We start from the raw sequence: 72,089 nt of genomic DNA on the forward strand, positions 1-72,089 counted from the left end.
AGAGAATCTTGAAATGAACACTGGACCCCATGGTTCATTGTACATGAATGTTATAAATGTTTCTGTGGTCAACAGACCTGCAATTGGGGATTTTAGGTTGTAGACTTCAATTTTGCCATAAACTGCCCTATGACTTATTTTATATCCATTTATACTTCTACCAATTGAGTAAAAAATATAATTTTTTAAAAAATTTCTTGCCAATATTTAAAATGTTTGTTACTTATTTTTATTTTATTTTTACCTATTAGCTGGAAAATAATAATTAATTGGATTATATTTTCACAAAATCAAGTGTGAGTAATGCTCACTCCACACACTTATCAGCCATTAGATCATCTTTGTGGATCTTCTATCCAAATTGACCCAACTTCTATTGAAACAAATGAAGAATTTCTTTTTAGGAATCAGGAAGTACCCTTGAGTAGTGACACTGAGAATCAGGAACCCTGTAGATATGTGAGTACATTCTGGCCAGGTGTCACAACCATTCTAGAATGGAATCTTTGAAGTATTCAGTTGCCATGACAGATGTCAACATTTCCAAGGAATCTCATGGTTGATAAATATCTAACGGACCTTCCTTTTGTGTAACGGGGTTTCTCTTCACTATTTTTGTGTCATCAGAGATCACAGAGAAATTGTAGACAAGTAAGTGGCTGTTTCATTATTTCCATATGCAGCCAAAGGCCTGCTTTTCCTCTTTTTCTTCTTCTTCTTCTTCTTCTTCTTCTTCTTCTTCTTCTTCTTCTTCTTCTTCTTCTCCTCCTCCTCCTCCTCCTCCTCCTCCTCCTCCTCCTCTTTTTCCTTCTCTTTCTTCTTCTTCTTAGTGTGTAGTTATTGTTGTTGCTTTATTAAAAGAAAAAAAAACTTTGGCTAAGTTAAGAAATTACTTCACCACAGAATCATAACAGAAAAGCCCCACAATCTGGATTGTGGAAGCTAGAAACCCAGGAAATCAATGGCACAGAGTGATATTTGATATTCCAAGAGCCAGAGAACTAGAATATTCCAGCCAATTCTAAAGGTGTGAAACCAAGAATGTTAAGGGTCAAAGAAAACCAGTGTCCTGCGCTAACCAGCCAGGCAGAAAACAAATGGAAAACTCTGTGGTTGCCTTGCTCTGCGCAGTCCTTAACAGATGGGGTGATGCCCACCCACACTCGGAACAGCTGTATGCTTTATACAGTTCACCAATGAAATGGTGGGCTCTCCTTCCCAGAGACATCCCCAATGGCACACCTAGCTGAGACACCAATACCTCGGTGAAGCTGGCACACGAAATCCGCCATCACAATATCTACGTTTTTTTCCCATCATAGATCACTTATCTTTTCCTTTGTGAACACTGGGGGCACTTGTGTTAACTTCTAACTAAACCACCTATCAGCAGATACCCCCCCCCCGAAAAATGTCTTCCCTAAACAGCTAAGTTCTAAAATTTTGTTTCTCTTCAGAAAACATTTTTCCCTCACTAAAGCTGGATTTCAATAAGTCAGGAAATAGAAAAGTTCATCAGGTAGTGACAAACTCAAGAGACTGGATAGTTTAATAAAAAAACTAGGCATGGCGGTATGTTAGGCATGGTGGTACATGCCTGTAATTGGGCAACTGAGGCAGAAGGATTACAAGTTCAGTGCCAGTGTAAGCTGACAGAGACCCACTTTCTAAAACATCAATGATAGTATAGGTCATCATTTATTAAAATAAGTCACACACATAACAAGATATCAAAAATTATATCATGGAGAAAATTCTAGACCTATCATAACTTCTTCATGTGGGAATTTTGAGGCACAAAATTTCACTAAAGTGAAGCTTGATCTATCACTAATTTCCTTTAGTGAAACATGGAAGATTTAGAAATTAAAAAGTGCGTGTATTCCTGTTATGGGACATACCAGTGGAGTTGAGAGTGAATATAACAGGTCTAAAGTGAGACTTCATCCATATCGAGGTCCATGGCTACTACCTGCAAATGATGACTTTCTCTAGGGTAATGGGAACAGTGAGGAAAAGATGAAGAGCTTAGATAAATGGAATGGAATGTACTCATGGTTCAATGCTGAACTAACAGGAAGCTAGTGACTGGTCTAAACAGGAAACCATGGACAAGTTATTGAAACAGAGAATGAGCAGGGGAAGTTCAATTCTACAGTCATTCTAGGGCTACCAATAAACTAGCAGGCAAACAGTAAAGCTCAAAGTTATGGAATAAGCCTAGTCAACCATTAGTAGACAGATAGTATTGTTCAGTCATAAAGATTTATGTCATTTACAGAACAGTCTGTAGGGCTAGAAGTCATCATATTGAGCAAAGTAGGACAGATTCAGAAGACAAATATCCCAGGTGCTCTCTCAGGAGCAGAATCTGAACTTTAAGACATGAAAGAAAGGGGAAAGTTTCAAAAAGAAAGATCAGCAGAAAGGCAGAGGAGAGTGGGTAGCCTGTGGTAAAGATAACAAAAACATGTTATATATGCATGGAACACCATTATGAAACCCCTTATTCTGTACAATTAAGATGTGCTAATCAAAGGTAAAATTAACTATCAAATTCACACATTTACTTCTGGCACAAGGTGATCCTCCATGATGCAAAGCATTTGATGCAAACGTGGAATAATCTTAAAGGAATCAATGCAGGATATAAACAGATTCCATTACAAATGGTGAAGTAACAAATGCTAAGTAAGTAACTGGGAAAATATTGTTAAAAGGTAAATAAGTGAGATCTTTACATTTAATGGCTGGATTTTGCCCATATAAAGTGAGCTTCAAAGTAGAGATTGAAGAATTTAGAGAACAAACATTGCAACTTGGAGAAGCAGAGAAGAAAATAGAGCAAGGTCCATGTTAGAAACAAAGGAAGCAATGCCAGAAAGATAGTAAGCATGCAGAAAAGACTGGGGAAAGCTAAAAGGACGTGAAGAATTGGTGTTACACACAGAGAGACACACACAATCCAACATTACACAAATCAACATAGTTAACTAAAATCTGCCTTGAATAATAGATAACAAAGCCCACCATGCCTCTAGAGAAGTTAAAACCATCAGTGGTGACCTATACCCTCTTAAAGTTATGTCTTTAAGAGAGAAAAAAAATATCCTTTGAAAATCCATGGCAAAGTTCCACACAGAAGGAAGGAAAAAGTGAACCAAGCTTTGCCTCTTTCACGGCAGAGCTAGAGGACAATGGAGCAACATCTAAGAAAAACCCATGGAAAATGCAGTAGCCCAAGAATGCCATTGACAGCCAATGCTCTATCCAGTCAAGTATAACAAACAGTTCTGAACATGAGAAGAATGCAAGGGATGCAATTGCCAGGAGCTCTTCAGTCAACTAATAGAAAATGAACTTTGACCCAGCAAGAAATGACCAAAGAAAGCCCAGCTATGTGCACAGGGTTTATTCAAATATAGAGCTAAAGCATAGAGGGAGGTGAGAGTGCCATGAGCAAACTTGTGTAAATGATTTGCAAATAAAGTAGTAAAGTAGAAGATATGGAGGTCATATAGATGCAAGGATCGCTTCATGTTAACGGAGATGATTATTAGTCAAGTACTATAAACACAAAGGCATAGAGAGTTTATTAAGTAATTTAGTCCAATATTTTATGAGGAGTGAGAACGAGGAGAAAATAGAAGGGAGAAAATTTTGTGTTCAACTCCTTTTTGGGAAGCAACAAATTCTGTCTAAAGTTCAGAAAAATCAAAAGTAAGTCAACCATTATTTAAAAAATATAAACACTTCATATTAAAAGAGCACATGAACACTGTCAGTCTGCCTCTGTCTCCTCTCTGTCTGTCTGTCTGTCTGTCTATTTTTCTCTCTCTCTTTCTCTCTCTCTCTCTCTCTCTCTCTCTCTCTCTCTCTCTCTCTCTCACACACACACACACACACACACATATATATATATACATTGTGAAAATATAGTAAAAGATTTAAAAGTAACAACTACAAAACATACCTTGAACTGTGGTGACATTCCACTGCATTAATAGATGTTTGTTGTAGCTAGAGAGTTTTCTCTCCGGTCCCACCAAACCCTGGCAGTCCGACAGTCCACTTATAAAATAAACACACAGATGCTTATATTATTTAAACTGTTTGGCCTAATGGCTCAGGCTTCTAGCTATCTAGTTCTTACATCTTAAATTAATCCATTTCTATAAATCTATACCTTGCCACGTGGCTCGTGGCTTACCGGCATCTTCACATGCTGCTTGTCATGGCAGCAGCTGGCAGTGTCTCCCTCCGCCTTCCTGTTCTCTCAGTTCTCCTCTCTGTTAGTCCCATCTATACTTCCTGCCTGGCTACTGGCCAATCAGTGTTTTATTTATTGACCATTCAGAGCAACACATTTGACATACAGACCATCCCACAGCAGGTTGGGGATTGGATATCTATAAAAAGACATAAATCTGGTTAAATTATAACTAAATCCCAGCAATACAGTTTATAGTGACAGCATTTACAAATGAAATCTTTCAAAATATTGAAAATAAAAAGACAGGGGAAAATCTTACTGGAAATGGAACAGTAAGAACAAATCAATTGATCTTCAAGGTGGTGTATATGAATTTGTTGTTATTGTTTTATAAAGAATCACACACCGAGAAAGTACAATTAATAAGGAATTCAATTATGAAAAGCCTGTTTGTAAGAAGAATCTAAGACAAACCTCAGTGTTCTTTGCCTCATAAAGGTAAAGATAAGAACTGAGTCTCTGAACACCCTAGCTTTCATTTTCATTAAGCACCATGGCAAAGGGGGTTCACAGCTATAATTAAGGGCAATAATAAGTTGTCTTGGAATTAATATAAAGAAAGGATATCTGAGTGGGCCCTACTTAACCTCATGAGCCCTGTAATTCTCACTGTAGTGTGTTGGAAACAAGACAGCATGGGAGGCCCATGGATAGGGTCTTTATGATGGGGAACTGGAGGTGGGTTCTAGGAGCTGAGCCACAGCCACCAGGGAGCAAGGCACAGGCCTGATGGACTCAAGAAGTGAGTTACACCAATAACCTAAGTAACCTTGGAAGAGGATGTCTGGCTTAGTGAGACAACAGTCCTGACTCACACCACTGTGGCTGGGAAAGAGGGACCCTGAGCAGAGGCCATGAAGAGCCTACGCTTAGTTTTGGACCTAGAGAAACTAAAACGAGTAAGGGTTGGTGTTTGTTAGGAAACTGAGTGTGCAGTACTTGGAGACATAAGTTGGGAAATTAATGAAAGTTCCACGTCTTATAACAATGTAGTGTCAAATGGGTAGAGTAAAACCAAACAAAAGGAAAGACCCTATTCTGTGTATTAATGCCGTGGACTCTCTTCCAGAATCATTGGGAGACTAATTCACTTGACAGCATGGCACAAGACACTTCAAACACAAGTAAGGCTTTGGGGACTGAACTATTCGGATAGAGGAACTATTGGAATAGAGGGCCTGAACTATCGGGGTATTTGTATGGGGGATGTGTGCATGTGTGTCTCTGTATGTGTGTGTATATGTGTGTGTGTGTGGTGTGTGTGTGCATGTCGTAGGTATGTGTATGAGTGTGTATGTCAGACACAGACAAGGAGATTCAGATATTGAACCCTATCCATGAACACAGGAGATCTGCTCTTGTTGCCCGGTAAGATATTCACAGCACCTGCATGTCACTATATATTATGATAAATATTTCATATAAATTCCATAAGAATAGAAGTAATGCAAATTTTCTCTGACCATACGCAAAAAATAGAAGTGGAAAACTTTTATATATATCAATTAAATATATATTAAATTTAATATATATTATATAATATATATTAAATATATATTAAATTTTCTGGTAATACTGGGTGATATCTACACAGAAAACCATTTTCTCTTCACAATATTAGGAAATTAACTACATATCCATTGCATTTGGAAGAGTCAATAAGAGTAGACTGAAGCCTTATCAGGAAATGTTGCCACAATGAAAACTATCATGAACATTTTCTTTTTATAAAAATTAATCCTAGAATTTAAATCATAGGTTGGATCATAGGCTCCTGTACCCCTCTGTTTAGAATAAATGCCACTTAGTATGGCACACTGCTCTTCCATGTGACAACCTAGTATTTGCTAACTTCTGTTAAGTGTTGCTCTGGAATATACATGATGAATTTATCTGTGGGGTGTGTGTGTGTGTGTGTGTGTGTGTGTGTGTGTGTGTGTGTGGTCTTACCATCCAAGTCAATACAACTTTAGTTTTAGAGATAAGGTCTAACTAAGGTGACAAGATAATTGTTTTCATTGTTCTTAACATACTCTCTTCCCTCTTTCTGCCTAGTGACTCGTCTCCAGACTTTGCAGACCACTGTGAAGTGGTACCATGTGGTATGTGACATTCTATAAGGATATTCATTAGCGCATCTGAAATCTCCTTTAAGAGGGAAAAATCACACTCGCTGTCTCTATTGCAAACATGTAAAAGTAATACTTAATTAACTTATACAGATAACTTGGTGGGGAGCTATCTTTACATTATTCTCCCCTATAGCATTATGTTCTCAATCACTCTCCTGAACATTTGGAAATGACATTCAGCACCAACTGAAAAGGGTCTACCCCAAGCCTACTGATTCTCCACCCACCACCACAGCCTGATGGATCCCCAAGTCTCCTCACTCTGACACCATTACTGTGGAAATCACCAAACTGCAGCCCCTCCCCCTCAGCTTCACATCACATGACACAATTTGTCTGTTCAGGAGTCATCTTGCTTTGCATCTCGCCTTTTCTACTTATCTTCTATGATTGTTTTCTAGGCCTTTGGACACTTTTCTTGTCCTTCATTACTAGAGGACAGAGAAGTAATTGTTCATTTTGTGCTGTTTGAAGTGTGTAAAATACCCACTGTCTTAGAGAGTATTTATCCATCAGTTTTTTAAAAATATAAACTGAAATACTGAACCTTTAACAAAATCTATCACCATATTAATATCAATATTTAAGTCAAGTTAGTACAAGGAATACCACAACAATAAAATGTGTAACCTTTCATAAATGGGCCAGTATAGTTATTAAAACTTTTATACATAGTTTCATTATAATCCTAGGTATAAAAAAACCACTGATAATTAAAATTAAAACATTGGTAACCGTAGATGAGTTGAATTTTGCTAGCCATGACATGAGATCATTTGCCAATATCCCCAACTGAAAGGAGAAAAAAAACTCATTCATACACTCATTCATTCATTTATTCAAAAGTCGCTTTAGAGCATCTGTGACATATCCAATATCATGCTGTAGTTTTGAGATGCAACACAAAATGAAATTCAGAAAGCAGTTTCAAATAGCCTATAGTCCAATGGAGAAGTGAGTGAAGTTAGTGATAAGAAATGTCAGTAACTTATAAGGAAGGCACAGCAAGTTAGACATGAAAGACACATGCTTGAAGGGATGTTCAAAATTTACCTGTGGTTAGAGAATATTAAACGGATGTTGTAGGATAAGTGAAATATCCAGCTGAAAGCGAAGTATATCCCAGGAAGAGAATGGAGCACAGGTATGCAAGAAAGCAAAGAGTATCACATGCCATGACTCTTCCCTAAGGGAATGAGTTCCTCATCAGCAGGGATTTATGGCCACCTGTGGGGGCAGAAGTGATGACCAGTGGGAGGGAGATACAATATTATGCCATGAATGAAAAAGGAAAGATGAAAGAAGGAAGCAGGGAAGGGAGGAAGGGCACCTGGAAAGAAGGAAGAAGGAAAATAAATTCCTCAGTTTCAGAGCTACAACCTCAGATTAGGAAGAAGGAGACTGAGATGAGACAGAGAGATAGAGACCTAGAGAGACACAGACAGAGACAGAGAGACAGAGCATCCTCCTCCCATTCAAGCAACAACTTCAGGTAATACTCAGTAGGCACTCATGGCGTACTAGTTTGCATCTCTGAGTGCTTAAAGCGCATAATCGTTCACTCCTCACAACAGCCCTCTAGGGGATGTGCTAATGTCATCCCTACTTTGAAAAGAAGCAAAAATTGGCAGGAGGTCACGTGCCTGTGGTGACATAATTATTAAGTGACAGGGCCAGTATGAAAACTCCAAGTCTGGTAGTAGAATTAGTAGCCTAGCACCAAGGCTGTTGGCACTAAAAAACAGAACACTTGCTTGCTCTGGGGACAGGGCATTGAATGAACGAATTATGACGTTAAAGATTTTAAATAAAAAGAATTCAGAATTAACAATGATGATGACACTGCTTTTTTATTTAAAATTCACATACAATGTATTTTGATTATGTTTTCCCTCCCCCAACTCTCATAGATTCTCCCCTCCTCCCTACTCATCCAACTTTATGTTCTCTCTCTCTCTCTCTCTCTCTCTCTCTCTCTCTCTCTCTCTCTCTCTCTCTCACTCTCTCTCTCCCCTCTCTCAAGAAAACCCACAAAAATTGAAATCAAAACAAACAACCAAAAATATGTCAAAATTAAACAAAAAGCACAGAAAAAAGATCACAGAGTTTGTTTTATGTTGGCCAACTACTCAGGGGAATTGGTCCTGCCCTAGAGTGTGGTTAATATACCAGGGGACACTCCACTGAAGAAAACCGATTTCCCCCCTCACTGCTGGGACCCCATCTAGCTTGAACCTGTCCAGGTCTTGTGCATGCTGCCACAGTCTCTGTGAGTTCATATGTACGTCAGTCCTGTTTTGTCTAGAAGACATTGTTTCCCTGGAGTTATCCATGACACCATTAATAACCAAAAGTGATAGGTAAAATTTTGAAACTGAAACAGACAGACATCTAGTAAGGAAGGATGTTGTAATGTTGTACTTCAGAATTGCCTGGAAGACTTTAAAAAAACATCAGTGCCTGGACTTGATGACAAATATCTAGAAATGAAGCTTAATAGTTAGAATCTATATTTTTAGCCTCTTTTTAAAAATATTTTATTTTATTTTATTTTACAATACAATTCAGTTCTACATATCAGCCACGGATTCCTTTGCTCTCCCCCCTCCCGCCCCCCTCCCCTTCCCCCCAGCCTACTCCCTATTCCCACCTCTGCACTATAGGACATTGTGAATACTACTAACTGATTTCCAAGGGCACAAGGCCAGTTGGATCCTAATTTATGAGAAAAGCCCTGGATGATCATAACCATTCAAAGACAGACTGTTAGGTTAGTCAATGCTAAGGGGACAGGAGCCAGTGAATTTTTGGCTCAGTGGAATAGTGAATAGCACAAAGATGTTTAATTTCAAGATAGACAAGTTACCACAGAGCTTCATGTTACAGTGAAGGTTGTCTGAAGTGTAGATGTTCTTTTCTCCCAGCAATATGTGGTATGCTAACAATACAGATTGCCAGAAATCGTTCCCCCAAGGTTAAATAAAATCATATTTGGTGTTGTAAGAGAAAGAAAAGGTAGAATATAGAGAAAGGAGAATTACTTCTCTGTGCCATCCAGTCTGAGTGAACTCGATAGAGGAGGGACTAGGGAAATGTTAATGGCTGTGTCTGAGATAGAATGCTGTGCCTCAAGGGGAATGCCATTTTCTTAGTTTAGATCCTAATCAGGAAGTTCCTCTAATTTAAGACCCAGGCAAGCAGTCTTGCAATATCGTCACACAGATCCCACAAGACTCAACCCTGGAGATTCAAGAATAGCATGAAGCAAATAGAGAAGAGATTTTCTCCCAAAGTAGCAATTAATCAGTCATATGCATTTGCCTGTACATTAGAGGGAGGGGATCCCATTAGAGATGTCATTGTAATATATCAGATATAGGGATCAAGCATTTCCTTGGCCCTAAAACCAGGAGTAATGTGGCAATAGAGGCCCGGCTGGACAGAAGAGGTATATATAGGAAAGAGGGGCTCCTCAGCCATCCTTTGCTAAAAGTCTACGCTGTAAGTGGCCATTTGTCTTTCTTAAGTTCTCCATGTGTTTTGGAAGTCAATGCTTTGTTAGGTGTATGCTTTTCCGTTCTTTCTGCCCACTCCACATGTATTTTGAGTGTTCCTTTTCTCTGAAGAAACTTTTCAGAGAAACTAAACTATGGCTTACTTTCACTTTTGTTGCTTACGCTTTATGCCACAACAAAAATTCAAAGTCAAGGCCAATTTCAGGGACCTTTTTCCTTGCTTTTTTTCCCTAAGAGTTCTATAGTTGTTATATTAGGTTTAAGTATTTAGTCGATTACCCCTTAATTTTTGTATATGGCATATGACCAACATCATATACCTCAATACATATTGAGACCATTCTTTTGCCATTTTATGTTCTTGGTACCCACACCTAACGTAGACTGACTATCTTTTGGTAAAATTATTCCTGAAATCTCAGTTTTACTTCACTTCATTAATTTTTTTTGTGTGTGGGGGGGGTTCAGGCCTATTCTCTCATTACTTTATAACGTGTTGGTACCTCCACTCTCTTTTCTCTTGGTTGCTTTGGCTAATTGGGGTCACTTTTCCAGTTTGGAAGGGAAGCATTACATATTCTTTAGTCTTGTTTGCTTTGGAAGGGAAGTATTACATATTCTTTAATTACCATGTTTAGTGGTTACATGGTTATGTTAGATAGTTGCTCATTAAATGGCACTTGATCCTTATTCTCTAGTGCAAATTTAAGCGATACTCACTAAGACTGAACTTCAATTACCCAGCTAACATTTCCATAGGTTGACTCTATACCAACTAGATTACGTTCAACTTTTCAGTGGTGTATACCACACACCTGGTAAAGAGCATCCCATACAAATTTAGTCTGAAATGTTATAAAAGAATAATGGTCGGCTGTAAAAAGCCACCAACACTGTGGCTGAGTCAAAAAAAACTTCTAGTTTTAATCCTATGAATCTTCCATTTACAATCTGATTTGCTTCCTTTATTCTCTGTAAAAGGGAGAGCTGAACATGGTGGTATGAATATCATTGTTTTGTAATTGTTGATCCTTTGGGTTTTGTTTTTTTCTGTGTTCCTAGGAGTTTAAAGCTGAAATCCTATTGGATACATACTCAACCATGCTAAGTGATCAATCCATTATCTTGGCCATGAACTCTAGGTATGTAAGCTATAATGATCCATGATTTCACTAACTAAATATCTTGCAAGTATGATAGATTTAAAACATAATCATAAGAACTTAATTATTCTCGATTCATTCACCCCATTTCAGCTAGCTTTGTTTAAAGGGGTCTCTCTTAAGGGTTTCTGGATTGCATTGATAAGCAGATACATTTTAAGGCTGATGGTGGGCAGATTTCTTTTGCAATCAATTTGAAGTTGCACACAATACCAGAAATATTGACTCTGGCTAGGAAAATGTGGTAATAATACTGCCTAGTTATCTGAAGTACACTGGATTTGTGGATTTGACTAGGTATGTAATCAGTCTATAACTTTATATCTAGAGAAATATATTCTGATTTCTGAATAACTGTATGCCATTGCTTTCAGAGAACATTATTCTTTTATATTTAAAGCATCATTGTTAAGAGAATATAGGAATCTGTGTGTCATATAGAGCCCAAACTGTACTTCACACTTAGTACTTTTGTGCTAAGAAAACTAATTAAGTTAGGTTGCATTTGAAATCTTACTCACTTAGTAATTATGTTCCCTTTTCTTGTCAGTTTCATTGATCCTTCATTGCAATTTGAGTCACAGTTGAGGATAATAGAGTTATCTTTCAAAAAGGCATTTTCCTTACCAACTCTTAACACAGTGAAATCAATGGGGAAGAACCCTGAGGAGATTAGGGACCTGCAGGTAGGCTCCTTCTTCCTTTACTACTGACAAGGTCTTGGCATACACCACAGCAAGCTACATAGTACACCTCTGTGGTTAGACTCTCCTGCCTATGTCTTCATTTGTCTATCGTATATTTGCTCTCATCAGCCCATATCCCTGAAATCCTCATGACTATAAGGATTTAACAGATTGTACAAAGTTTATAGGAACAAATGAGTGAAGATAGTTTGAGTTAATTGGTTTAGCAAGACAAAGGAGCTTGTTGGGAAGTTCTGAAAGGGAGGAGAGGGGCAGACACAGAAAAATGCAGAAACAAAGAATCCTAAGATCAGCAACATTTGTGGTTTCTGTGCTGTCCACATTGCTCCATGGTGCATGTAAGCCCTAAGCTGAAGCTGCAACTGATGGAAGATGCTGATGAGTAACAGAAGATGCCAGTGAACAATGGAAGATGCCAGTGAGCAATGGAAGATGCTAGTGAGCAAGAGAAGGTGCTAGTGAGCAAGAGAAGGTGCTGGTGAGCAATGCAAGATGCTGGTGAGCAATGCAAGATGCTAGTGAGCAAGAGAAGGTGCTAGTGAGTAATAGAAGATGCTAGTGAGCAATGGAAGATGCTAGTGAGCAAGAGAAGGTGCTAGTGAGCAAGAGAAGGTGCTGGTGAGCAATGCAAGATGCCAGTGGGCAATGGAAGATGCCAGTGAGCAATACAAGATGCTAGTGAGCAATGCAAGATGCTAGTGAGCAATGCAAGATGCTAGTGAGCAATGCAAGATGCCAGTAGGCAATAGAAGATGCTAGTGAGCAAAGTAAAATGCTAGTGAGCAATAGAAAATGCTGATGAGCAATTGAAGACACTAGTGAGCAATGCAAGATGTTAATGAACAGTAGAAAATGCTAGTGCGTGAGGTCTTAGAGGCAGAGCTGCCCCCTCCACCCCTTTCTTATCTTAAGTTTATGAGGAAAACTAGGATGTTTAAATGCAAAGCTATACACTTTTGGTAAAATTTAATTTAGGGCTGGCTGGCTGATTGCATGCTTCTGTTTTATATTTCAGAGTTTATATGAAAATATTTTCAATGTATATGAAGATACTCTTATTATTTTAGTGTCTAAAGACTTCTACAAGATACAGATCTTAAAGGTAAAAGCAAGGCAGATGGTTTTGTTATAATATAAACAGTTTAGCACATTCTGTTTATTTCTAATTGGCCATATTTGTCTCTCCATCTACTACTGGGAGGCTGGAATTTTTTTTCTAGACATTCAATGATGTGAAATTACTCACAAAGTTAACCATTTCCTTTATTTGAACTATTAAAAGATTAAATTTGGGGAAATGGTGTTAATGGCTACTGAGAAGTCAAGCCTTCTGTGGAAAGACGAGTTGGGGGGTAGTAAAAGACCAGTGCTGTTCTAAGCTCCCTTCGAGTCTACAGAACAATGGCGACTCTGTGAGGATGCCTGTTTGTGTTCTGTCCCACCACTGCTGGAGCTAAGAACTCTATCATTGTCGGATTTCTGTAGCTGTGATTAAACACCTTGACAAAAACAGCTTAAGAGAGGAGGGGGTTTATTTGACTTACAATTGAAAGATATAATCCATAATTGCAGAGAAGTCACCATTGTAGGAATTCAGACAGCACATCATACCCAACAATCAAGAGGAAAGAGAAATGATGTGCCCTTGGTGCCTGCTTGCTAGGCTGCTTATGCTCAGCTAGTTTTCTTTATTTCTATAGTCCAGGACCACCTGCTCAGGTAATAATGCCACCACAGTGGGTTGGATCTTCCTGCATCACTCAATAGTCAGGACAGTTTTTCAGACACACCTAGAGGCCAACCTGATTTAGGAAATTTTTCAACTGAGTCTCCCCTCCCAGGTGATTGGAAGTTATGTCAAGTTGACATTTAAAACGAACCAGCACACATGTCCACGTACAGCTTACCTTCATGTATACCACTTCCTATACTGACTACATTCACCAAGGCTCATATATTCACTTCTCAATTCCCTAGTGCAAAAGTGCCGCGCACTTTAAGAGTTGGGGGGATCATGAGAAGTCTTCCTTCAGCAGTTAATTATGGCCATTATCAGACTAGGTTCTTGATAAAAAGAGGGAGTTGTCTCCTCCTTTCTCTTTCTCCTTCGTGCTCTTCCCCTTCTGCTTTCCACCACGAGATATGCAGTAAGAAGGGCCCTTGACGGGCGGTGGTGGTGCACGCCTTTAATCCCAGCACTTGGGAGGCAGAGCCAGGTGGATCTCTGTGAGTTCGAGGCCAGCCTGGACTACCAAGTGAGTTCCAGGAAAGGCGCAAAGCTACACAGAAAAACCCTGTCTCAAAAAAACAAAAACAAAAACAAAAACAAAAACAAAAAAGAAGGACCCTTGATAGGTAAGTGCTCCTCAACTTTGAACTACTTCATAGCCTCAAAAATTATACGAATTTCTAAGAATACTTAAATTTCTTTACAAATCACCTAGCCTCAGATATTCTGTAATAACATGAAATGGACTTAGATAGAAAATCAGTACCAAGATATAGGACTGTTCTTATAACAATACATAAATATGTGAAATCAGTTTGAGAAGTGGATAATGAGGGTGGAAGAATTTAGAGACAGGAGCTAGAAAACCCCTCTGCTGCTATGAATGGAAATTTAGAATCATTGTTGTGGGAATTAGAAGATGAGCTACAGCAGAAGCCTAAATTTTCTTATGGACTACTTAAATGATCCCAGTCAGGACACTGGTAGAAAGATGCAAACAAAGACCATGAAGTCTCAGAGAGGAGGAATGAGGTGCTGGAGACTAGAATAAAAGATATCCTTGTCACACAGCTATGGAGACTTGGAGGAAGTATGCCTGTGTTCTAAAACTTGGAGGAAGGCAGAACTATAGAATCCTCTTCTGGAAGGAGAAGTTAAGTCACCAGCAGCTCCATTTCATCTGATCCTTTCCCTTTGGGAACTAGGTTATCCAGAAGAAGAAGTTTCTAAGTAGTAAAGTGTCCATTTCACTACATGGCTTCTTTTGGTCAGTTATAGTAAAAGAAGAGGAGGAAAACAAGATTTAAATATCAAAGTTTTAAATAAACGTGCTGTAGAATGCAAATATCTGAGTAACTCTTACCTGGACAAGTATAGCAGCTTGTGCTTGAGAGAGAATGCTAATGAACTGGTCAAGTGACTGCTCACTCAAGAGATTGATCTGTACAGGAGAAAGCCAGGTTCTGTCCGTCTATTCAATGGGAAAAGGATCCTGAAGGCTTTTCAGAGATCTTTGAGGCAAGCTAGGTCCTCAAGGGCACAGCTTCTGCACAGGTACTTACAGCATTAACTGATCTGCACCAGTTGGACACTCTGCCTCTCAAGTGCCAGCAAACCATACCTCCACTGTCCTGGCTAGGACTCAAGCAAGTCTAGGTGTGGCTCCATCCACCTCTCTGAAAGGTATGAGCCATGAATCTTAGCAGTGTCCTCATGGAGGTAGTTCTGCAGGCACACAGAACCCAAGACGCTGTCTCCAGAATATATAAAGCAAGAGGCAGAAGAATTCTGAGGTAAATTGACATTTCTGGATCAGATACTATTTCAGTACTCTTTTAAAGGTGAAATACAAATACTATGCTTTTCAAAGGGAAAGTGTGAACTTAAAGAGGTGGCATAACATCATAGTCTCATACAAAATCTTTAATGATACTGGAAAATTTTGGATTAGAGTGAATATTAGTAACTATTGAATAAATTTAATAAAACACAAATGTGTTTGTATAATAGTGGAAGTTGTACAATAACTGGAGGCTGGGTTTTTTATTGCAATTTTAGATAAAATGATGTCAAACATGAATCAATCAGTAGATGATGTTGCCTGCCTTGGTTAAGTTGGAAACTACAAAGACGAGCCTTTCTAAAATGGAAATACTGTGGTTCTAAAACAGCTGTTATGTTTCCAACAGGAAATGGTCACCTGGATGAGTCAGAATAAGCAGTACCTGCAAGAACGAGTAATGATGCTCATCACCAGAGTGCTCATCTTTGCATCCAGAAGAGTCAAGAAATACGTAAGTCACTGACTTCAGAAATTCTACCTACTCAAGACTGAGTTTCTAGAGGTCTGTTTGCCAGGTCTTCGGTCTTGAGATCACTGATGCTGGCTCAGTGCCAATGGGCTAGGAGACAGGGATGTCTAGAAAATGTCAACAGTCTACATGACTGTGACTCAATTTGAGCAGTGTTTTTTTTCCCAATTATTAACTAACTGCATTCTACTTTATACACATACAATGAGCGTGTTAAAACCCCAGATTTTTGCTATTTAGACTTTTCTCTGTTGAACCAGTGTTATTTGTAATGTCACATATTTCAGCCTCATCTTCTTTCCTGTTTTCTAAAGTATTTTTAAACCTTTTTTATTTTAAATACATACAACTAATTGTGGGGGGTCTTGGCAAATACCATGGCCCATAGAGTAACAATCCACATGAGGCAAGAAGGAAATCCAGTTCAACACTACTTAGTTAGTTGGTGTTGGTTCAAGCTTCTAGAGTGTGACTCCAATCAGTTATTGTAAGCATGTTTAAGTACAGCACGATTTGAAAGGAAGTTTCCTGGTGTAATACAATCCTCTATGCACAAGAAGGCATAATTATATCAAAATTCTTCTCAAACTACATGTCCTTTCTTCCAAGAAGATGGGTTGTAGACTAAAGCTACCTATATTATCTTAAGGACCTTGGGAAGGATCTGGTGTGGTCTTGATCATGCAGATAGTATAGATATCATTTAGGCTATTAACCACCTCTAGTACTCGTTATAAGAGCTAAAGGGAGCCCCTGGTTATACAGATAATGCAAAGGTCACCTAGACTATTAGCCACCTCCAATCCTGCTCATGGGAGCTTGGAATAATCTGCCTGTACAGATAGTGCAGATTGCCAGGCTATTACCCACCTCCCTTTCCAGCCTTCTGGATAGAAAAACAGGTTATACATATTTTTCTTGAAAAGACAATCCTGGGTGTTTAACATTCCTGGTTCTTGTAGTGCTATCTGTGAGTGTAATGACTTTTGTGTCCCCAACAACTAATCCTTGAGTTCTGTACTGTTCACCACACTAAAGTCTACACCTTCCCTTACTCCCCCCCCCCCCACTTACTGCACTCTATCCCTGTCAGTGTCATATGTGTCTGCTGGGGGATGTTTTTCTATATGCTGTGAATATATGTTGTCCTGTTGGTTAATAAATAAGCTGCTTTGACCTATGGCAAGGCAGCTTAGAAGCAGTTGGGAAATCCAAGGACAAAGACAGGAAAGAGAAAGGCCGAGTACAGAGAGACGTCAGCCTGCCGCCTAAGGAGCAACATGCCAGCAGACCAGTATAGCCATAGAACATGTGGCAAAACATAGATTAATAGAAATGGGTTAATTTAAGATATAAGAGCTAGCTAGAAAGAGGCCTGTCATAGGCCATACAGCTTGTAAATGATATAAACCTCTGAATGATTATTTTATAAGCAGCTGAGGGACCACAGGGCTGAGTGGGACCTCAGGACCAGGCGGGACTGGAGAGAACTCTGACTCCATGTGTCCTGTCAAGATGTGTTCATTACTGTGTTTTTTTTTTAACTACAGTTGCACTGTGCTTACCTATGGTTCTTCATTGGGCTTGTAAACATGTCCCATTGATATCTCAATACATGTAGCTTTATTTCACACTTCTAAATGCGCTGTGTGTGTCATGGTTTGGGTACATTGTGATGGATGTATCTTACTTTCCAGTTGATGATTATCAAGGTGCGTTTGAATGTTTCTACCTTACATAATGCAAAGCACTGTGTGCAGGTCTATCCGGACATGCTTAGTGGAGTAATATTAGGAGACAGGCATGAGTGGGTAAGGGTCATTAAAACATGGTTTGTATTCTTAGAGAGTCCATTTCTCACAGCTTCACAAATACTGGGATATAATTAGACTTGATTGCTGAATTTCATATGAAAATTGAAGAGATGTTCTCATTGTCAAGCTTTTCTGAAGCTTTCAGCTTTGAATACATCATTGCCACTTTCTCAGAAACCTCACACTGTGAACATTTCCCTCTTGTGGATGCTTATGTCAATATTTCCTTTTCTAATTTATCCTCTTAAGTAATTTTCAAATGCTCAGGGGTCTAGATACAATAACTAGATGCCTCTGGCTGGTGAGTCTCTCGCGGGGTTGCAGTTCAGCTCTCAATCTAAAGGCTGACTGAAGTTAAATGGAATCTAATGTCAACCTCACTGAATTGGTTCTTTGTTGATTTTTATGTATAAAACATTTATATATACTCTACTAATGTTCATTTAATGATTGATTAAGTTCTTAGGTTTAAGAATAGTTCATCCCTCATATGTTTTCTGAGCTCCTAACACATGTTATCCAGTCAGCAGTTATTTGATGCCAACTGTTTATCTGCTATCTGTCCATACACTTCTCTCTGAACTTTGATATACTCCAAGAAGCCACTCCCAGGGAGTAGGTCAGACATTTGGAAGTTGTCTTATGTGACCATTCCCTTCTCTTTTCCCCTTACTGTAGCATAGGACATGCTCCTTTTCTCACAGGACACTTCAGGTGTGAAAAATGTAATCACACACATTCAAGTGTGACTCCAAAGCCACACATGGTTAGTTACAACAGATTGGGCAAGTCCAAATAGGATAACCTAGTACTGCAGTGGTCACTTAAGGCCACCAGATGGCAACACATCAGCATTTTTCAGAGCATTGCTAGCTACCCAGCTGCTTGTTTTGGTCTTGAGAACATAAACTTCATTAAGTCAGCTTTCTTTTAAAAATAATGTCTTAGAAAAATAGTTAGGTCAATGAAATTTATATATAAAACATATATATTATATATACAAAACAATTATATATTTATAAGTATGCATATATATATAGTTACATACATATAACAACATAATCCAAACTACTGCTAATAAATTAAAAGCTGGGCTTCCCACAGGCCTAGTATGTCTCTCTCAGTATCTGGCACAAAGAATATTTGTCTGTTCTTTGATTACACGTGACTACACACTCTGTGCTACGGTATTGTCCAGATACTAGATGGAGATTTTTTTTTCTTTATAAACCACCCTTGCCTAGGCAGACTGTTGAAGAATCCTGACAGCCACTTGTGTCTTATTAAAAAATACCTTTAAAAATGATGATTCCCCTCACATGATGATGTAGCCGTCAGGGTAGAGAAGCGCCCCTGCAATCCATGAACACCTGTTCATCCCGTTAAAGAAGGCAGCTTCTTATAGGTGGAGGCATGTAAGCTAGCAATGTTACATAGGGCTACCAATAGAAAGAGTGTTTCCATCTTTGTTCCTTTGGTACCTTTAAAGATGAATGCACTGCTGCTGCCCTCCTACAAGGACAAAAACAAGAGAGGATAAGACACCAGTGTGTACAAAATGACCAAGGAGAAGAACAGGTCTCATCAAGTTCAAGTGAAGCAAAGTTTGCTCTTGGCGAGGATAAGCCAGGGAAAAGTCAAAGGAAGAATGTAGGCCAAGTCTTGTGTTTTCGTTATTTATTACTGTGTAACACATTACACTATTTGGGGTGATGTCTGTAAACTACATAATAAATTTACTATTAGTAGCTTTAGACCACAAACCTATTTATCCAACAGTTTCTGTGGTTCAGGGTCTAGGTATAATAACTAGATGCCTCTGGCTGGTGAGTCTCTCACAGGGTTGTAGTGCAGCTCTCACAGCCTAAAGGCTGACTGAAGTTAAGGAGAATCTAATATCCAGCTCACTGAACTGGTCCTCTGCTGGTCTTCGTCCCTCCTGATACAGGCTTCTCTATAGCACTGCCATCATGGACTCTTATCCATCTGCAGCCATAAGCCGAAATAAACTTCCTTTAAAAAGTGGGTTCAGAACTTTGAGCTACAGCTGGCCCAGTGTCCACATTTACCTCCTTCCTTTCCAGTGTCCTCACAAAATGACAGTGCTCTGATTCCTTAATGTGTGTATACGCAGCAATGAAAGGGATCAGCGGAGGGCTTTGACTGGTCAACTCCCAGAAGGCAGATTAAACAAAAAACGATAACCAGTACACCTAACAGAGGAGCCCATGGGGTAGCATCCATGAGCCTGGGATGGCACAGTTGTAAAAGGGACCAGAGGAGTCTAGAACCAAGAAACAGAAAGACAATGATTTGTATGTGCTAATTGAATGGATTAAGTGAAAACTTATGCTAAAGACTAGGCAGGCCCTTCCTTAATATAAATAAAACTCATTGGTGGGCACATGTGAGGACTTCCTTTTCCCTGAAAACCTTTGCTAAGCATTCTGAGGGGGGAGGGAAGCCTTAACTATTCCAAAGCAAAGTACCTAGGTGATGAGCCTTGCTTCCAATTAAAACCCCCATCATGAAGCATTATTACAATCATTTTTTTCAATTTTAGAATTTTTTGACAATTTCACACACATATACAATGTATTATATTTATATACCTATATATATGTATACATATATAGGTATACATATGTTTTATATATGTATATGCCCCTATGACTCTCTTACCGTCCTCCCCTCTTGCTGACCTCCTTACATAGTGGTCTCCCTCACACTTTGATGCCTTATTATTTAGTTCATGTCCTGTGCAGGAAGCCAAAGCTGCTGCTTTCATGATTGCAATGGCTATGGCATATTAAGAAAATAGTATTTCAAAGCACTCCTCCCTGTCCTCTGGGTCTTGTTATTGCTTCTCTTTATTTTCCAAGAATTCTTGGGGCTTTGAACAGGGCAGGGAGTGGATAGAGATGCGCCATTTAGAGCTGGGTTCTCAATGGTCACTATTCTTAGCACTCTGACCAGTTGAAGGTCTTCACGTTGACTGTTGCCTGCTGCAAAAAGAAACTTCTCTGAGCAAGACTGAGAGAAGAGCCACTATGTAGGCATAACAAAAATATTTAGAAGACAGTTTGACTACATGTTTTCTTAGCAACACATCAGTGCTGAAGATTCCCCTTAGGGTCTGTGACCTCCTTCATCACAGGCATTTGAAAGGTCTATAGTACTAGTCATGTATTTCCTCTTTTGGATGGAGCTTCAAATGCAATACAAGTGGTTGGTTACACCCTGCACCAGTCATGCCATTATTTCACCCATGGGCATATCTTGCCTGATAGATCAGTTTTATAGTATGCATAGTCCACAGCTAGGTAAAATATTGATAATTTTTCTCCTCCAGCATCTTGCATAATGCCTTCAGGCATTATGAATGCTAGCCAGCAGGAAGGAAGATTCCAATTCGGTCCTAACTTGATTTGTCTGTATCCTGCAACCAAAGCATGTGGTATGATCAGCAAGAGTCTTACATCCCAGTTACTATTACATTTTTATATATGAGTAGATAATCAAAAGTTACCTGATGTTTGAGAAAACTCAGTAACTTAAAGAGGCAATTTAAAGTAAATCAAGAAAACAATTTTCTATCAAAATGTCATTCAAAGTCCAGATGAGGATTTATTCCCCACAAAGGTGGTGAGGAGAGGGATTACAAAAGGAAGCATAAGTAAAATAAGCATGGCTCTGCAGTCAACTATTTTACTAAGTCACAGACCATATTTTAATTTTAAACTTTAATACCAAACACTAAAACCCTTAAACGGGTTGCTGCACATGATATAAATGCTATAAACTCAACAAAGAAAAACAGAGATGCAGTGTTCACATAAAAACTGGCCTGCAAGAGTTCATTGCAGGAAAATTCAAAAATAGCTAAGTAGAAGCAACCCAAAAGGTACCAATTAATGAATGAACAAACAAGATGTGACATAGTCATACAGTGGTATATCACTCAGCCAAAGCATCATACCAGCCGGAAACAATGTCATATGTTGTATGATCTCCTTTATGTAAATGGCACAATGGGGAAATCCGTATACAGAAAGCTGATGTGTGGGTACCAGAGTCCATAAGGAAGGGGCATGAGTAGCTGCTTTGTGGGCAAAGGATGACTATCTACTTGAAAACACTGTGGAACTACACATCGATGATGGTTGCATAGCATTGTTAGTGAATTTCATGCCACTAAATTATATACTTGGCAATGGTTAAAATGGCAAATATTACATATACATTTGGCCATGATAAAAGATTGGAAAAGTGTAGTTAATAGAAGGAGGATATTAGAAGTAGCAGAGGGAAATTGAGGAGAAATAACAGCCCTCCAAACTGTTGGTCATAAAATAAGTGATCGGCACAATATCTCTGTCACATGCAGCAGGAAATAAAAGCACGATCATTAGAGATGGCTCAGTGGGTGAAACACCCTTGCCTTCAAGCCTAATGACCTGAGTTCTATTGCAAGGGCCCATATGGTTAGAAAGAGTGAACCAACTTCTACAATTTACTTTCTGCCCCCCACACATGCTCGCTCTCTCTCTCTCTCTCTCTCTCTCTCTCTCTCTCTCTCTCTCTCTCTCTCTCTCACACACACACACACACACACACACACACACACACACACAAACATACACACACACACAATGTAAAATTTATTAAAAAGAAAGAAAGGAGCCGGGCGGTGGTGGCGCACGCCTTTAATCCCAGCACTCGGGAGGCAGAGCCAGGCGGATCTCTGTGAGTTCGAGGCCAGCCTGGGCTACCAAGTGAGTCCCAGAAAAGGCGCAAAGCTACACAGAGGAACCCTGTCTCGAAAAACCAAAAAAAAAAAAAAAAAAAGAAAGAAAAGAAAGAAAAGAAAGAAAGGAATGGCCCTACCAAGAGAGTTGTTGTAGCACAGAAAATTGTATTTTAGTTAAATTGGGATTTATTGTATCAAGAATAAATAGATAAGACCTATCCACCTGGTTTTGGAAATATAAGTGGAAGCTGATTGTTAGATACAGGTGTGGCTTCCAGATGAGGCAGCTAAAATGCTTAGAAGTGGTTGCCTTTGGCATCTAGCTCCTAGATCCATAATTGTTTCTAAGACAAGGAACTGAAGAAAGATAGGATCTGTAAATGTCTGCAATAAAAAGGGAGAAGGTAGAAATTCAATCAGGATTCCCTAACTTCAGTAGCAAAGCTACTTTTCTCTGGGCCTTTTCTTCCTTGGATAGATTTTCCACAAGAGTGGAACATATCCTGTCAAAGTTCTCAAAAAGCCTGATGGTCAAAAAGGCAAAACTGTGATTGACACCCATCTGAAAGGACTGTGTGCAGTTTAACAACCTGCCTTCTTTTTCTCTTGGCCAGTCCTAACTAATGCCCTGCTAACAATCTAGACAGTCACACCTACTATGCTAGATTCTGTACAGCAAATAGAGAGAAATTACCATCAGCTTTCATTGCAGGCATAAGCACTCAGAGTTATATAAGTTACATCCACATGTTCATGAGAAAGAATAATCAAAGAGCATGAACGGTAAGAACTGTAATGCATATACCCTTATGGCCTTCCTTGTAAAGAACTGGTCCCCAGCTTCAATGATCTAAGCTAGGAAGTATTCTTTGTCAGATCCAACATAGAAATTTCCACCATCGCCAATCCTTTGGATCATAACGCAGGAGTGTTCCTTAAGATCTTGACAGTCAACAGAACCAAGAACCTTGATAGGCTGAATCAAGGAGCAGAACACCCAAGGGATAAGAGCACATCTCCCTAGAACTAGGTGGGTTCTGTTACCTGCTTCTAGATTCTGGGCTGTAGGACTCCTAAAATGGAATGTTCCAGGATAGTGTCACACAGAAGTGTGGGTGAAAACAGTTCAAGGACACCCAAAGAAGAAACAGATTTATTTTGTCTCCCCTTCTCCCACTGAGGCCATTCCTCCTAGCACCCCAATTCGACTATGGCCTTGGGTAACTTCACAGAGACTCGGGGAGGACAGAGACAGAGAAATGGCACAGAAAGGGTAGAAAGAAAGAGAGCAGGCCTTGGGATCTTTCTAGAGGGTGCATTTGGAGTCTAACCTCTACCACCAACACCTGCCACAGCAAATACCAAAATCATCTGTCTAGGATAATAATCCCTCATCTTGGTAACAAGAAATACCTTACGACCAAGCCACTAGTGCACAAGGCTATAGACTGATAAAGCAGTTTATCTTTAAAAAAAACACAACTATATCCCACACACTGATTAATAGTTCCTATCTTCATACAAACACACACCATCCATCTCATCTCCATTTATGTCCCTGTAATTGCACTTAACTCAGCCAGAAAAATTACTCAAGATAAAAATTGAAATACTCAACTAGCTGATGTGTCAAAGAAGGTGTAGGGGGAGATGTATAAACTGTAACAATATCTTGGAAATGGGAAGCACAAAAGAAAACTTCACATTTCACTCATATAGTCATTTAAAGCATTTAACATAGGAAAATTGGAGCTTTCCAATAGTTTGAAATTCTTCAAAACTTCAGACCTGAGCTGAACACTAATAGGAGATGCCTACAGGCCTCTGCCCATCACTGTCCCACTCCTCCATAGAGGCATTTGCTACCTACCAATTCCTACCTGGATTAGGAAATACAAACTAAAGTTGAATTACTATTATCTCAAGCAGTCCCCTAGGAAGTCCCCCAGCACCTGTGACAAAGACAGTGGTTGTTTACTTTCATTTCACAAGGAAACTGAACCTCCAAGCAGAGCCCAGGATCTGTGTACAGAGTTTTAAGACTCTGGGTCAGTGGTTCTCAACCTTCCTAATATTGTGACCCTTTAATACAGTTTCTCATGTTGTGATGACCCCAACAATAAAATTATTTTCATTGCTACTCCATAACTGTAATTTTGCTGCTGTTATGAATTGTAAGTATCTGTGTTTTCTGACGGTCTTAGACAACTCCTGTGAAAGGGTCACTCATCCCCAAAGAGATCACGACACATAGGTTGAAAATCACTAAGTGGTACCTTCCTACTTAAGAAGATCCAATGCAAACTTAATGTTGACTGTACAAAGCTAATGCACTTTCTCCCTTGTTTTCCATTTAGCCAAGTATCGATGCTCCGTGTTTAGGTCTCCTGGCAGCAGAACTCTCACTCTTGTGTGCCCATGAAGATCCCTTAATCACACAACAAGCAATCACAGGGATGAATTACGTCCTCAAAATTGCAATGTATCAGAAGTGTAAGTACAGCTCATGATCTTCTGTTACTAAAAAAGTTGTTCTAATTATTTGACTTTTGAAGAAGCTTCTATGTCTACAATTTATTTGTAAACCCTACCCCAAGATATGTGGCCTTACTTTCTAAAATATGACTTTAAACCTTATTTAAGCATTGTTGAGGAAGTTTTCTAATTAGTAAAAGCTGGTACTTTAAGATCTTTGCAGCTTCTAGATCTATTTATGTTTCTTGGAGTAGTGTTGAACATTGATGGAGGGGACAAGGATGGCAGATAATGTCAAGAAGAAAGAGGAAGGATAAATTATAGAAGTGAAGCATTTAGAGGAGGCATGTTCCCCCCAATGGTTGTTACAGAGAAATATTCAAGGAGCTAGCAAAAGATAGACTGAGTGCCCAAACACCTAAAAGCCAGAATTTAGAACCTCATAACTCACAAGTCATGCAGAATGATTTTTGTCTTATTAGGAAGAAAACTATCCTTAATTACATTATTTGCCATTTTAGATTTTAAAATACAAGCTAATAAGGAGAATGAGTTCCAAATACTTTAGCTGTTCACCAGAACAAACCTGAAGCCTACTTCTAAGAATAAAAGCATTCCAGTATTCAACAAGGTAAATTTAAGAATGTCCAGCACCCAGTAAAACTTACAATGCAGCCAGGTACAGCAGTGTCCATCTGTCATCTCATCCTTTAGGAAGTTTATGGAAGAGGACTTTGAGGTCAAAACCAGACTGGCCTGTACAGTCAGATTCTGTCCCAAAGGAGAAACAAACAAGAAAAAAAATCAGTCATAAAAAGAAAGTAAGGGAGGCCCTAGATGACTGTGGCTTATAATAAATTTTGGTTTTACTCAATTACTAAGCAAGCCTCAATGAAACATTTCACTATTAAGATAAGAATTTATACTGTATCAAGCTGATAATAGAAACATAAATAAATAATTTAAAAAGATAAAAATAAATAAATAAAAAGAAAACAAAATTTGAACTATTTAAAAAAAACATATTTTGCTAAAGTAAAAAGGGGGAACTAGGGGCTCATCATTCCTCTCCACATTCTATTCTTTCCCTTGTTTTATATATTTTAAAATTTTTATCAGTGGATTCTGATGGATTAGCCGCTGCAGATAAGCACTGAGGGCTCCTGTTGCAAATCACCCTCTGGTGCGATGGAAGGATCTTTCTACTGGCACTTGGAGGGGACCTGATCTGGTGTTGTCGTGGGACCAGGGTTCTGTTTGTGTCTTTTTTCAGGACAATGAGGTTCCTCTTTGGGTTCCTGAGCACTGTGTGTGCCCTGTGGCTGCTGCTGAATCCCAACATGGCAGAGACCTATTGGGCCTTCATGAAAAGCTCTCCCCTTCTGATGCCAATGCAGATTGAGAGCACAATATGGCCAGCTTTGGCAAGCATTAATGTAAGCCTAGGACCTGTAACCATGCAGTTGGGTTCTCCAGAAGAGCTGCCAGCTTAAGTTGTGCTGGGATCAAGAAAAATGGGCCTTGGTGGTTAGTGTTCCTGGAGTTGTGTCCATGCTAGTGGGTGCTCACATGCTCCAGAAGAGAATTTGACATCACTGCTGCCATTGTTGCTGTTATAGCAGTGGCGGCCACTGCTGCTACTGTTTCCGGGATTACCATTTCATAATTGCTTACTACAGCTAGCATAGTGGAGACCCTGGCAGCAAAAGTAGCTACCACAGTTAGTTTATCTTTCATTCTATTGGGCGTGATAAATTTAATTCAATAATTATATACATTTTGATTGGCTTTGAAAGTTATAAATTTAAAAACTCAAGTTCCATTTGCTTTTGGGATACCATCTTACAAGGACTCCAATTTGCAGTAAGGCTCATTAAGGAAGGGAATGGCTCAGTTGCCTTTAGCCTACTGGCTATGGGTGGGTTAGGACTTCTGTTGGTCTTTTCTGTGTCAAACACACCGATTGCAAGCCCAGCACCACTTTGAGATCTTTGGCAGCAGTTAACTCTGCAGCTCACACACGATTGAGCCTGTATGATAATGAGTATTCAGAGATGGGTAATTCCTGGGGGGCACTCACCAACCTAAGACAGAGTGCCTGTGAGGCCTGGGCAGGTGTCTCCATGACGGGTAAAGTGACCTGCTGACATCCCACAAAACCTAAGTCAGAAGCTCATTTTTTTAGTAAAAGGGGGGACCTGTAGGGCCCTGGCTCCCGTTTTGGGTAGCTCTTACCTTGCTTGCTGGCCTTGACCTTGATGTCCTCCCTATACTAATTCCCTGCCGTTTTCCACCCTCCTGAATGCTTAAGAGAAGTTCCTTATTTGTGTATCCTGCATATTGGATGTTAACAGCTTAGATGCAAGATTGTAAAACATTGGTAGCAAACTTCTGCCCTCCGGGGTTCTCCCATTGTGCTGTAAGCCTGTATTTAAGGCCTCCTCCCTCCTTCAATAAATGGCATTTGGCATTCTGCTGAGGCGAATGACCAAATAAATAAATAAATAAACAAATAAATAAATAAGAAAGTAAAATACAACCCACTATGAGGATAAAAATCAGCCAAAACTTATCAAAAAGTGCAATGGATAATATAACTAGTAGAGAGGGTCATTAAAAACAATTATCACAACTATATTTTACTTATTTAAAAACTTTTAAAAAATGTCAACATGGTAAGTAAAGATACAGAAATTTTGAAAAGACCCATAACGTCCCACTACTCAGGAGATTGAGGCAGGAGGATCATGAGTTTGATGTCACATTGGGTTGCACAATCCAAGTGGGAAGAAAAGAAAGAGAGAAAGAGGAAGGGAGGGTAGGTAGGAAAAAGAGAGGAAGAGAGGAGAGAGAAATTCATGAACTTATACTGAATTTGTAGAGGACAATAGACTATGTGAAATGAAAAACACTTGGGCAGGAATTAACAGCAATTAAACACTGAAGAATAAATGGTCTGTGAGACTACAGCAGTAGTAATTATCAATGGTTAGACAGAAATAAGAAAGACTGAACAATGAATAATGACTAAATGATATAAATTTCATAAAAGTTACAATTTATAGACCTAAAAAGTTGAGTAAAGTACAAAAAATATAAAGGAAGCACAATAAAGACACATTTAAATTAAATTATTTATCACCAGAGATAAAGAGAAAATGTTAAATTTGAAACCAGAGGAAAGATTTATTTATGTATAATAGATTTCTCATCAGAAACAATGGAAGTCTGAGGCAATTAAACAGAGAAAGAAAAATTATCATCTTATTGTTCTCTTACCACCAAAAACACCTTTCAAAAAAAATTCATTGAAGATATTTTTCAGATACACAAACATTCTTTCCCAACAGATCTACATTTTAAGAAATGTTGTAGGAAACCCATCAAGAAAACACAGGCAAATAATGTGAAATTTTCAATTTTTCCCCTAAATGAAGGAATAAACTACTAGAAATTGAAACCATGTAAATAAATATTTAACATAACACATATTTTTCTCTTATTTAAATTTCTTTGAATGATAATTATTTAAGACAAGGATGAAAGTAATATAAAAGCAAAGTGAATAAGAATAAATAAATTAAAATTTGAAGGGAAGAAACATACCAATACTTTTTAAAGATTTTTCTACTGTGCACAAAATCATGGAAAAATCCTATGAAAGTAAACTGTATTATGATCAAATGTATCATATAAAACTTAACACAGCAATTATGATAATGTAGAGTTACATATAACTAACTAGAATGGAGATAAAGTCAACTCATAAGATATCTTTAATCCAAATGAAGTCCATAAGATGAAGAATAAAAAGAAACCAGGTGAGAAAGACAGAAAACTCCAATTAACTCCAATATAATAAATAAAAATGTTCAAAATACCCCAAAATTAAAGGCAGAGGTTGTTGGATCATACAAAATGCAAGATCCAACTATATACTGCCTATAAGAAACCTGTTTAACTAGGAAGACACAAATAATAGTTAGCGAATAAAAAAACACTAACAGTAATCAAAAGAAAATAGATTATGGGCTATATTAATATAAAAAGTTGAATTTCAGAGCAAGAAAATGTTTCTGAGGGGAAAGGGCTATTTTGTAATGATGAAGTGGTAGAACAGCTAACAGACATAATAATCCCCAACACTCTGGTGTCTAAAAAAAAGTATCATCATAAAAATTAGAAATAAACTTACCAAAAATAAGTGTAAGAACAAAGAGAAAGATCCACAATTAGTCAAAGAATTCAAAAGTCTTCTGTCAGCAGTGTGTAATCACACAGAAAATCATTAAAGATCTAGACTTTAACCAGCATGAACTAACCATCATTTACAGAATCCTGCACCAGCAACAGAAAAATGAGCCATGAAATAGATACTTTAAGCTAAAAAAAATAAATAATTTTCTGACAAAATGGTGCTAAATTACAAATCAAAATAATAAATATCTGGAAACCTCAAAGCATTTGGAAGCAAAATAACATGCTCCCAAATAGCCTGTCGATCAAATAAAAAAGATACAGGAAATATATTTTGAACCGAATGAAAGTGAAAAATCTAATGTGCAGATAAAGGAGTACTAAGAGGGAAAATTCATAGGTTGACTTACCTGTTTTAGAATGGAGAAAAGGTCTCAATCCTGAGCAGCCTTCATCTCACACAACTAGAGAAAGAACAAATAAAGCTAACGCAAGCAGGAAGGGGGAATCAACAGAGATAAAAAAGGAAATAAGGGCACCAGGAAACAGGACAAAAGCAAGGAAGGAGGAATGACAGACTGTTTGGGATGATCAAGGGGACGAGAAGATAGATAACTCAAATTGCCAGAGTTAAACATGGCTTCATTTAAGTACTTTATACATTTTGGACCCATGCCACATTAACCTTTTATGAGAATAGGCCATGAGCAGAGTGTTAAGTAACCAGAATATTGTAGGCATCCCAGGATTGAGTAGGAAACTGGAAATAACAAGGTCTTACGTTAAAATAGTAATCAAGCGAAAACCTTATATACTTTTCCTTAACACAGCTAACCTTGTAAAACGCAAGTCTAGCGTGGCAAGTGACAGAGAGACCAATAACCCCAAGGAGATAACTTCTGACTTTGAATTACTATCCAAGACCATGCAAGGAGACAGAAGCAAAATTGCCCAGGTATACTCTATGCAGTTTGTTTTAAATGCATCATTACCCTTAGTGGTAATTTATCTCCTCAAAGTTGGTGTTTTGAATAACTCAATTTTCCTTTTCTTTATTCAGAAAGACAAATGACTAAATGATTCAGAGAGCATATGGTTTCCTAAGTTTCATGCCACTTAGGAATATGTCTACTATCTTCAACTATAGCAATTAAAATATACTGCTTGTTATAAAATGTAAATTATATAGATGCTTCTTAGTGATAATAATATGTGAGTAACTTCCAAAATTTTTGTTGTTGTTGTTGTTTGAGACAGGGTTTCTTCATGTAGTTTTGGTGCCTGTCCTGGATTTCACTTTGTAGACCAGGCTGGCCTTGAACTCACAGAGATCTGCCTGGCTCTGCCTCCTGAATGCTCGGATTAAAGGTGTGCACCACTGCCACCCGGACAACTTCCAAATTTTTTGACAAAATTAATGGAGTCAACAATTAAGTCTTTTCTAAAATGTGATTAATTTCCCCCAACAAATATCAGAATGACATTTAACTTTGATTTTATTTTTTAAAAATTCTATGAAGTTTTACAAAAAGGGCTGGGCATAGTTATATGTGCCTATAATTCTAGCACTCAGGAAGTGGAAACATTGGAGTGGCAAATTCAAGGCCAGCCTGATATGTATAGAGATACCATCTTAAGGGGGGAAAAGCTATTTACATGATGCGCTGATAAGTCTTAGTATGAAGCAAATAATTTTTACCCTATCCTAATCCTAGAGAAACCATTAAGATTTATAACTCTATATTATTGTTTCATTCTTCACGGTTCATACTTTTTACCTAGAGCCTTGTAAGTCTCCCCAGCACTGGGCCCAAATTGGGCTGTCAAGTGGATTAACTTTCAGACATATATACTGATCCAACAGCTCAGCACAAGTTCTGGGAAGGATCTTCAGGTTAGCCTACCTCTTAGGATAAGAAGCTCTAGGGTGTTCTTTCTTCTAGACTTGAAATATAGAGCAGTGATTCTCTTCCAATGGCTGATATGGTTAAAATTGTGGAAGGCTAAGGACATGCCAAAGCAATGTACCTAAATGATTACTGTGATCAAAGGATACCATATGGATATTTGCAATACATATATACCTGATGGTGCCTCTTTACAAAGACAAGGGTTTTTTGTTTGTTTGTTTGTTTTTGTTTTTTTTTACACTCATAACCTCAAAACTCGCAAGGCTGGTTGAATATAAATATGTCCATTTCCATAAGGAAACTGGGAATCTCTGTAAGCTTGCAAGCAAACCCTTCTTCATCCACACACTCTCCTGTCCAGTCCAATACTAGGGCATAGATCTCTGAGCACCATGATTGAGCTACTGAATCTGGGACTAGCAGCCTTCTTGTAACCTTTCCGCAGTGGCTCTTGAGACTTACTATCAACATATCTCTCTGGGTTTGATCCTCTCTCATCTGAGTTCAGTGTTTAGAGAGCTCCTTGGACTGGAGTGCCCTAGACCCAAGTGTTTGATTCTGTTATTCAGTTTCTTGTTAAACCACAGAAAGTTCAGAGTTAACAGGGCATGGAAGGACAATGACTAGACAACAGAGATGTAGACCTCCAGAGGAGATCAAACAGGGTTGAGAGAATCCAAGGTTCCAATAAGAATACCAACCTGTGGGTGGGAAGAATCCAAAGCTGTACTAAGGCACTCAAGAGACCACAGCCAAGTTCAAAGGATGCAAACAGGGATGCAAGCAGTAAGGTTGTTCACTAGGGGAGCTGAGTACAAGACAGTGTAGCTGAAAACTTCTGGCTGCAAAACAGCACGAAAGTATGAAGACTGTATGTAACATGAAGATAGTTTGTAAGTCAGGTCACTCCTCTTTTCTATAGGAACAGTTTGTGAGGACAAGACTGCACAAATAATTCACAGAGGATGAGGAACATATCAGTCACTAAAACAAGCTCATACAACACAAACTAATAATCTCAGAATAATTCATCTGTTTGTGACATGAGGTTCTCCACAGACATATTTTTAAATAGTTTTATTCTTGGAAAATTCCATACAGTGTATTGTGATCACATTCATTCCTCCTCTCCCAACTCTTTCCAGATCCACCATCACCTCCCTACCCATCCAACCTTGTATCCTGTTTGGTTTTTATTTGAAAAATAAATTAAAAACATCAAGTGCAATCAAGTTCTATGCAAATTACTCTTGGGTGTTAGGCCTGCCCTGGAGTGTGGTTGGCCAACCAGAGGCCACATTCTTAATGAAAAGTGACCCTTACTTTCCTAGCAGCTATCAAATGTCAATAGTGCCTCAGCTAGGGGTGGGACTTCCTGTTGACCACCCTAACTCCATGGTGGGATTTTGCAGAGATTTTTTTTTCTTTTCATTTTACTTTATTACGAAATTTACTACTCACTCGACATACCACCCACAGATCCCCCCTCCTGCCTCCTCCCACCCTCCCACCCTCCCTCCCAAGCCACATCCCCCATCCCCCAAATCAAGGTTTCCCATGGGAAGTCAGCAGAGTTTGGCACACTGAGCCTAGGCAGGTCCAAGCCCCTCCCCACTGCACCAAGGCTGCATAAGGTGTCACACAACAGGTACTAGGCTCCCAAAAGCCTGCCCATGGAGAGAGGAGGGATTCTGCAGGAAGGGGACGTCGAGATCATGATGGATAGACATGCAGAGATTTTTTTAATTAGCATGTGTAACAATAAGAAATGCATGGCAAATTATGAAATAATTTATAGTGTATTTTGCAGCCATCAAATCAGGCAGCATCAGGAACATGCAATATTGCAATGTAACAATAATAAACAGATGAGGAGATCTCTAGATTCCAGATGATTTTCTGTGGTTAGTGTGCTCTTGGTAGAGCACCCCTCTTCCCCTGTGGATGTGTTTGTGTATTTATGTGTGAGTGTGCATGTATGTGTGCGTGTACATGTGTGAGGCGAGGTGCATTGATTCTTCTGTGATCACATGGAGTCCAAAAGTTAACATCAGGCATCAGCCTCAATTGGTTCTCTATATTTTTAGGACATGGTCTCTCACTGAATCTAGAGCTGATTAATTCAGCTAACCTAGCTGGTCAGTGGCTCTAAGGAGCTACCTGTCTGTTCCAATCCTAAGCATGGAGCTCACAGATATGCATCACCAATCCCCAGATTTTACATGAGTGCTGGCCATCCAAACTCAGGTCCACGTGCTTGCACACCAATCACTTTACAACGGAGCCATCTCCCCAGGCCCCACAAACTCTACTTTTTAATAGACCTACTATCATATCCACAGCTTTACAAGACAAAATCTTCTAATATGAGCTCTAGGTTTCACTGAGAACTGGTTTTTCAGTAATTTTAGGTATAACTTAGAGTAACCATTGTTGAGTAAACAAATACTTCAATGAAGAAATGATCACTTCCAGTGGTATTTTAAAATTCAATTTTTACAATTATATCTGGCTCTCTTCAAGTAGGACAAACTACAGCAATCCACTCTTACCTCTCCAAGCCACAGTAGTTCTTTGGTTTTCTCCCACAGCTTTCCAATATTATCCCTCAATGATCTGCCGAGTATGTGCAGGCTAGGGATGGAGGGCTGGGTGCAATCCACCCTGTCTCAGACCTCAGACATGCCTTAGTGAGCAAAAGGAAAAGTAATTCATCTCTTCATTAAAAAAAAAATGAATGTTTTGTCTGTCTGAATGTATATGCATCCTATGCCTGTCTGGTGTCTGTGAAGGTCAGAAGAGGGCATCCTATCCACTGGAACTGGAGTTACAGGTAGGGGTGAGCCACTGTGTGGGTGCTGAGGAGAGAAACCAGGTCCTTTGCAAGAGCATCAAGTGCTCATAACTCCTGAGTCATCTATCCAGCCTCAGTACTCCATCCCTTTAAAGGCAATAAGTAAAATCTTTTATTGGTAAGATTAGAGGCATTTTCCATTTGCATGGATGATGTGTTTTTCATACAAAGGCAAAAAAGAAATTGTGGCACCTTTCTTCTTTCTATTCCCAGCATCATTTATAGCCTGTGGATAGTCCTCAAACCTCAAAAGGAACTGTTTACATAGCAATTGTTGAACCTTAGTCATGGGCATACGAAACGTCTGTTTGTTCACATCCATTTATCCTTTCTTCCTGTCTTTGTCTCTCTGTCTCAGTCACTGAGAAGAAAATGTATACTTTCCCATCACCTTGACTCTCTCATTCTAGTTCCTCCAGCATCTTCTATGATCCACATTTATTTCTCACACTGTTGAAGATGCGGTAATATTTGGCACTGAAATTGTTTTAAGAGCAGAAGATAAGTTTCGTATATTAACACCTGGGTTTTGATTATCATTACACTAACACTACCACAGATACACTTTCTATCATTTTTTAGCAGAAAAGCAGTTTCCATAGTTCATGAATGTCTTGTGTTTCTACATAGTCCAGAACCCCCCACCCACCTACTTCCCTGCCTTGAAACAGCTAAGCTATGGTGTCTTGCTTACACTGGTGGTCACAAATGTCCTTTTGATTTCAGAGTGTGGGACAAACATTACTGCCCCACTTGCTGAGTGACTTCGTGTGGACCCTCCTGAGGAAGCTTTTCTCATCTAACAAGGAATCAGCACTTGAGGCTGCATTCTTACTGAATCTGACTTTGGAGTATCATGCTCAGAAGATCACCACGGTAATGTAGTTGACAACAAGCTAAGAACAGAGTGTGCTCTCAAAAGTCCACTTTTCGGCTTTATTTTCTATTTCTTTACATCCCTGTCTCTTGCTATTGTTCCTTGAGTCACTTTAATCAGATGAAGCTTTTGTGAAATGCTTCAAACAGGGAAACTTGTAGGGACTGTTACAATGAATTACACTTACCGATTGTAGACAAATTTCTAAACAGTCTTACTAAATAAGAAATACAGAGCCAAATACAGAGGTAATAGTCAAAGAGATCAGAGCAACAGCCACAACTAGCTTTAGCTTACTACCAGCAGTAGCTTCCACAGAGAGAGCTTCTTTCTGTCTACCCCATGTTTTTATTGCCTTCTTGTTCTGCCTTCTCATTGGCTGTAAGTCCAGCCACATGACTTCCTCATCACTGTCTGTCTATACAGACCTCCAGATCTCTATGGTTGGTACTGGGATTAAAGGCTCGTGTCACCATGCTTGGCTGTGTCCTTGACCACACAGAGACCCTGCCTGCCATGTAATCTGATTAAGGGCATGTGCTACCACCAACTGACTTCTGTTTTATGGCCATTTGACCTCTGATCTCCAGGCAACTTTATTTATTAACATACAAATAAAATATCACATTTCAGCACAAATAAAATATCACCACAATTAATCATGTTAGAACATTTTGCCATGTTTACTTTGCTAGTTTTTAAAAGAGAAATGTATTAGTAGCAAATACCTTTGTAGTTGGAATCTCCCATGTAGCATTTAAGGAACATTTTCAAGGACTCTCAGATTGGAGTGGCACTGGTTAAGAAATTTGTGCTGTCCAATACAACATGAAATATGGAACTATGTCTTATTCAAAGTTCAAAAAGATGAAGTTTTGTTAGTTATTCCCTTTACATTATGGCCTCCCTCTTGCAATTCTTGATGGCATTTTTATTTGCCATTAGATGTCTAAGTGAAATGAAAACTTACTTTTTCATTATTAGAATATTTTGTCCATATGTCCCTGTGTAGTGACAGAATAGCGAATATAAGAATAACTTAAATGCAGAATCAACAAAATAATGCAATTTGTATTGTGTAGTTCATACATGAATATGAATATGCATGTTAGTTTTAGTTTTACCAGGAGTTACACAAAACTAACTCAACTATTTTAATTTCACTTCTTGTCATTCACATACCTTATTAGTATTTTCTGCCTTCAATGTGCTGACAAATAAGGAAAGACTAAAGAGAATAAATAGGTTGCTGTTGTATTACTCCAACAGAATACTTTTAGAATGGGTAGTTTATAGTGAATAGAGGTTCATGTCTTACAGTGCTTGATTCTGTGAAGCCCATAGCTTTCATCTAGCAAGGCCCCCCTTGCTGTATCATCTCATGGGAGAAGTAGGAAAGGCAAGAGAACATTGCAAGATGAAGAAGAAGGGGCCAAACTCATTCTCTTATCAGAACCCCAACAACAAAAAACCCACTCCTAGGGATAACCATCCCAACTACTCATGAGCACTGACCCCCAGGACCTAGTCATCTTTTAAAGGCCTCATATCTGAAGCTGGTAAATGTGAGTCAAATGCTTGCTGAGCAGTCTTGGAGACCTGAGTTTGATACATAGAACCAATATAAAAACCAAGCCCAGTGGAGTATGTCTATAACTCTAGCCCTGGTGGTCTGAGACAGGTGGATCCCTGGGGCTCTTTTGCTTAGCCAAAATAGCAACCTTTAGGCTCAAACACACCTTATCTCAAAAACATAAGGTAAAGAAATGGTAGAGGAAAGTATTCCTGATATCAAACTCCGGCTTCCCCTTGCACCTTACCTTACAGGTAAACAAATAGAGAGGCAGAGGGGGCGGGGGAGGGAGACTGCTGCATTTGGGAGTTAGGTTTCTAACATGACATTTGGGGGACATCCTCAGACCATGACACCCTATCTTTCTCTTCCTTTCTATGTCATCGTTTTCCAGCTAAGTGGTTAGAGTTTCAGTTAGATGCTTCAGGTATCCAGCTTGTTTTCCCATTGAGCTTCCCCATATCATGGCAATTCTATGCACATGAAGCACTGTGAACATTACATGTAACTGGGGCTACAAGAACCATGCAAGCCTCACGTATTACAAGGATTTCCTGTACTCCATTGACCCATTGGAACTGAATTATAAAACCCAATATCAAAAATGGAAAACTTCAAGATGAAAAATCCAAGCTTGAGACAAGAGTAAAAGTATCTGCTAACAATGGGTCTTCCACATACAGATCATTAGGTCACAGACCCATAAATACAGTCCTGAAAGTGATGGACATAGGGGGTTCATAGTTTCCTCTCCTGACACAATCATGCACTGTGAAAGAAGGTAGATTAAGAGGAGTCATTCAAATTCAGAGAGCAGGCAAGGAAAAGGACCACCTCATAGAGAGTTCTCAGTGCTGCTGCAGGCAAGAGCATTCCACAGACCAAACACAACCTGAGGGAAATGAGAGGTCCATAGTCATCTTCTTAACTAAACAGAATTCTCCAACAGAATAGGAAAGAGCACTCAGAGAGCTTAGAAGAAGCCATAGCACGTCACTGGAGGCAGGCAGGAAGGAAGGCCAAAAAGGAAACTGGAGTTATGTATAAAACTAACTTCTACTACAGCAAATCACTAACCAAAGAGAAACTGAACAGAAAAACCGTTCAGCAATTTATCACCTCAACTCAGCTCCTTTTTTTAAGCCATTTTCCCCTATATCCATAACTATATGACTTTATTCTTGACCTTAAATATTTTGCATTGTAATAATATAAATATACTTTCTGCTATTGCTTATTTGTATGCTAATTGCTACATTGGTCATTCCAATAAAGATTGAATTCCTATAACCAAGAAATGGCTCGGCTTAAAGGTGAACAAGGAACATGATGCTTCTGTTGACCTATGAAATTCTTTTCCCAGGTGTCTAAAATTGTGGATGACATTTATGAACAACTCTCTGGGAATTTTTCCCACCCGATGAACGTTGTCTTGTTGCGGGTTATCAGCCTGCTGACAAGAGCCTTCCCTAAGAAGGTGATCTTTCAGCTCATGGAGTTCCCAGTCCCTGCAGACAAGTAAGGCCTCCTGCATCTTGCCCCTCTGTACACACTTGTCCACACACTCCACAGTCATATGGCCCAAGCTCAACTCTTCCTTTATTGTAGTCATACCTAATTTATTTTTCTAAAAAGAAATTCTTTTTTTTTTTTGAATCAGCTATGCTGGCTGTAAGATTTAAGTATGATCATGTATTATGTGTAACTTTGTGTAATGCTTAGCACACAGTAGGACCTCAAGATTTTATCAATATCACTGTGGGGGGGGTTAAATTATATTCTGTTACAAATCTTACCAAGGCAAACTTGCTTCAAAAAGATAATGATTTTTTTGCCCATTGTTAATTTACTCATTTTTTCCTTGACCAAAACTTCCCAGACGTAGAGGTTTTATTATTCATAAAGGACAGACTTAAGCTATTAATACCCACTGTAAGTAAATTGGTTGCAACTCTTTGGGTTTGGTCCCAGGTTTTGGCACCAACAATGCAAGTAAATTTGTTGCAACAACTCTGGAGAAAGATGTCCTGCTGTGGGATGTTCTGTATGTTAAATGTGTTGCTCTGATTGGTTAATAAATAAAACACTGATTGGCCAGTAGCCAGGCAGGAAGTACAGGTGGGGCAAGGAAAGAGGAAAATTCTGGGAAGTGGAAAGCTGAGGCAGAGAGACACTGCCAGCAACCACCATGAAAAGTGAGATGTAAGATACTGGTAAGCCACGAGCCTTGTGGCAACTTATAGATTAATAGAAATGGGTTAATTTAAGATATAAGAACAGTTAGCAAGAAGCCTGCCATGATCATACAGTTTGTAAGCAATATAAGTCTCTGTGTGTTTACTTGGTTGGGTCTGAGCAGCTGTGGGACTGGCAGGTGAGAGAGATTTATCCTGACCATGGGCCAGGCAGGAAAACTCTAGCTACAGTGTCCTGACTACCTGGGGAGTCAGGCAACACCTTGAGCTACTTAGGACAGCTCTGATGGCTGGAACTGCAAGGAGACAGTTCAGCCCTGGAAGGTGAGGTATCCTGGACACCTTTTGCTGCTCAGAACAACAGCTCTGCCCTGAAGGTGTCCTGGACACCTGGAGCTGTTTAGCACAGCTCTGGTGGCTGGAACTGCAAGGAGACAGTTCAGGCCTGGAAGGAAAATTTTTCTGACTTCTCAGGAAAGTCATGTCTGAAACTGCTTTAGCAGGAAAGGGTATCCTGACTGTTCTGGAAAGTCAGGGTATACCTGGTATAATGGAGGATGGTCTCCCCACAGGATATAGTAATCCTATTCCTCTCCTGGAGAGCCGCTAAAGCTGAGTTTTGCTCAACTCCCATTTACGGGAGCTTCCTAACAGAGCTCTGCTTCTCCAGCCTAAGATGTTGCTTCTTTGGCTTTACTCTGCAAAAGGGGAAAGCCTGCAGAAATGTAGCAATCTCCTCAGGCTCCAGAGAAAAGTGTTACTTTTTCAGCTTTCTCTGGCTCTGTCCACTGAGGGACATCTCAGCAAAGATCTTCTGTTCAGCTCCTCCTTGCTCTATTCTTTCAGCTCTCCCTTGTTTTGTCCACTGAGGGACTTCTCAGCAAGGATCTTCTCTATGCCAGTGAATGAAGATCTTTACACCCAAAACTCTTTTGAGAACGAGATTTACTTGGGAAGGAGTAGTCCAGGAGAGTAGCTGCCTCTAACAGGGTGGAGAAAATAGCCTTTTTTTTTTTCTAACTGACTAGGCAGGGCGGTTATACAGGATGTCTTGGGGGTGGAGGCAACCAGTGGTTGACTAGGTTGGGGCCTAGGGTTCTACTGTTCTGCTCTGTGATTGGTTGGTTTCATAAGTCAGTTGGCCAGGGGCGGAGATGGCTCTGATCTGACTGAGCCAAACTGTGTTTCTTTCACTGGTCTTATCTGAGCCATCTTTCCCTAGTTCTAGGCTCCAGGGTCAGAGTGGGTTTCTTTAGCCAGCCTCTTTTCCCTACATCCACCAATAAAATAAAGACAAATTTTAAATTACCAAACTAAAAGCCAAAGAAATGGCTCAGTGGTTAAGCCCTGCACTTACAGAAGCACAGAGTTATATCCTGAGCTCTCACACTGGGTGACTTACAGCTACCTGTAACTTTGGCTCCAGGGGATCCAGTGCCCTCTTCTGTCACCCATAAAGTACCCACATGCATACATATACATAACTAAGAACATAAAATAATATTTTTTTAAATTACTAAAACTAATTGAGAATTTTCTGCCCATTAACTGTTCATTTGAAACTCATGACCTAGGACCACAAGAAATCTTAAAGAACAAAACCCACTACTTTGAGTTTATGGGGCAGCGCAACTCTAACAGGTGCATTAGAAGAGTTGAGAAAAAATTATACGGCTCTATTTCTACAGTTCATTCCCTGGAGGGAAGAAGGTGTTGCTTCCCTTCTACTGGCTGTGACAAACTTAAAATAGCAAGTGGAACACATGGCTCTTAACACCTTTGTTTGCAGTGCGCTGCTGCTGATGTGGCAAGCAGCAAGTGCCGATTCAAGAGTGGCGCCTCAAGTGCTGAAGACAATCTTGACAATACTGAAAGGAAAGCCTGTGGAGATGGAGGAAACCCTGGTAGAAAGAAGACGCTTCTCCCTTGATGCTACCAACATGATGCCAGTGGCGGTAAAAGACACTATGAGTGTTTCTACTCCCTGTTGTCTTCTTGACCATGAAAACTCCTATCTGCACTGATTAAGCCACACCTCCTTGGCACAGTCCCCTCCCGTGCATCCATCCATCCAAAACACATTCAATGTGTGCCACATCTTGATCACAGAGCATGCATTCTGCCAAGATAAAGAGACAAGGACCGAATACTTACATTCAAGATAAACCAAAATAGATAGTAGTATTGTGAGGGAAAGGAGGTGACAGGGATGGTTTAAGGTAAGTAGGACATGGCACACCTCCATACTGAAATGACTTAAACTCAGAATCCTGGGATGCTTCAAGATAGTACTTATATGCATCTTGGAAAGACAGAGAGCAGAACAAATATCTTGTTGTCTTAGCTATGATTTCTATTGCTGTGAAGAGACACCATGATCATGGCAGCTCATATAAAGAAAAACATTTAATTGAGGTGGTGGCTTACAGTTCAGAGGTTCAGACCATTATCACCATAGTGGGGAGCATGGCAGCGTGCAGGCAGACACAATGCTAGCTATATCTTGATCAGAAGGCAACAGGAAGCAGACTGTGAGACTGGGAGTAGCTTTAGTAAAGGAGACCTCAAAGCCCACCCCCACAAGGCCACACTTCCTTATCCACTCCCTATGAGCTTATGGGGGCCAATTACATTCAAACTACCACACCTGTCAGGATGTGGCTGATATGGCAAGAAGGCCAAAGACTCTGAGGGAACTTCCCAAGGGCAAAACTCTACTTGACTGTAGAGAGATGGCCAGCAGCTAAGTCATATAAACTTTAGCAGTCGAGTCCATGTCTGATATCATCTGTGTCTATCACGTTTCTCCCATGGACCAGCATCACCACACTGGAGAGGAAACTGAGAGAAATGTAATGGAAAGGGGTGCCATTTTATTGATATGTTTATTGATATGAGGGGTTAGGATGTATGGATGGATGGTGGTGAGTATTGTAGGGGACACTATGCAGGAGTCAAGTGATTCAAGAAGCTTTTTAAAAAGACTGCTTACTAGTAAGACAATCCCTCATGGTTATATATAAGCCCTCCTTGAGGACCAGCTTCTTTTCCACAAACTTGGCAGCTAGAAGGGAACCACTAACAGTGCCTCAGAATCTCTTTATCAAGAATGCCTGGCCCAGTTCCTGCTTTACAACTAAACTAGTGAGTGTAGTTGAGTGAATGAACACGTAGGCTGACAGAGGCTGGGAAGATTTGCAGCTGTTCTTGCCCTCTCTATTTGGAGGGTGACAATTTCCTTTTTTAACTCCATTTTCCTTCCCTAATAGGCATCTCAGGCCCTGTGCACATTTCTACCTGTGAAATCTTATAAGAAAGTGGTGGCCAAGCTCTTCCCCGAGTTCCTGATGGCACTCATGCTTCAACTCTTCTACTGTAGTCAGCTTTTAAAAGACACGGCACAGAACAGATCTATGTATGGGAGTACTCTTTCAGGTTAAATGGGGAGGTGAGGGTCCAGCAACTCACTTGAGTTTATGTGGGACTTGCTATAAGCCTATGTGAGGTTCTGCTCACATTTATTCCAGTTTTCTCTCTAAGGGTAGAGTGTCTTCAGAAAAGCAATCCTCCTGAGTACATGACCATTCGCTAGGATCTCCCCTCCATATGTGCACCACATAAAAAGAGTCCCTAGCACAGAACACTCCCAGTTCATTCCCAGTGCACCTGATGTCAGGTCACTGAGACGAGGAAGAGGCATAAAGGGCCATTAGATCCAAAACTAGATACATTCAAGCTCTGCCATTCCATATTCTCTAATAGTAACCTCTCAGAGTTACTGAATGTGTAAACCAGAACACCGTGCAGATATTCAATGTAAACTGAAAGTATGTCATAGTTTGATGTGAATACACTGTGGGTGAGAGCAGTATGACATCAGTCCTCCATTTCAGGACAAAGATCACAATTACCTTTTGGACAAGAGAGGTAGTTTTCTTGCCATGAAAGGGAAGTCATAGTACAATTGTCAGCTATTTTCTATGTCTGGTATGAACATCTAATCCAAACAGAGCACAATTTATCTCACTAAAATACTTAATCCATTCATTGTCCTTTTAAAAAGATACACACCAAACCACCCCTAAAAAGATAGGAACCTATCCTGCTTATGTAGGACATTCTCCCAAAGAAAATAGATAGTTCTTCCAAGTCATTACATTTCTGGGTAAGAAAGCAAGCTGTTAATGTGATTCAAGCTAAATTTTATGTGCTACCACTTTATTTTAACTTTTGAAATCCATGCACTGTTCATCAGGGAAGATGAAAACATTTAACAATTACCATCCCCTAAAGTATCTTTCTCTCTAAAACTGTATCCTTTCCAAGATAGAATGGAAAGTCAAGTTGTATGTACTCAGTTATATATAGGTCACTGTCCTAGAATGTCTGTTCTTTTCTGGGCCTTAGCTATGTACGAGATGGCCTGAAGGTTCTGCTGAATAGCTCTGGACTAAAAGAAGTGGATGACGCTCTAGAGAAAAAGAATTTCTGGGACCAGTTTTCTCAAGTCATGGATCACCAGTACGGGATCCACCTCATCGCAAAGTAAGAACAGGGCACTCTGGGTAGACTCTTGCTCTCCATCACATCATCTCCATCTTCCTTCAGGTGTCTCATGTGGGAACACATTTTTGAAAGCTTTCCTAATAGCCTACATTGCCACTTGATTTCTGATTTGTCTTTTGATTATTTGAAAGATTTATTCTGAGATAGCTTTCCTCTTCTTTTCCTCTTACTTAATGATACAGAGATACCCAGCATTACTCCCCTTACCAATACATCCATAACCATCTGCCCATACATTAGTCCCTCTTTCACGTACAAATAGCTTAAAGTAAATACAATGTTTTCTTTTCTGATATTAGCTGATTCCTGCTCTGTGGACATTCAAAAGTGCCAGATCTGTACTCAATAAGCCAAACATATTCTTGAAAATATACTGGAACTTTTTTTCCTGCATGAGAAATGTTTTTGGAGGGATTGTTTAATTTGTTTTTATTTAACAGTTCTGGTTATAGGGGTCAGATTTTCTGGAAAAAAATCAAGAATACAGGGTCTTGGTGACATGAGAGTTTGCAATTGTGTCTGACTCAGAGAATATTTTTTATGTAGTCCATGGGCTTTAGATGCTTCTAAAACTGGTACTGTGTGGGCATATGTACTTTGGGAACATATATTTTAAATGAAAACTATGTTTAGATTTTTTGAAATTGTCAAAGACAAAAGAAGTCATGCCATATGACTTTGATCACCTCCAAATACATAGCATTCATTAGTGAATAGAACAAGTAAATGTTACAATTTTGGTTTGCTGTTCATCAACTTTGCCTATATAGATGTTTGGGGAAAGATGGTGTTCTAGGAAAAATCCCACAGATACATGAGCTCCTACCACATGATTGTGTAGGGAAATAAATTTCTATCGCTACATACTCAGGAAAACTAGACCTTTTTCAACTTCAAAATCAGGTGTTTTCATAGGTAGGAAATGCAACGAAAATATAGACAGAGACCATTCAAATATGGTCCAATACAGGTGAAGATAATTTTCAGACTCTCCAAGTCCTCCACAAGACTATAAAACAAGGTCCATCATCTTGCTAGCCATCCAGCCTGGAGCCACTGACACCCACGTAAGCAGCACCCTCCCACACTGTACCAAAAAGGAGTTTAATATATCTTATGATAAAAATATAGTATGTTTGCACCCTACAAGTAGTTACTAGTTAATCATCACCCTATTTCTTTTTTGGTGTTTTTTTTTTAAATAAATTTATTCTTAAGCCTACAGCACCCGGTATTCCCAGGCGGTCTCCCATCCAAGTACTAACCAGGCCCGACCCTGCTTAGCTTCCGAGATCAGACAAGATCGGGCACGTTCAGGGTGGTATGGCCATAGACCACCCTGTTTTTTAGTACTACTCAAAATGTGGTCCACAGACTAACAGCAACATCACCTGGGAAGTAAAACTATATTTGTGAGTACTATGTGTTTTGAATGCACATTTATGGTTTTAGCAAAAGGACCTGAAGCTTGAAATGGAAACTTGTCATATGACCCTTCAATATCATCCCTCTACCACTTGGATTCAGGATGGTTTATGAAGAAAATTCAAAGCCTGGCCATTCCCTAAGTGTTTCTGGAAAATGGTTTTAGTGACTCAGAACTCACTGGCCCTTCTCTCAAGTAACCTAAAGTTGTCCTAAAAGGAAGAACACCATCCAAAGCCACAAAGCTAACCCATAGCCTGTGTGGTTACTTTGGATTGTTGTTTAGGTACATACTTCCTCTCTTTTTAGTCAAGGACTAATGGTGGCTAATGCCGAAATAAGACTTCTCTTAATGTGGAAAAAATAAGGGAGAAAAGAAAAGGAGGTGTGACAAGGAAAGAATTGCTGTAGTGATTCAGGCTTGTATAATTCCCCAGGGTCTATCTAGACTGTGAAGTGATGCTGCAGTTTACCTTAGACTAGGGAATCTTTTAGAACAACTTCCTTTCTAATCTGGGTAGTCAATAATACATAGATAAGAACTGACTCCTTGTCAGTGAAGGACATTTCCCTTCTTTGCTAATTTGGTGTCTTCTGCTCCTTTACAGAACTCTCAGTGAATGTAACTTTCCACAATTTCCAGAGACCCTGCATTATGTCTACAAGGTTGCAGTAGAAGGCCCTAGAAGGTCAGAAGACAGTATCGTCACAATAATATTCTTTGCTGAAGTGAGTTTTGATAGTAGATTGTGACCAACTGACTTTTCATTCCCATACCTTGAATAAACTTAAATCAAAACTCCAGCATTTCATCTCCCTCTCTAAGTACCTTTCTCATAAAAATTTAAGAAAGTAAATGATATATGAAGTCAAAGGGGAGGTGGCGAGGAGGAGTCCTGACTCCACTCATTAATTTAGTAAATGCATTTTTTTTATTAAAGCTTCTGAACAACTTCTTCAAGGAATCATTACCGAAGGAATTTTTGGTTCTCTTCAGAAACTGGATTAATGATCCCAATCCGTCAGTTGGCAAAATGAGCCTTCAGAAAATTGCGAGCATGGCACCCGTTTTCAGTGAAGTATGTGTATGTGTGAAGTGTGACCTTTGTGTGTCATGACTGAATGTTTTGATACTGTTCAATGTCTTGTAATAAAATGTTGGTGCTTTTTCAGTTTCTGTACAGCTAAAACTATCAAAGTCTGAAACTCAATAGAATAGGGAGAATATAAACCAACTAAGTGGTTTTTATCCTTTTATTCATAATTTTTCCACAAAATCATGTCTTGTGCTCAGAATTTATTTATCATCATTGCTCAGAGTAAATACTCTCCTTATAGTTTAAGTCATAAACATCTGTCCATTCTCTCTCTGTATTTCTGTACTCTTTGACTTCTTCCTTGGGGCACCCACCAGATGTCTTCCATCCACTTATAATACGTTCCCCTCACTTATACATGATTTCACTCTTTGCCCTTTTTGATGATGACTTCAAGTAAGACTTTATGGAATATTCTAACCTCTAGCAGGCTTCTCCCTCTGAGGGCAACCCCATCTAGGAACACTTATTCTATAACAGTGAGGCTCAAAGTATGGTCCTTGAGCCACCAGAATCAAAGTCTCCTGGAAAACTGTTACAAATGCAAATTTTTGTGCCCACCTCAAGCCTACAGAACCAGAAATTCTGGGTTGTGGTCCACGGATCTGTCTATTTAGGATCTTTGGTAACAGTGAGAGTCATGATCTTAAATCATTTCCCACTAGCACATGTGAGTAGCTTTTCAGTTCAAATAAATTTAATCAGCCCCCATGTCTTGTAATTCCAAATTTCAAAGTATCTTGCACAATCCTGAAACTGTAGATGCACCACAAATCATTGTTAATTCTATAATGGATCTAATAATAAATCTTTGTTTATCTATTTGATCATAGCCTTCAAGCCTGTTGGTGGATACCCATCTTTGCATTTAGAATTTCATAAGCTGTGGTCCATCAGCTTTAAAAAAATACAAGTCAATAAGAGTGTTTGTTTTTAATCTTTAGTAAGCAGAACATTATTTGCTGCTTTGTCCAAAATTCTTTTCCATGTTGTTTATAACAGGGAGATTTTATGCCAAAGTAAGAAGAACAATAATAGAGAAACAATACAGACCTAACTTCCTAGAAAGACAAAGGTACATTTAGGCACTGATTCGGTCCTGTGTGTGTGTGTGTGTGTGTGTGTGTGTGTGTGTGTATCCTTAAAGTCACTCTTTTACTTTTTTGGTGTCTCCCATTTCTCTTTTCCTTACAATTCCATTCTCTTTGACTCTGATTTGTCTCTGAGGCTCTTCAGTTCCTCTGTTTAAACATTTCATTCTCATGTTTAGAGACCACACTACCAGATATTGTTGGTAAATATTTAATACCAGATCTCTGAAAAACAAGATAAAAATTTTCTGATATGAATATTCTTACTACGGCTAATTTCAAGATATCAAATGCTTGTTATTAAACATGGAATTGGGCAAAAATGCATAATATAACTTTATTTACTTTTCCAATCATCCATACACAGTTCATAAGTAGCCTTAAGAATGTAGAAAACAGAATACATACTAGCAAAAGATTTTAGAATTGATCACTTTTTAACACTACTTTTGATTTTACTTAACTATAAATTTGTGTGATTAATTTTTAACAATGACTTTTAAAAGCATTTAGTTTACAAAAACCTCTAACAGTTATAAAGACTTGTGAGTTGGCCAGCTAAACTCAGAAGTGTACATACCAATTATCAGCCCAAGCCTCCTAGTACCAAAGTTCTACTGTTTTCCTCCTTTTATACATAGTTAGAAAACGTCTGCAACCTGTTACTCCCAGTCTTGGATGCTTTTCTTTCCAAAGAGTACACTGTGGTCATCCGGGCCATGCTCACCCTCCGAAACATTTTGAGCAAACTGGACAAGGAGATCTACTCCACGGTGTGTACCAGGATTGCTTCCAGCTACTGTCCTCTTATGGATCATGTGAGTGACATTATGTAATTTAGATGTCTAAGACCATTAGCTTTTGTGGTTCAGTTAATCCCCAGATGGCAGGATGATCTTATATCCTAGAATAAGATTAGCTATCTGTCCCCGGATAAATTTCAGCTTAGTGATTACCCTGATTAACACTGGACCTGGACTGGATGGGTGTAAATCCCCCTTCTACTTTTGATATCATGGTGAGATAGAGAGATTTCTTCAGAGTCTTGGTACATCAGTTTCCCCAGCAGTAAAACAGATACAGAAGTAGGTTTATTATATGGTTAAGAGTTTATATGTTCACCCCTCCAAGGCTTAGAGAATGTCACATAGGAGGTGGTGGAAAGAACGCAGCAAGGGCCGGAAAATGGAGCACAGTGTTGAAAAATGATGTCTTCTGGACATGGCATAACCACTGTGCCCGTGAACTTACTGAAGCTGTGGAGATCCACAAAAGACCTGCACAAGACTGAGATTGTCAACACCTCATCGTGGAAGGAGGAAGGGCCCATGAGGCCCTGTCCTTCCCTAGGGGACTAATGCCCGTTAGTGGTGTCTAGAGGAAAGGATGTAACTTTCTCCAGTGGTGGAGCCACTGATCAATTGCCCATGCCTCAGTAAGGAACCTCCTACCCATGCTCATGCAAGCAATCTTACTTAAACTTAGGGGCCACTCCATGAATGAGATGTGAAAGTAGAAGAATTATTGAGGGAAAAGAAGGGCTTTGTCAGAAAGAGGAGAGATGTGAAAATGACAGGGTTTCTCTGTGTAGCTTTGTGCCTCTCCTGGATCTCACTCTATAGACTAGGCTGGCCTGAAATCACAGAGATCCGCCTGGCTCTGCCTCCCGAGTGCTGGGATTAAAGGCGTGTGCCACCACCGCCTGGCTCAACATTATTCTTAATCCTCAACATTCTGACAAAATTCCAACATAATTGTTCATAGAAATTTTTTAAAAATCATCTTAAATTACACATAGAAACACAAACAACCCAGAATAGCCAAAATGGTCCTGAACCATTAAAAAAAAAAAAAGCTATTGATGTTATCACTATCCTTTATTTCAAGTTACACTACACAGCTGAAATAGCATGGTCTTGGCATTTTTAAAAAAAAAGAGCTGGCTCTGTCCCTCACCTGAGGGGAGTGATCTCAGTGGCCTGGAATGACCAGCTACCACCTAGGCCCACATTCAGGGATTATAATTGGCCTATCCCAACCTCTACTGAATCTATGACCTGCTGGAGCATGTGAAGGTACCAGTCCTGCAGAATCATAGCCTCAGGAAAATTCATAGAAGGTAGTATGAGTAGGATACAGTCAAGCTCTGGATCCAAGCAATCCACATGTGTATGGTGATATTTTATTTGTACTGAAATGTGATTTTATTTGTATTTTAATAAATAAAGTTGCCTGGGGGTCAGAGCTAATAGCAAGCCATAGCAGAGCAGGGCGTTCATGGCGCACACCTTTAATCCCAGTATTTGGTAGGCAGAGCTAGGTAGATCTCTGTGTGTTCAAGGATACAGCCAGCATTGGAGATACACGCTCCAATGTGTGTCTGGAGGTCTATACAGACAGGCAATGACGAGGCAGTCATGTGGTTGGGTTTACAACCAATGAGAAGGCAGAACAGAAAGTCTATATAGAGACAAACAGACAGAAAGTAGGTCTCTTTCGGAGAGGTCTCTTGGCTAAAGAGGCTAGCTGCAGCAGGTGGGTAAGGCTCTTAGCTCTGATCTCTTGGCTTTCTTCTTTGCATTCGTTCTGTGTTTCTTATTTAATAAGACGGTCGGTTACATCTACACATGTGTATCCTGTAATTTCTCTTTTACCGAAGCCAGTCCTCTTTCAGCCTCAGCTGGTGATTTTCTTGCACGATTCAAGTCCTTATCACCTTGTAAGGTTTGAAATAAATTACTTAGTTGTTGAATTGTCAATTCAATTGTGGGCTACAGCCAGTTAATATCTCCCAACAATTTTTAAAATTCTTAGAAATTTGTAATTGATCTCTCCTGATTTGTACTGCCTGTGGTTGAATGTTTTGTAAACCTATCTTATATCCTTGGTAATTAAGAGCAATTTGTAATCCCCCCAAAAGGTAATTTTTTTTTTACCTCTTCAAACATTTTTTTCTAGAGTATCTGAATCTGAATCAGCCGGTAAGATATAATGCATGTAGATTGAGGAAACTGTTTGAAAATTATTTCCAACAGCTCTTGTACAAAATATTGACACAAGATGGGGCTGCTTAACATCCCTTGTGGAAGAATTTTCCACTGATATCTTTAACAGGCTGGAATTTTTTTTTTTATTTTTTATTTTTTGGTTTTTCGAGACAGGGTTTCTCTGTGTAGCTTTGCGCCTTTCCTGGAACTCACTTGGTAGCCCAGGCTGGCCTTGAACTCACAGAGATCTGCCTGGCTCTGCCTCCCGAGTGCTGGGATTAAAGGCTAAGTAGGCACTGTGAAGGTAGATTTTTCTCAACCCCATTCTTGTAAATGTGTAGTAAAAAGGCAGTCTTTTAAACCAATCACTATAATAAACCATCCTTTAGGCAATATAAAAAAGGCAAGGGAATTACAGGATGTAAAGAGTCCATTGGCAGGATTACTTTATTAATAACTTTTAGATCTGTTACCATTTCCATTTCCCAGATTTCTTTTTAATGACAAATATAAGAGAATTCCAAGGACTTCAATATATTGCACATTTGGCTGTTCCTGTATCAGCTATTCTAAGACCTGTAATTTTTCTGATGTCAAAGTCCATAGTTCCACTCAGACAGATCTGTCATTTAACCATATTAAAGGTAGGGCTGTTGGTACCTTTGAAAGATCATCAGCTATTGTGCCCTGCTTATGTTATACCTTAATGGTCAGTGACTGTTCTTTATAACACTTTTTTAAATATCTTTCTCAGAAGCATATGTTAGTTTATGGTTTGTTTCTAAGATTGAAGGAATGTTAATCTGGGTTTTCCATTGTTGTAATAAATCACATCCCCATAAACTCATTGCTATGTTAGCCACATATGGTTTAATTTTCCTATTTGTTCTTCTGGCCCTATACACTTTGTTTTACATGAGATAAAGTTCCAATCCCTAAAAGCTGAATATTTACCTCCTGATGAGGCCAATCTGGATGCCAAGATTTTGGTGAAATTGTTGTTACATCCATGTCTGTATCTAGTAACCTTCCATCATAACACCACTTATTTGCATTTTTAGCTTTGATCTTTGATCATTTATAGATGTTTGCCAAAATACTTGTTTTATTGTCTCTCCTGAAAATTTGGTTTTATCTACTGATGCTGTTCTGTCATCCAGAGCAGTGTATTTTTTAAAAAAGGCATTAAGTCTTTTAATTGCTCTGTGGAGGAATTTCTCTAATGCTAACACGGAATGATTGAACCAAATTTGACATGGGAGCCTGTGAGAGGTCCCTTAAGGCACGTCCAGGGTTACCTTGCCTGTCCTATGTTGATCTGCATTCATTAGTCTAATGCTGGCCTTTGCCACACCTTCTACATATTCTAGAAGTCTGGGGCCTTATGTTTGGGTCATCTCTAGAAAAAACATTGTTTCTAGGACCACCTTGCCTATAATCCCTTTTCAGATGGCCTCTTTTACCACAATTAAAATTTCTTGCCTTTTGATTTTTCTTAAAATGTTTAGAAATCACTTTTCCTATCCCACTATCATTATAACTATGAGATCCAATATCAGCTGTATTTCTAATCCATTTATCTATTGATGCAGATCTTGCTTGTAAAGGTCTAGTCACAATTTTGCATTCTGAATTAGTATTTCAAAAGCCAAAGATTTAACTAATATTTGTCCAACTTCTGGATCTGATAACATTCTATTTACAGCTGAAGTCAATCTGTGTTAAAAAAAAAAAAAGCAGTGAAGACTTCTTTTGGGCCTTGTATAATTTTAGTAAATGACTCAGTCCTCTTTCCTGATTCTTCAACCCTGTCCCAAGCAGTCAAAGCTGCTATACCATATAAAGCCAAGGTATGGTCAGCAAATGTAATCTGTCTTTACAAATCAGCATACTGACATTCACAGAGGAGCTAATCTTGGGAAATTTCAATACCTCTAGCCCTACTTCATTATTCTATAAAACTTGCTTCCTCTCTCCACCATGTTTTCCATTGTAACTGAGGACCAGCTTCCAATATTACTGTAGCTCAATATTTCCAATCTTGTAGAATAATTCTGTTTTGAGTTGCCTATGAATTTAACATCTGCTTCACAAAAGGTGAATACATATCATGTGCAACTACTGCTTCCTTAAATCTCTTCAAATCTAACATTTCTGCAGTGTCCCAGTTAACTTCTTTTTTTTTTTTTTTTTTTTTTTTTTTTTTTGGTTTTTCGAGACAGAGTTTCTCTGTGTAGCTTTGTGCCTTTCCTGGAACTCGCTTTGGAGACCAGGCTGGCCTCAAACTCACAGAGATCCGCCTGCCTCTGCCTCCCGAGTGCTGGGATTAAAGGTGCCCAGTTAACTTCTTAATAGCCTTGGAGATACCTATCATCTGATGGTTGTTCTTAAATGGTAGCTGGACAAATTAAGGTTGGTTTTTTAAATAACCTTGAGCCACTCATCTTCAGTTTCATAATACAATGGTGAAGTAAGTTCTGCCCTAAACTCCTCTGTGTGTATGTGTGAATATTTTTCTTAGTTTCATTAGCAGGTCTTTCTAAGGAATGTATCTTATCAGTCAATTTTTCATATTTGGCACCAATGTCAAACCACATTTTAAGGTATAGAACATGAATTACAAAATTGATAATTATTACAATCAACAGCGTGTCAATCCCAACTAGTTGATTATCCCTTCATCTAATTTTTTCATTTTCAAACCTTCCATTGTGGACCCATACAGAGACCTAATTCACTGCATCTTAATAGCGTTCCCCATTCTTAATGTGGGCAAAAAACCTTCCTTTTTTTTTTTTTAGATTAATTCCCCCTTTAAGAATTCCCAGGTGTCTCACCAGATGTGCTGATAATGACAGTGAAGTGTAAGGCTGGCTGCTGATGCACCACATGGCTGGGCAGAGAATGCACAACCTGGCCAAGGGCAGCTGCAGCTGCTCCCCTGAACCTAGGAGCTGAGAGTGTGTGGCTGTGGCAGTAGCAGTAAAAGCCTGAGTGAGTATTAAGGCAGCCCACCTGATGTGGCAATGGCCCAAGGAGGGAGTTGAGGGGAAGCCCTCAACCCATGGGGAGAAGGAGCCAGCTGCCTGAAAAGCCAGCCTAGGGGGATCTGTGGAAGAATGTGGTGGGAAGTGAGGGCATGGGGCCACCTGAATGACAGAGCTGGCTGATGGTGGGCAGCTAACTCCAGTGGCATTTGGGGCCCAGACACCTATGGTGTTTAGGGCCGGGGTGGGGCAGCAGCTGGAAGCTGCCATAGAAAGGCTGCAATGGGAAAACCCCAGACTTGCATAGAGGACCTGAGGGGAGGGAGGAGAAGCCAGTTGTACCAGAGCTGCATATGCCCCATGTTGGATGCCAAATGAAGCATTTATCTAATTATTCTTTATCAATAAAAACTCGAGAGTCAGATATCTGAATGATCAGAGAAGCAGAGGAGAAACAACTAGTGACCTCCTCTCTTTCTCCTTCCTTGATTCAAAAAGGGCCAAGAATCTTTCTAAACCCCTCACTACTACTTCCAGTGTCTCTGCATATGTCCTCAGTCCTCCAAAACCTCTATGGCTAATTTGGTCAGCTAGTAGCTAGCTTTACCCTCTGATTCAAAGTAAACTTTATCATCAGTCTGGGGGATTTCAGAGTGTGATCAAAATATCCTACAACACCTGAGCATCTGTTCCTATAAGTTTAAGTTGAAGGCAAAGTAAGTGAGATCAGGAAACATTCCTTTTTATAACAGGCTGAGTCCACTCAGTGTAATGTCCTCCTGATTTAGCCATACTGTCGCAGTGATAATCTTTTTTTTTATTATGTCTCAAATTATTTGTGTGTTCATTCATCTATTATTGGGCACTTATATCTTGGCTATTGGGAATAATGGTTAGTCAAATCTTGTCACAAAAAGAAGCTCTAACAAGCCCAATCTTTACTAAAAATGATAGTTATATATGTATGTATACATACCATACATATATACTACCACTAAAGAAAGTAGCATTGATATGCTCAACTGAAATCTTAATTTTTACTTGTGTGCATGGTCCAGGTTAATAGTGACATTCAATGCATGGCCATTCGACACTTTGGTGAATTACTTCTGGATATGAGTCATTACAAACGGATGCTAAACCATGTAATCATAGGAAGTCTTGTGCCCCTGCTCCTATTTTTGGAGTCTAACGAAATAAGACTTGTGAACGTAAGAGCCTTTTTTCTTAAATTTCTTACATAATCTTATTTCTCTCAATTAAACCCAGCAGAGTGTTTTATGTAACAGCAAATCAAGCCTGACTGGTCTTTTCTCTCTCCCAGGCTTGCAGATATACATTAACTATCTGCTTCTCACAACTAAAGTGGTCAATATCACATCTGCTCAGAGAGGAAAATTACTGCTTTGAGTCGGTGGTTCTCAACATCTGCAACAACCTTGTAAGTAGCCCTCTGCTTCAACTATCGTAAGCACAACTTAAAGATTACACAAGTGGTGACAGATGACTTGATGAAAAGGAGGAACTTGTAGAAAGAATGTGAAGAAAAGATAACATTGATATTTACAGCAAGAGCTTTAGATGAAAGGGAATTTTTCACACTCTCAACATTGATCACTCTATTTTCTTCCCCTTATTTTGACCTGCGGGTAGATACAAACTTGAGTAGAACACTCTACATCACCAAAGGAAAACTATTTTGCCATAACCTCACGAGCTTGTCTTTTAAAACCCAGTATGAATAAGAGTAAATAAGTGGGGATGAGAGGATGCTAATTACAGGTTGGAAGAACAATGCTGGTTTCAGGAATGATATGATAGAATAGTCCTTGCCAGCAGCCAGAGGAGTATAGCTCACACAGACAAATCTCCAAGTTTTAAACTGGTCTTAATTTCATACTAGCAACTAAGTAATCAAGGTCTCTTACTTTGATTTTGACTCTTCTCTAGAGGAAGCAAATATGCTTTGTCAACAATTAAGAGAGTAATTTTACTGTTTTATTCCCAGCTTTCTTCTTATGAGAGTTACATTACGGATTTAATATCTGGTACCTTAGGGTTCCTGTGGAGCTCCCGGACATTTCTGAAGAAAGGAGCCACAATATTAATAGGTAAATAAATTTAATTTTTCATAATTTGTCTTTGGATGTATAAAATAGGGCTCAAGTCAAATTATTAAAATATTTACAAGTTTTATGATTGACAATACCTGTCATGGTGATAAATATGATGAACATGGTTAATATGTGTGATTGAAATAAAGTTATATTTTACAACACAAAGTAGGTATATCTGTCTGACCAATTATTACATAAAATGTGTTCAACAAGATGGATAATAAAATTTTAGAATGTAATATCATTCCCCTCTACTGCCTAAAGTCACTATCTAAATAACAAGAGTGATTTAAAACTTCACATGAACATCATGTTCAACACAACTTGAACACCTGTAACAACAAACTACAACAAATAAGAGAGATATCTGATCCAGTAAAGTTTAGAAATAAAATGTGTATGGGAGAAGCCCAGAAAGACACTCAGAGGCGATAAAAGCTAAAGTTTTCACCTTGGACAAATCTGACCAATGGCAGTGATGCTTTTCCTTGTGACACTCTAACTGTGAGAGTCTGGAATTCCAATTTGGTGATAGTTCTCCCCTTGTCCTATTTGGGACCCTAGACTAGACTATCAAGAACAGAAAGGAATGAGAAAACACATGGTCATATCACACTGTAGAGAATTTGGACAGTCAAAATACGTAACCAACTATACCATGATGAGCATTAGGCTTCTGATCTGTGTTCACAGAGGACAGAGAGAGAGAGAGAGTTAGAGAGAGAGAGAGAGAGAGAGAGAGAGAGAGAGAGAGAGAGAGAGAGAGAGAGAAAAGAGGGGAGAGGAGAAAGAAAAACAGAATGAAGCAGAGACATGGAGACAGAGAGAAACAGACACAGAGAGTTCTGTGATAACTTTATTTCAAATCAATACAATCTCCTGAATAATCTCCTTGAGCTTCCCATCTCTGTTTATAACACCCAACTGTGGAATCCCCAATAAATAACTTTCTCATAAAAGGGCAGCATCATTTTTTCTGTAGAGGTACTTCAAGGTAAAAACAGAGAATAGATGAGAAAAAAACATAGAAAATGTATTTTTACCAAACAGATGAGACTCACAATAAATAATTCTATGAACCTAAAACTTTAAAATAAAGATTGAATGTGCCTAAAAATATACAGAATGTATTTGATATAAGAAGCAAAGACCATGAAAGTAAGATTTTACAGCATAGGGGACAAGTGTGAGGAAAGATACATAACCATCACAGAAAAGGAAAACAACTGTAACCCACAAACGAGAAAATCTGCACTGTTAGTAGTAATAAGCCAATCCTCCACAAGAGCAAAGGTCACACAAGAGAAATCAGTGTCCCTCTTACTGTGATGCTTCATATATATATATATATATATATATATATATATATATATCACATACAGTTGTTCCTATATATTTTTTTTAATTTAAAATGTAGTGTAAATCTCACAAGTCTTATAGATCAATGGTGGAAATATACAAAAACAAAAGATACCATCTATAATGGGTAAAAAAGAAATAAGGAAAGAAAATTATTGTCTTAGGGTTTTTATTGCTGTGAAGAGATACCATGATCACAGGAACTCTTATAAAGGAAAACATTTGATTGATTGCTGCCTTACACTTCAGAGGTTCAGTCTAGTATAATCATGGCATGCATGCAGGCAGACATGGTATTGGATACATCTTAATCAGAAGGCAATAGAAAGTGATCTGCCTGTCACACTGAGTGAAGCTGGAGCAAAAAAGACCAACCTCAAAGCCTGCTCCCATCTTGGCACACTTCCTCCAACAAGGCCACACCCACTCCAACAAGGCCACACCTCCTAAGAGTGCCACTTTCTATGAGAATACATTCAAACTACCATAATGATTAAGGAAGAAATGGGAGGGAAGGAGAGAGGGAAGAAAGGAGGTGGGGGTAGGAGGAGAGAGCTGGAAAAGAAGAAGTAAAGACAAGAGAGAACAAACAGGGGAAGAAAAGAAGGGAGGGTGGACTGAGAGAGCAAGGAGGGACAAAAAAAAACTTTGAAATCCATACGCTGCACACATGAAGACTACTTGTGAACATTACTGAAGGAAATGAAATGTTAACAATGAGTGGAGTATAAATTCTATTTTAAGAAAGAAAGAATAAGATTAAAAGTCCCAATGCTTTTTTTTAAACCTATACATATATCAATTGATATATTGGTGTACTCTTACTACTTTGTATATTGTATATATTGGTGTACTCTTTCTTACTTTGTAAGAAAACTCCAAGAAACCAAGAGTTTTATGACCTCAGTTTCTTCAAAAGCATGGAATTATTGTTAGTTTATGCTTTTGTGCCCCTCCAACATGTAGTGGATAGGAGGAAATTACTTCAGATTATTCATTACAACAACAATATTTATATTTGTTTATACGCCTCTATGGAGATACACATTTTGCCACTTTAGGCTTGCCCACCATGTACAGCTGGCCTGCCATTTGTGGTTTGACCTTGTAATTGTACACTTCACTCATGTGACTCTTCTTAACTTTTCTCATGTGACTCTTCACTCATGTGACTCTTCTTAACTTGTCTCATGTGACTCTTCTTAATTTGTTTTATGTTACTCTTTACTCCTGTGACTCTTCTTAACTTGTGTGATACTTTGAACAAAGTTGACTATTACATGAGACTTTAGTCCATGGCTCCATTCTCTCAGGTCCCACCACCAACTAGAGCAATAAACAGTAAGTGATATGTAACAAAATGAGTTAATAGCCAGGCTGTGTTTCAAGGAATCTCTACTCTGCATGTAAAAATGGCACTACATGAGCTGTTTCTGTAGGAAGGAACATGGGCACATCTCATAAAACTATGTTGAATGAAGATAGTAGAGCCCAAAAATACATTCTGAAATATGGAGAAGGAAATTGCAAAGAGCTTGTAAAAGTCTTCTGGGATATGAACCTACATGGTAGCTAAGGCATGTTCACTTTGTGGTCATTCTTCATACACATTTTAATTTTTCATTAAATAATAACTATTTGAAATCACTAAAAGACAGTTTAAGGAGAATCTATGATCTAGCTAGATAACAACAGAAATGTATTTAATAGTTTATTTTGGCCTGACTTTGCTTATACCTTATTCACAGGGTACTTGGGGAAATCTGGAGCACATTTACTTCTCAAAGAAGAAATTGATGTCATGATTGAGGGTAAGATTGAGGTCTTTGTGTATAGATTCAAATAAATTCACTATTTTGATTCTAGCTGAATGAGAGTTCTATATAGTTTAGAGGATGGAAATTAGGTGGTGGTGGGTTTATGGATAGGAAAATGAGGAGAGGGACTAGGTTAAGGGGCATTTGTTTTTTTCACTCTCCCTATTCTCTATTACTGTCCCTGTTTCGTTCCCCAAATTTATCCCATTTATTGTCTGAAATCTAATGACCATGCCAGAGCCTTAAGAAATTACTGTAAATTCAGGAGTCATTCACTTACATATCCTGCAAATATCTTTTTCCAGCATGTCCTGTGTGACAGACAGCACCATGTACTTGTTGGGTCACCCTAATAAATAAAGCTGGCTCCTTCCTCATAGACTTTACATTTTAGTGAATATTAAAATACATTACATTCAGAGTGGAGGGAACTAAAGAAGAGTAATGCTGTGATTCCTCCAAAGGGCTTGGGTACCAGGCATCACTCTATCTTGGCATCTCTCTACTGTCTTATCAGAAAACAGCTTGGGGGCAGGGAGGGAGAGCTGGCTCAGCAGTTGGAAGCACTTGTTCTTGCAGTACCCATATGGTGTCCCACAGCCATCCACACCACCATTTCCAGGGAATCCGACACCCTAGTCTGACTTCTGCCGGCACCAAGCACACATGTGCTGTACATACACACACTCAGGCAAACAATTCATAGATATAAAATACAATAAATATATCTAAAAGTTTTTTTTAAAAAGAAAATAGCTAGGATAGCTGTCTGCTCCTCTTTCCCTTCCTTCCTTCCTTCCTTCCTTCCTTCCTTCCTTCCTTCCTTCCTTCCTTCCTTCCTGTCTGTCTTAAGTCTACTATTGTCCAGAGAAATTTCAGGTTCACAACAACACGGCTGGAAGTTCAAGGACTTCCCATGAACTTCCACACTGTATTCATGCAGTTGCCTCCCTTGTCAGTATCTCCCACCAGGGTTGTGGAGAGTTGTGCCCACTTGGTGCATCATTATCTCTCCTTCATTCAGTCAGTCACTTTCATTCATTCATTCAAAACTCCTGACTAGCTACTGCATGTCAAGCACTATACTTCCCCCTTAACCCTTAAGATCTTTCTCTTCTCTCTTTCTTCTTGTCTTTCTCTCCTTCTCTTTTCTAAAACATCCTTTTTCATTCTTTTTTTTTTATTCAAAGAAATAAAAGAAAATACTGTGGCTCACCCTATAGTCCCAGTGCTTGGAAGGTTGAAGCAGAGGAATGGCCACAAGTTCAAGGCTGTTTATCATAAGCTTTTTTTTTCTGTGACAATGAATATGCATTGACTTATTATATTAAAATACATGTGCTATTTTATTTTATAATGACTTTAATTTTAATCAATTTTCTATTGATAAGCACTTGGACTTATTCCAGTGTTTTACGTGACTATCACCAACACATGAATCTCTTCTTATGATATTGAGCTGAATGCTTGGCCCATAAGTATGCCATAAATTTGGTAACCATTTTTGTTTTTCTCTAGTAGATCTCATTAGTCAAGTAAAGAGAGGGGTAGGGAAGAGTTGCAGGTGGAGAATATGGGGGAGAGCAGCTTGGTGAGAGGTGGGAGCTTAGACTTAACGGAGTCAGAGAGACCGTGAACTAAGGGCCCCTCTGCTGTTACAGTTATTGAACGAGTGGCTCGGGACGAAGATCCTGTGATCAAGTTGTTGGCAGAAAAAACCCGTAAAATTTTTAGAGAAATAGCTTATAGGATAGCCTCTTCAACCATCAGACAAACCTTTCGAAGATGGGCTATGATGTTCCACACCAAAAAACTGAAGCTTATTTATGACTTGGCCAATATTACATCGCTTGAGGAGAGCATTCCAGAAGACTTTACAGAAGTGAAGCCTGAAGATAACCCGGAGAACCTTGTTGAGGAGAAACCCGAATATCTCTTTCAAGAGAAACGAGTTTCTTTTGCCTCTTAGTAACCTCAGTCTATGCTTAATCCTTTTCTGAGGAATGCTAAGTTATCACTAACCCTTATAATTATTAAAATATATAAATCTGAGCAGTCTACCACCTGTCTGACAATGAGAAAACCCCTTCCCTGCAGCATTGAGAAGCCTGAGGTGCATTTTTATGCTTTCTTGGCCACAGTGGGTAGGCACTGCTTTCATTTTGTCTTAACACCCTGGTTGAAAATCTCTCCCATTGTGTTTATGAGATTGTTCTAAAATCATTTCCTCCTTCTTTCTCCCAGAACTAAATTTGATTGGAAGCACCTATCTTATCTTACACCTTGATGTGTGCCCTAGAATGCACAGTACCTGGCATCTGATGTTGAAAAAAAAAAGTAAACACTTGTCAGATGAGTTGAACGTTGAACATTGATAGAACATATCACTTTCATGCTTTGTAATATGTGGGTGATGCTATGATGTCCCCACATACTTGTAAGCGCTACTTAACAGAAACAAAGAACATTTGAGTATTTGAAAGGGAACTTCCAGACACACTATGTGTCAATTGTGTCTATTTCATATATATCTGGCCATCTATAATGCTCATGTTAATATTTTAATGCCAGGATTACAGAGGAAGACAATCTCTGTAAGGTTTGGCAAAAGGGCAGAGAGCTTGTGCCAGGCAATATGTACTGACAAACAGTTCTGCTAAACTTTACCAAGCAGTTTCTTCGCAAACATAGCTGAACAAAAAGTCTGAACTGCAGAAATATTAATATATTACACAAGCAGATCTATGATATCTAAATTCTGTCTAGAAGATACTCATATAACAACACATTTCTTGAAAGTTTTTTTTTTTACAAAACTAAATTCAGATGGGTAAACTAAACATAGAATTATCTATAGTAGAATATTGTTAGATTTTTTTAAAAAAATGAATGAGATACTAACATATCAGCCTGAAAATATTATATTACTGAGTGAAAAGGTCATACAGGGTATGATTCCTTGTACGTGAAATATCAGGAATATTTAAACCTGTAAGCAATAGAAAGTATGCTAGGAGCAGTCAGGAATTATGGAAGGAATTATGTGAGGAGGGAAATAGGAATAAGGGCTTGATAGGAGATTTCCTTTGATGGAAATATCCTATAACTACACAGAGGTGGTGGTTATACAATATCCTAAGTGCACTAAATCCCACCAAATATAGATTGAAAAATGATTGACTTGGTGTTGTATGAACCTCACATCAACTTTTTAAAGAGTGATAGAACACAGGCCCACTCTGCCTGAGCCATGGGAATCCTAACCCTATATGACTTCCTAACTAAGCCAGTTACCCCCATGAGCCAAGGTTCTGTCAGGTGAGAGTTGTTTTAGCCTCTTCTGGAATGTGCACCATTCGCTCCCTCTCAGGGGTAGTCATGTTCCAGAAGGCCTCTCACTGGAGCTCCTGGTATGTGACCTTAGATGACCTTCGACTAAAAGGGAAACATTTGCAGTTCAGTCCTCTCTATTCATAGTATCCTTACAATGTTCAAGGAAGACCAGCCTATGGATATATATTTTAAGTGGAAGAGCCCATCCACAAACAAAACTCCTTCCCCAGGCTGCGGGCAGGCTGTGGGGGACAGTTCACCTCTTGAGCTCTATTTATCATACTGAGAAGCTCTCTCTATATATTTTGAGAGAGAGAGAGAGAGAGAGAGAGAGAGAGAGAGAGAGAGAGAGAGAGAGAGAGAGAGAGGGAGAGGGAGGGGGAGAGAGAGAGAAGCTAAGGAATTAGGATGTCTTGTGAAGAGATTTATTTCTAAGCAAACACTCCACCATGCAGGTCCTTAGTTGTTCACACCCCACATGGCCACACAACCAAGTACGTGTCCTCAGTAGCACAAGACATGACCTAAGTTTCAGAAGTGGATGCTAAGCAGAAGTGAATGCTCCAACTTCAGCTGCTCTTGCCTGACAGGAACTCTAGTGCCCCACACAACGCGCTTGATTCCTTCTTGGTGAAGAAACTCAGACCAGAAATTCAACTTCACCACTGCAGACAGAAGGCCCCTGGAGCATGGCAGAGCCTTCTTATCCCATCACCTTCATGGGCACTTGGATGGCTGCTCAGAGCAGGCCCCATCCATCAAGGTCTGGTTCGTGAAACAGAGTCACAAGGCACATTCGCATGTATAGGTCTAGTTGCAGCAAATCAGTCTCCTCGTTCTTACCCTGTTTCCCCTTCAGAAACATCTGCCTCCTGAAAGCCTGGAAATACAATACTAAAGCTTGACTGCTGGTTGTGAAACATCTCAATTAAAACGCCAAAAACCTTATCTTGGAGACTCTGACAGTTAATCTTAGTTGTCAACTTGGCTGGATCTACAACCAACTGAACAAATTATCAGTTGGGCATGTCTGTGAGGGATTGTCTTGATCAGTTTAACTGAAATCTGAAGGCCCATCCTAAAGGCAGATGGGGTGCATTCCAGTGGCAGACCAGGAAAGGAGAAGTCCAAGAGAGAAAGGCTTTGGTTTTGCCTTGTTGCCTTCATATTGTGCTGGTCCCCATCCACCCTCTTGGCATTTTGCTGTTGTTGTTGTTGTTGTTGCTGCTGCTGCTGCTGCTGCTGCTGCTGCTGTTGCCGCTGCTGCCACTTTTCACTGACATTAGAACCAGTTTCACTGGCCTTCCAACATGAACTGAAGACCGGTGACTCTCCAGAAATCCTCTATGCTTTCCGCACTGCTAAGGATCTTGTGTTGGAGAACCCTACATTGAAGGTTGTAGTCTTTCAGGTCCAGATAGCTCTCTGAGTTCAGAGCAAAAGGGAGGACTCCTTTTCCCGGTAGGGTTTCCTTTTCTCCGTCTACTTTTATTTGGAGAGTGTCTCTAAGCTCAGATGCCTGACCCGGTTTGGAGGATGACCCTGCACAGAGCTCCCTGCAACCACTATACGACGCAGCACAGAAATCCTGTTTTTTCCTCCTGCCCGAATGATAATTCGGTGCTGTGTCAACCCTTCAACCAATCAACCCTTCCTGCCCTTAACCCTAAGAACCCTCACATACCTTACCCCTGGAACAATAAAATGAGCTGATTCTCTGAAATTGATTCCCGGAAGTTCTTTCCGTCATGCTCACGGCTGTCCGAACCCTGCTCGTTGCTTCTGCTTCTTCTGCCCTCATGGGCCAGTGGCCAACTCGTGAGGAAATGGAGACCTGCACTCACGACCTGAGAAGGTAGGGTTCATAGCCCCTTCTGTGTGAATTCAGCCACTATTGGACTACCTGTAAGTCAATTTAAGAAATCCTCTCATAATATCTGTTTGTTCAATCAGTCCTGTTCCTCTCGGGGCCCTGGTATGGAACCAAGAGAATGAAGAACATAACAGAATCTCCCCCACGTCACCACAACATGCTTCTGTCATCTTGTTACTGCTTGTAGTTTCAGTTCTGTGGCCTCTCATGACACACATACTCCTCAGTCATGTGTGGCTTCCTGCAGTCTAGTCCACAGCTTAACACCAACTGTTAGATCTGCATTCCAAAATCCTCAATTCCTTTTTATGCTATTAGGATTCATTTTTATTATTTTCAGCCTAATGGAATTCTTGATGCTGTCTTTGTTTTTTGTTCTCATAGCCAAATCCCCGGCTATTATGCCATTATATTTTTGGCTCATTGTTAAACTCCACCTTGTTTTTTGATGTACTGCAAAGTCAAAGAATCTGCCAACTAAAACTATAAAATGGCATTGTTACAAGGCATGTCTTTATATAAGAGAAGTCAAAGTTTGATTCAGTTAACTATACTAAGTGAGAGTTTGACCCATTTATTTTTAAAACATGTGTGCATGTACAGTGGTATATACATATACACTTTTTTTAAAATATACACCAAAAAATCATTAAGTTTGTAAATCTGAGGAAAATTAATGAAACTTACAGGTACAACCCTTTTTGTTTTCACTTTTTACTTTTATTTGTACATATTACTTTTCTGCATATTATTCCAATTCAGAATATAAATAATATAGGGGTGTACACTGAATTTCTCAACCACTAGAACTCCACATCCTAGAGCAAAGCCTGTTATTTAAGGAGCACTTAGATACATGTTGACCAAAAGAATCAACTTGAAATAAGTCACTGTACTTGAAGAAGAAGTGTAAAGCCATCTGTGGAGGGGTACCTGGGAGGGTTTGAAGGGAGGAAAGAAAAGGGAGAAATGTTGTAATACATTAATCTCAAAAATAAAATTCAGTTTTAAAAAAGCCACCTGCTTTCTTGTGGTGGTTTGAAAGAAAATGGCCCCCAAAAGGAGTGGCACTATTAGGAGGTATGGCCTTGTTGGAGTTGATGTGGCTTTGTTGGAGGAAGTGTGTCACTGTGGGGGTGGGCTAGGCAGTTTCCTATGCTCAAGCTCTACTCAGTGTGGTACACAGTTCACTTCTTGTTGCCTGCAGATCAAGATGTAGAACCTTCAGCTTCTTCTCCACAGTGTCCCTGTTTCCTGCCATGATGATAATGGACTAAACCTCTGAACTGTAAGTCATCTCAATTAAATGTTTTCCTTTATAAGAGTTGTCATGCCTCATCCCCTCCCTTTTACCCCCTCTCTCCACCCCTGGTTTACTCATGGAGATCTCATCTATTTCCCCTTCCCAGAGCAATCAATGTGTCCCTCTTAGGGTCCTCCTTGTTACCTAGTTTCTCTAGGGCTGTGGATTGTAGCCTAGTTATCCTTTTCTTTATATCTCTCTACTATCCACTTATAAGTGAGTATATACCATGTTTTCCTCATGCAAGATGATTTTTTCTAGTTCCATTTGCCTGCAAATTTCATGATGTCATTGTTTATTACTGCTAAGTAATACTCCATTGTGTAAATTAACCACATTTTCTTTATCCATTCTTTAGTTGAGAGATGGAGGATGGGAACATGAGGGATCAGGATAATCGAGTTGGGGGAGGAGGAACAGAGAGGGAGAGCAACGAAAGAGACATCTTGATGGAGAGGGCCATTATGGGGTTAGGGAAAAACCTGGTGCCAGGAAGAATCTCTGGAGTCTACAAGGATGATCCCCGCTAAGACTCCTAGCAATAGTGGAGAGGATGTCTGTACTGGCCTTCTCCTATAATCAGACTGGTGACTACCCTAATTATCATCATAGAACCTTCATCTAGTGACTGATGGAGGCAGATGTGGTAATCCATGGGTAGGCATTGGGCTGAGTTCCAGGAGTCCTGTTGAAGAGAGGGAGGAGGAATTGTACAAGCCAGGGGATCAAGATGATAATGGGAAACCCACAGAGACAGCTGACCTGAGCTTGTGGGAACTCACAGACTCTGGACTGACAGCTCGGGAGCCTGCATGGGACTGACCTGGCCATTGGGTGACAGTTGTGTAGCTTGTCTGTTTGTGGGAACCCTTGCAGTGGGACCAGGATCTGTCCCTGGTGCATGAACTGGCTTTTTGGAACCTATTCCTTAAGGTGGAATGCCTCTCTCAGCTTTGATGCATGGTGGAAGAGCTTAGTCCTGCCTCAGCTTGATACGTGATGCTTTGTTGACTCCCATGGGAGGCCTTGCCCTTTCTGAGGAGTGGAGGGAGGGGTATAGTAAGAAGGTGGGGAAAAGAAACATCAGGGGAGGGGGGAAGGGAAACTGTGGTTGATATGTAAAATAAATAAAAAATTAATGAAAAAAGAGCAAACAAACAAGAAAAGAGTTGTCATGGTCATGGAGTCTCTTCATAGCAATAGAAACTCTAACTAAGACATTTCCCAACATTCATCTACAGGCTCTTTGGTGATAAATGCTACATTCATATTTGCCGTTAAGCTCCTGGAACTTTGCAGAATTGTCAGACCACAATAGGAGCTAGATAAATACTTTCAGAAATTTTGAAACCATGATAATGAAGAGGAATTTCGTTTCTGTAGAGTAAGCCTAGAATAGTGATTTTTGAGCAGGGCTGTGAGTTAATTAGACTATCAGGAAAATTGATTTAGAGGTAATCTGTTGGGGGAGGCAGACAGGAAAATATAATCAGAATTACCACCATGGTTTTGGGGGGGTGGGTGCTAATTGAGAATTTCTGTCAAGACTGGTGGTGAGAATGAGGTAGTGGGGACGGAATCACACTTCCATACCATGAATATTTCCCAATACAATTTTAGATCCATCATAAAAGTCAATATCTACTTTAGATTCCAGCTCACTATACATAGAACAAGATCTAAAAAGTGAATCCCTACAAGTTAAACCACTTCAAAGAGCCTTAGACACCCAGGAGCCCACAAAGCTGAAGGATAATCCAATGGTTTTGTCCCAACGTTCTGTTTTCAAAAAATTCTGCAGATTCTTCCACTGGGATCTGCCTTCTGAGCCCCTTCCTTTGCCAACTTACCACAACATGGAGACAAATTAATCCAGTTGAACTTTGAATCTATATATTGAAGGATACTGAAAAAAACCATTTTGGAAGTTTTTGGTCAAAGAATATGAGCAGTGTAATTCTATAATGGAAGTGCGATTAGAATTAGGCAGCTTCTTAGAAATATGTTTATGAGGCCATAAGACCTCGGCTGTTCCACAGTGTCAGCAAATCTCATTCCTACTATTTTCAGCTGCCTTTTCTTTGCAGTGATATTTCTCTCTCCCTTTTGTTCCTCCTCACATTTACAAGTATGAAAAATGTCTCAGGAAAAACCTTTCCTTCACATACTATCAGACACAGAGTGGGCACTAAAAGTCACTCCTGAAAAGAGGCAATGGAGGAAACCCAATGCAGTAGAAGTTGTCTGGGCTGACACCCAAAGGGAGCATTGCATCCATTGCATGAACTAGTGAGTTAATTTTACAGAGTGCATCACAGAGATACAGAGGGCATAAACCAAGATCTAGGTGCAATATTACAATGTGTACACACAACATGAATCATATAAGAAACTAGATAACATTTTAGAATTCTTGAATCTTTAATTCAGTTTCCATTCATAAAACATCCATCATTCCACAGATGCACTGGCTTACAAAAGTCTATAAACTCCTTCTGGCAAAGAAACATTCTCTACTTATAGAAGTTTAAAATAAATGAACCTATGTACCCAGAGAAAATTATAGGAATTTCAAGCATTAGTTATGCTCTTATTAAATTAAAAAATAATGATAATTATTATTATTTGTTTGTTTTTGAGACAGGGATTCTCTGTATATCCCTGACTGTCCTGGAACTCACTCTGTAGAACAGGCTGGCCTCGAACTCACAGAGATCCGTCTGCCTCTGCCTGCCAAGTGCTGAAATTAAATACATGCACCACCACCACCACCACCATGCTTAAATGAAGAAATTAGTTTTAAATAGATGTCTCAGATTAATAACTTAATGTTACACCTGAAAACCAACTTCCTCAAAAAAAAGGAGACAGGATGAGATCATCAAAATCAGTCCTAAAATTAATAAAATAGAAACAAGAAATACAAATTAACAAAAAGAGAGAGTATACAAATTAATAAAGTTAGAGTTGAAAAGAAAAACATTACAACAGACACCAAAGGAAGTCAGAGAATCCTAAAGGATGTGCTTTAAAAGTCTGTATTCTACCAAACTGGAAAATCTAAAAAAAATGGATATATACATATATATGATGAAATAATAATTTCACCAAAGATGAAATAAATAATTTAAGTAGACTCATAATCATTCTGTCAAATCATTAATGTTAACTTCTAACAAATCTTCACAACTTTCACCTTGTTAAGCTAAAATACTAGGCTAGCCTGCCTGATTCCATAGCTACCATCAGTTTCCTACTCATACTCAAGTCTATGTCTAAGTTGAATGTAGAGGTTAACTTTTATTAAGCTCTTCCTAAGAGCTATCATTTATTCCACATAACAACATTCTGAAGGCAAACAATTTTTAATCCCCCCTTTTAGATAAATAAAAAATAGTAATTTTCCAGGACACTCAGGTTAGTAGAATGAGTTAAAATTCAAGGATTCAAGCCCACACTTTCTGGCTCTAACCCACCCAACTCTTGATTGTTTAGCTCTTCCACATCTTCTCTGGCTCATCATGTGAGGCCATCACACTCTGTTATTCCAGCACCGCACATTCACATGAAGGTCTTCTCATCAAACCTTTTGCATCAGATAACCTCACAATAATGTTGTTAAAGAAAACATATATCACCCCTTTTATTTTGTGTGTTTATGTGCGGTATGTGTGTATGTAGTGTATGCACCTGTGTGTACAGTTGCACACATCCATACATGCACTTATGGAGGGCATTACGTGGCTTGCTCTATTATGACTCTTTTCCCTTGAGACAGGCCTTCTCACTAAACCTGAAGCTCACTTTGTTGGGTGGACCAGCTGGCCATCCATCTCCAGGGATTTTCCTGTCTTTACCCCCTAGCACAGGGGTTACAGGCATGCATAGTCATACCCAAGGGTTCGTTTGTTTGCTTGCTTTTGGGATGGGTGCTGGGGATTCAAATTCAAGTCCCCATGCTTACACAGCAGACACTCTTATCCATCAAGCCATTTCCTCAGTCTTAAACACCCCTACTTTAAATGAAATCTTTAGATTTGTTGACTTCATTTCTCAAGAATTGGTCTCAAGAATTTCCTGGCTGGCTGTAACATGAATCTTAAAAGGTCTTATTAATAAAAACAAACCCAGAGCCAAGTATTGGGGTAAATGCTGAGAGATCAGAGAAGCAGAACCAGCCACAGCTAACCTCACCTCGCCAGTTCCTCAGCTGATCTTGTTTCCTCACACTGGAAGCTTCTGAGTCCTCATCCGAATGGATCTCAGCTGAACTGCTGCTAAAAGCCTAAAAGCTTAACAGCTTCTAGTTCCTGGTCCTCACGCCTTATATACCTTTCTGCTTCCTGCCATCACTTCCTGGGATTAAAGGTGTATGTCACCATGTCTGGCTGTTTCCAGTGTAGCTTTGAACTCACAGAGATCTGGATGGATCTCTGCCTCCAGAATGTTAGGATTAAAGGGGTGTGTGTGTGTGTGTGTGTGTGTGTGTGTGTGTGTGTGTGACAGAGAGAGAGAGAGAGAGAGAGAGAGAGAGAGAGAGAGAGAGAGAGACCATTTTCTGGCCTCTATGTCTATCTAGTGGCTGTTCTGTTCTCTGACCCCAGATACGTGTATTAGGGTGCATAATATATTGGGGGACACAATATCACCACAGCTGGCAGTGCCCGGAATGCAGTATCAAGCAAAATGGGCATAAATCTCCTTTTACATAGAATTTATTACTTACCAGAGATGCAATATCAAACAAATAAACATGCAAGAAAGTGTATAATCATAAGTTATCGTGTATGCAATGAAAGCAAATACACGTGCTCATCTTGCCTTAAAGAAACCTAATATAAAATGGGGATTTGAAAGTCTTCATTAGCAGAAAAGTAAGCAGTACATAGGGCTTTATCATTGGAAGAGTTGAAGAAAATTGTTAAGACATGAGAAATGTCATATGTGAGGGAGACTGAGATGGTAATACCCTGGTATGTTCACGACACAAAGACAGCCAGGGTGGATGGGCACAGCATGTGAGGGGCAGAGATGTAGGATTCTACTTGAGTTGTGACAGTGGCATGGGATGTTCTGATAATGTGGGGTGACCCCAAGGCTATTGGAAAGGCACTGAGGAACATTGGGTGGGAAATAGCATCCAAATTGGGATTTGAAGAAATATCACGTTGACTTTTCTGTTCAGAAATGACTAGAGGTGAGAAAACTCGTAAACAGGCATACTAGTCAGGCTGTGCAGAAGACCAAAGAAGAAGAGGTTGTAATGAACTATACTCTGGTTTGCAAGACAGACAAACCATGTCAGCCATGACGGGCAGCACAAACTAAGCTCAAACAATCCTAATAATAGATGGTTCATCTGCTCCATAAGACCGTGGATGACTGACGTGAAGTGGGCACACAGATGCCTGTGTTTGCCAGGAGAGCCTAACAATTCCTTGCTCTCTTTGATGTAGCTTAACCATCCTGTGACAACCCAGCCCTACACTGTACACATTCTCTTCCTTTACTCTAGCTTGAGACACCAGAAGCTCTGCCAGATGCTCACCCAGCTTTACATGGTCTGTAACTTTCCTTCATGCCCTTTGATAATAATTAAACTGTGGTGATGCCAGCCAAAATGAAAAGCAAACATCTTGTATTTTGGACATAGACTCCCCGAGTCTTAAAAATTGAATATAATGCATGAAGGAAGCCAAGACTGGTTCCAATTTTAGTGTTTTATTACACTGCCAGGAGATAAAACCTGATGGACTGGTGGAATGTTTAGGAGCAAGAATGTTGGACTCAGTGAGACGGAGATTAAATCCTTATGTAACCTGGCTGTTACATAAGCTATTCATTTAACTCAAGGGCAGGGAATAGAAGCCCTGTCTAAATACCTAAGACTAAATAAATTAGCATAGTCTTTAGAGTCTATTAAATAATAAACAATACCTGCTGAGTTGGAGGATTTTTTTAATAAGTAATATGAAAGATATTTCACTCCATTTGCTATATCGTTTTTATAATTTTTTAGTGCAGTTCGTTTTCTACCTGGTGACAGAATTACTCTGTCATTTCAGGTTGTTGCCCCAGCTCTATCCTATGTGCAGTGCTCCAAGAGGCTCAGTTGGCACCAGTCTTTCAAGGGAGAAGTAGAGAAGGACAAGGGCAATGCAACTGCTCCTCAGTCATCATCCAAGATCCACCGTGACATTTACTGAGCCCACCTCAAGCCTGTCATCATCAGTCATTAGGTCACAGGAGACCCTATTTACCCCAGGTCATAGGAGCTCCTATTTACCCTGTCTTAAGACCTGACCACACTCAGTCTCAGCCAATCACACTTCTCTGATTCATGAATCTTCAAAGTTCTGGCCAACTTCTCAGCTGGTCTTGTTTCCTCAGACTGGAAGCCTCTGTGCCCTCATATCCAAATGGCTCTCAGCTGAACTGTGCTTCTCGAAAGCCTGAACACTTTACCAGCCAAATGCTTAACCAGCCAAATGCTTAACCAGCCAAATGCTTAACCAGGCCAAAATGCTTCTAGTTTCTGGTCCTCAGGCCTTATATACCTTTCTGCTTTCTACCACCACTCCCTGGGATTAAAGGCTTACTTTCTGGGATTAAAGGCGTGATGAGTCACTATGCCAGGCTGTATCCTTGAACACATGGATTTTTGCCTCTGGAATGCTAGGATTAAAGGCGTGTGCTATCACTGCCTATCCTTTATGTTTAATATTGTTCTGTCTCTGACCCCAGATAAGTTTATTAGCATGCACAATATTTGGGGGAATCCTCTCTTTTTGTCTAAAATTTAAAAAAGCTTATAACTAATACAAGAAAAATTATATCCAGTAAGTATATACAATATACACAGTCAAGATTACATTAACAATGTCTAGTCCATTAACATTTGACAGATTCAGATAAAAACTCCATTATATATATATTAACAATGTCCAGTCCAGTAATGTCTGATAAACTCAGACCAAAAAATTTTCATTACTTATCTTATTTAAAACAAGCAGTTCTTTTTTAAAAGTAGATTCCATAATCTCCCTTTTTATCTTATCATATCCATATTCTCTCTTTTTTCTTTTCATAATAGATTCAGTGGTCTACCTTTTGTCATTTTTATATCTTCCCCTTTTTCTTCAGTGTAGATTCAGTGATCTACCTATTTATCCTATTATTTCTTTATCTTTTTTTCTCAGAGTAGATTCAATGATCTATCTTACATGATAAACTTTTTTCTCTGCTATACATCAAACTTGGGAAACTAGGTGGTATTATTTATCTATGGCACCATACCCTCTGTATTCTTATTCCTTACTCCATGTTGCATGAGAGAAAACTCCCAGCCTTACAAGCCTCAATGTGCTTTGCCATTCTGAAAAGATGGCAACAGGTCCAAGTCCTCTCTGAAACAATACCTGCAGACCCTTGGGGTGCATCTGCCCTTCAAGCAAATACTGGGGAACAGCAGCCTGGACACAAATCCCACTTCTCTCTCCTTCGAATCAAGCCTGATTGCCATGAGTTACAAAATAAGCTGCTACTCTTTTGTACCAATAATTTGTGCCTAGAATTCAAATTCTAACTAATTTTCTGTTTATTCTGTTGTGCCTTCTCAAGGTTACTACATCACTGCAATTTGATAAGGAATAATGATG

The 72,089-nt window shown here is 39.3% G+C and overlaps 1 protein-coding gene and 1 non-coding gene across 4 annotated transcripts; one reads left to right on the plus strand and one right to left on the minus strand.

Annotated features, from left to right (window-relative positions):
- The first annotated feature begins 510 nt into the window (after positions 1 to 510).
- Positions 511 to 59,974, plus strand: Mroh9 (maestro heat like repeat family member 9). Of its 3 annotated transcripts, XM_059281229.1 has the most exons (22): positions 511 to 651; positions 5,343 to 5,397; positions 6,329 to 6,375; positions 10,983 to 11,062; positions 11,634 to 11,769; positions 12,806 to 12,892; positions 15,709 to 15,813; positions 24,753 to 24,888; positions 29,898 to 30,022; positions 34,558 to 34,707; positions 37,645 to 37,799; positions 40,266 to 40,431; positions 41,746 to 41,891; positions 42,884 to 43,021; positions 45,076 to 45,196; positions 45,409 to 45,546; positions 47,297 to 47,473; positions 53,688 to 53,840; positions 53,954 to 54,070; positions 54,638 to 54,740; positions 57,854 to 57,916; positions 59,584 to 59,974. In XM_059281229.1, exons 2-22 carry the CDS (start codon positions 5,373 to 5,375, stop codon positions 59,889 to 59,891), a joined length of 2,676 nt encoding a protein of 891 aa, XP_059137212.1. In that variant the 5' UTR covers positions 511 to 651; positions 5,343 to 5,372; the 3' UTR covers positions 59,892 to 59,974. The 3 variants fall into 3 exon arrangements, with proteins under 3 accessions (XP_059137212.1, XP_059137213.1, XP_059137214.1); XM_059281230.1 differs by lacking the exon at positions 53,688 to 53,840; XM_059281231.1 differs by lacking the exons at positions 40,266 to 40,431; positions 41,746 to 41,891; positions 42,884 to 43,021.
- On the minus strand, positions 44,259 to 44,377 carry LOC131925872 (5S ribosomal RNA). The gene has a single exon (XR_009383372.1). It is a non-coding gene; the product is annotated as a 5S ribosomal RNA (ribosomal RNA).
- Positions 59,975 to 72,089: the final 12,115 nt, after the last annotated feature.

Source organism: Peromyscus eremicus, chromosome 15 (assembly GCF_949786415.1).
Source record: "Peromyscus eremicus chromosome 15, PerEre_H2_v1, whole genome shotgun sequence".
Lineage (NCBI taxonomy): Eukaryota > Metazoa > Chordata > Mammalia > Rodentia > Cricetidae > Peromyscus > Peromyscus eremicus.

Bases quoted from the DNA above. Each gene is read 5' to 3' on its own strand.
- Mroh9 (XM_059281229.1), top strand. From the start codon at position 5,373: ATGGCACAAGACACTTCAAACACAA. The intron at 6,376-10,982 runs GTATGTGACATT...CTGTGTTCCTAG, and splicing joins CTGTGAAGTGGTACCATGTG to GAGTTTAAAGCTGAAATCCT. The intron at 12,893-15,708 runs GTAAAAGCAAGG...TGTTTCCAACAG, and splicing joins ACAAGATACAGATCTTAAAG to GAAATGGTCACCTGGATGAG.